We start from the raw sequence: 72,089 nt of genomic DNA on the forward strand, positions 1-72,089 counted from the left end.
AAGCAAGGATTTATGGGAGCAAAAATGGGAAAAGGGGAGGGGTTGCTGACCCTAGTAGAGCTAATGATAAGACAGCAGAAGAAGAAGAAGAAGAAGAAAAAAAAACAAAAACGCATAAACGAACATCAGGCAGACTGCAGTGGCCAAAGGAGGGAACCTTTGAAGCAGCCTGCTGCAGTGAAGTGGAGGCTAACATTAAACATTACAAAGCAAAAGACACAAGTGACCAGAGAGAGGGAAATCGAGCAAGAGAGAGGGAGGTGCTCAGATGGTGCAGAGAAACGGCATGAAAACACATACTGGAAATGAAACAAATTCACGACCCGACGGAAGAAAAGCATCAGAAAGTGGTGAAACAGAGAGGATATGTTCAAGTAAAGAATCCCATGAAGCAGAGAGTGATGAGAAAGTGTATAACAGGGTTTTGCTGGAGGAAAATCCATCAGAAGATGGCAGGAGACAATGAAACCAAACACTCAAAGGGAAAGAGAAAGGGGAGTCATATTGGTTAGTGCTCAATTAGACTAACTTAGAATGAAAATTTGATCGAACCAAGATTCAGGAAATGGAGGAAGACCAAGAGTATGCTAAGCACCTTGTGAACAGGGAGGAAGATGAGGAGAAGGCAGAGGATAGTAGAGAGCAGGGGCATGCACAGGGCACAAAGGACAAGGTAAGTACTGAAGAACAGGAAGCATGTGAGGAAGAGCAACAAGAAGTGTGTGTGTTAGGAGGAAAATCTCACATTTGTAGCAAGCAGAAGGAAAGAAGGGAAGGGAAAAATTATGACCTTAGATACAGACCTGCAATTAAACCCCCACATTGATACACTGATCCTGGACGCTTAATAAGCTCAGAATGAACAAATGCTGTGCCCTCTGAAAAGGAGAGGAACAATTGAATCTCAGCTATACTGTCATGAAAATTTGTCAATTTCTGATGTTTATAAACATTCATTCAGTATTGTTAACCGTCTCCCTGATCAGTCACAAACTCAGTGCATTTAACAAGTCCTTACTCTAAGTAAAGGGCTGCGGGCTAGAGGGAAAGCTGCACTGTCCTTACGATGACATAAGATGGAAAAACTGTGCTCAGAGTCAGTGCTCCGAAGACTCATAATGACACATGCTGTGAAGCTGCCCTGCCTCTCCCACATGATGTCATGGCTAATAATATGGATGCCTCAGTGTCAAAGTTTCTCTGGGAAGAGAAGAGAAAGTCAAAGTCAAAGTCGAAGCAGCAGCAAACACACAGGTGAAGTAACGATTTTACAGCCAGTCTCATGTATGTTTTATCCAACCATCACCACAGCAGTTGGTGTGTTGCTACAGCCAAGAACCAAAGGAAACACCCACTTGAATAATGTGAAACTGTGAATGGCCCCACCCACACCAAACATTATTTAAAGTAGACAGCATTGTGATTAATACTGGTCATTGAAAAGCTTCCAGCAGACTGGAATGTGGCCTCAGGTTCCCAATCTTTTGTTCGTTGTGCAAATATGCAACATACCCTTCTTAGTTATTATGTCATGTAAAAACTGCCATGGGAAACACTGCAGTGAAAACACATCATGAGAAGTCACGCTGTTTAAAGAGTATCATCAGTTTACCAACATAACCCACAAACCACTAGCTCTTGTTGGAAACACAACATTTATTTATAAAATTGATATATTAAGACTTTAGATTGTCACTGTGCAAATGAGAGCAGGCACTGTTTAGAGCACTTTATAATGTATGTTAACAAATATTAATAATAAGGAGACCATTTCATCCCAGAGTAAAAAAAATTTTTAAAGAAGCAACACTGCCTGTTTAAAAAAGTGACTAAGAAAATAAACTTTATCTGCATTATGCCAACAACATTTACCACAAGTCATTTCAATCTTCAAAAACAGAAGACAGATGATGAAATATCATATGATAGCTCTTTTACCTCAGCACTTACTGTTAAAGAGCAGGATGAAATGCGAACCTAAAGATAAGACTTAAATGAAGAGCCTAACCTTACACAAGTTTAATTATTAGATTAACTACACAGATGTATATCCCTCACTAACATGCAACTGTCACAGCTGTAAATGCTGATCAAAGGTTATTTCTTATCCCTACACTGCAGATCTGCAGATCATAGACTGTACACTGCACATACTTTAAAACGTCTTTATGCTGATTCTATCATGCTTGCTCATTTAATGTGACAGCAACCACCACTTTTGAAAAGCAAATTATGCAGGCAACCAGCTGTCCCCATTCACCTCAGGTCTCCTTTGTGACAACAGAAGCAGAGGAGGTCACTGTACATGACAGAATACAGTTCATCTTTCCTTTTTCTACATCACTAAGTCCAGGATCACACAGATGGTTGGTAAGGATTTACAGTTCTGTCTCTTTCTGTTCACCCTCACCTGTTTCTAAGTAATATTCATCATCTGTTGTCGTGTCTGAGCTGCTGTCAGAAGACTCCTCAAAGGTGCTCAGGCTGGAGATGTAACCTCTGGAGGGCAAATGCCCTCTGGAGGACTGGCTGTCTACTGACTGTGGTGCTCCTGGAGAGCTGGGAAAGGTAGGGGAGGAAAGGCTGGGGGGTTTGGACATGCGTCTGGACACTGGTGACAGGGGAGGTGTTGGAGGAGGTGTTGGGGGACCGTCTGCATTCCATACAAAGTGACAAGTGTTCGTGTTAGGGCTCCAGAGGTGGGCTGGCTTTGAGGCAGGTTGAGAATCAGAGACTCCTGAGCTCCAGTTTCCCAAACACCTGGTCAGAGATCGAGGAAGAGATCTGGATCTCATTTTACCAGGGTCACTGGTGAAATTCAACCCACTGCAGTCACTGGGGGGCTGGCCATCATATTCTGTGGTCCAAACAGGTGGGAAAAACCCCTGATCCATGCCCATACCTTCACAATTCAAGGAAGATTCAGAGAGGTCACCCACACTCATGAATCTAGACCCAGTGGATATACGTCCAGGCCCCGAGGGTCGACTGGAGAGGACAGAGCTCACAGAAAATGACCTCCCAGGCTCAATGCCATACTTTAAGTCTGCATAAGAGGATGCCAAGCGCTGTTTGTCTGGTCCTGGACCTGCACTTGGAGGACCTGTGGATGCCCGGCTTCTTCTTGAAGCCCCTAGACTCATTTGCTCTCCTGGCTCACATGGTGAGGATTCCCTGCGACGCTGCAGCTTTGGGCTGTAGAAGACGCTGTCTTCTGTTACATCAGGTGAGGGAAATGGGGAGAGAGGGGAAAGAGAGGAGAAGGGGGAGAAGGGACTCCTGGGACTGGATGCAGACTTCCTGAATTGAGTAGGATAACCACCAGAGGGGTTAGGGTTCCTGGAAGGACTGGGATCTCTACATGAAGAGAACTGGTTTGTGGGTTTATAGTCTGTCCTGTCTCTGTAAAAGTCAAAGTGGTGCGTTGTTGGGTTGTGGGCCATAAGATGAACTTGGGTTTTACTTTCAGACTTGGATCTTGCACAAGCTTTTTGCTCATCCTGGTCAGTCTCTGGAGTTGATTTGTCTGACCACATGGAGAACTGATCTGCTGCCATTGTGCTACCAACAGCTGAGGGTGGAATGACTGTGTATCTGTTTTGTGTTTCGTGCCCCTCCTGCTCTTGCTCCTCTAGTGTTTTGGTACCATCAGCAATGACTTCACTGACACTGCTGATGTCACTTGATTCACTGACAGAGGGCGTCTGAGAGGCCCGTTTCCATTTCCATGGAAACAACAGATCATCATCAGACCGTCTAGTGCTGAATGTTTGTCTCAGTCTGTTGAGGACCTGGTCCATTTTGTTGTTGGTCTTGGCCCTCTCTGAGTCTGACCTTGATGAACTGGAGCTGGGCGTGCTGTCACTTTTCTTCAGTGCAAACCGGCTTCTCTTTGGGCTTTGATCATTGCTGCTCTCTACTGAAAAGAACCTGCTTTTACCCAGTACACTCTCCTTTGTTCTTCTGTTGCAACCTATGTCATCTTGGGACTGACTCTCTGCTGAGCTGCCACCACTGGAGCTCTGGTCTAAATGACTATGTGGTTCACCTGATGATTTCCTCCTCTGCATGGTGTGTGGCTGTTGACTTAACTTGGTCTCCACAGAAACGGCTGTGTTTGCGGTATGTTGCAAAAGTTTAGGTGTGGTGTTCTTTGCAGTAGCTGCAGCTGTATCTATTTTAGATTTAAGGCTGTAAACCAGTGTCTCAGTTACACATGTTGAGGAGGGGTTGTTTTCCTTATCACTCTGCAAACACTGTGAACTGATATGAACTCTGTTGTCGACAAGTAATATCTGGTGATCCTGGCTGCTGTTCTTGCTGTGATTATTGTTAACTTGATCAGTTTCTGAAACCCCACACTTTGAGCTTTCTTGTGTGGCAGTTTTGTTTTGAACAGGCTAAGATACAGTCTGTGGTGAACTTATAAGTGACAGAGGGGGTTTGGATGCACCTGGCTCATTTTTTAAGGAAAGATGTGAGCTATAAATTGATTGAGAGGCTTGTGGGAAGAGGGGTGACCTGTGTGATATAGTGTTAGTTTCTCCCTGTGACGTCCTGCTTGACATGAGAGTGGAGTAAGGTGGGGAGCTGTAACGAAGTTTATAACCACTTGAAAAGTCAGGAGGGAGAGAGAGAGGAGCAGTGGAACGGCACTGGACTGTGCCAGACTCCACTGACAGTGTCCTCTCCTGCCTGGGTGTGGTTAAGTCCCATCTTTCTTGGTGAAAGATCATAGCATCACTAGGTCTTTCCTTGGACTTCTCCTGCTCTCTGGATGTTAAATCAGCAGAGTCAGATGACAGGGATCGATACTTCCCTCCTTTTCCCACCTGTATGCTGGAGATTTTTGGGGTAGGGGAGCACAGGGGAGATGTATTTGTGGTTGAACTGCTTGATCTCAGAAAGGAGAAGATGGATGGAGCTCTAACACTTCGGGGGGACCTGGCAGGAGACAGAGGACTAACTGGGACTCCAGATGGATCTGGCCTCTTCACTGTGATGGGCTCAGAGTGCTGCAGATCCACCGAGTCCTCCCATGTTACTCTTCTCACTCTCTTTCCCTCTGCCCAGGGTTTCTTTGGGTCTCTCTCTGACCTGTTTGAGAATGTCCTTATTTCCTTAGGGCTGGAAGTTTCTTTGGGGCTGGTGATGACTGGGGTCGCAGGGGGCGTTAGGAGAGAGGAGAGGGTGAGAGTGGTGGGAGGAGATGTGCTGGCCGGAGTGGCAGGAGCAAGGAGGGATGGACTGGGGACAGTTGTGGCTGCAGGATGACTGCCAATGGTAGAAGAGGTGGTAGATGCAGTGGGTACTGGGCTGTAGTTTGATTTAGAGGGAGCACTAACTGTGGGAATCAGGCTGGACAGTGTTTTAGGGTGGAAAGGCTTGGCAAAGGAGGCATAGTTTCTTTCAAAGCCAATGGGTGTGGCTGTGTTGGTAAATCTGGCTGTTTGGGAAAAAGACTGTGATGAAGTATGGGTACTGGTCTGAGAAGAAACTGGATGGGAAAGGAAGGAGGAACTGGTTTTGGTGTTTGGGGTTAGGGGGACACCAGAAGTAATTTTAGAAGTTAGAGCTTGACTGTTGAGAGTGATGGTGGTAGCAAGAGAGGGAGACCATTTGGTAAACTTTTCAGAGTCCTTGTTGTGGGGAGATGCGGGGGTGCTGTTGGTTTTGGATGAGCAATGATTATTATTGTATGTGCTGCTGCTCTCAGTGGGCGTATTTGAGCTCTTGGGATTTAGCAAAGTAGGTGGTAATTCAGTTACATTTGTTGTAAATGAACTATTACTTACATCATGCTTACTGAGCTCTTTAGGGTGACTCAGTGCTGTTTGTGCTGTAGTTCTGCTAATTTTAGACCTCAACAAAATGTTTTGCGGTTCTCTGTTGTTTAAATTGGAACTATGGTCTTGTTTGACAAACCTGTCTGATTTGTGGTCAGGGGAATCTTCTGGGTTTCTTTGTTTGGTGAGGTTGTGAGTTCCTCCCTGTGTCTTCATAACAAGGTTCATGTTACCTTTGCAAACTAACTCTGTTGTGTTATTGTTGTTGGGGATTTGACTACTAAATCTTCTGTTGTCAGTTGGACCTGGAGAGGTCAAGTCACTATTATCATGACAGGGTGGGACTAAGGATGTGTTGGGCTGGTCTTTGATGTTGGTTCTATCATTGGTAGAACTTCCATCCAGGGGAACTTGTTTCCACCAGCAAGTGGATGTCAGAGTTGTCCCTCTAGGAAAGGACTGAGTTTTTCGAAGGATAGTGCGATCATATGGGGAATGTCTGGGTGAGGAAACTGAGCTCTCTGGGATAAGGTTTGTATTTTTGTCTGAACTACAGCAGTTCTGTTGCCTCTCTGATACCCCTCTACTCACAAGTGCCTGTTTGGAAGATGTAAAATTGGACTGGGTTCTACTTCTTGTCTGAGGTTGTTGGGTGAAAGGTGTGTCTTCTGTGTCTTCGTTTAGTGAAGTTGGAAAGAAGCGTGATTCGGATATGTTTCTTTCTCTGTGGTTGGATGGGGAAAGGACAGGCCTGGGTTCAATTGTCCTATAAGACATGGACGATGGAGAGAAGAGGGACTTAGACCTCTTTCGCTCATTATTGTTGAGAAAGGTTTGAGGGAGGTGTGTTGCGAAGAGGTTTCCTTCTTGATCACTTGCCAGTGGGTTTTCCTCAGAGAAGGTGGAAGCTGCATTAGAGCTCCTGCCACTGTTGTTTCTTCTTAAAGACAGAAGCAGACTGCTGGTAGTTGGTTTAGAGCTTAAAGCTGAGAGTGTTCCTTGATGGCCAGTTTGTGGACTCCTTTGTTCATTTGGGTCAAGGGACAGGGGAGATAGTGGAGATGCAGTTGTGCTTACAGGGCTTAAAGCACTTGCATCTAGTTTCCTGTTGTCCATACTTCCAGAGTTTACATCCAGAGAGACCGTCTGATTCATTTTCCTCTTAGATTCACAGTCCAGTCTTGCAGGTCCACTCACAGTTGACCAGCCCACTGTATTCCTCCTGGTACCCAGGAATGGGACTCTCAGTGTGGCTTGCAATCCATCAGTCAACACCCTTTCCACACCCTGTTGGTTCTGAGTCTCCTGAAAATGTGCACTGTTTGCTGCAGTGTTTGTCACATCTTGTAAATTCCCCTGGACATCTGAAGTTCCACTTCCCTCAAATCTTTTGGTTCGTCGTAGTCGGCCACTCCAGTGTGGAGCAAGAACCGTTACCACGGTGGAAGACAGCATGGTCACAGCAAGGCTGGACAGTTCTTCAAGATCCTCTTGGTTCTCAAACTTTGTATGATTTTTTATACCTTCCTCTACTGATCCAGAGCCAGTCCTTTTTGGTTGTGCCCCACACGGGAGTACTTGCAAGCCATGGTGCTCATGTGGTCCAAAGTCACCATTTGACAAACTGTGGTTTGCACCCAGGTCCCTGGAAGTCTCAGATTCATTGAAAACCACTGTGATAACCTCCTCTTCCCTGTTGACTGGAGCTGTCGTCTCTGGCTAGCAAACAAACACTGGTTGTTTCTGACAGTGGTGACGTTCGTCTGTTAACCTGTAAAAGAAGAAGAGTTACTAAAGATAGCAGATGTTGTGCTCTAAATAGCAATTTGCCAAACAACCGAACACTGCATTTGAAAACACATTACATTATTTTTTATGAAAAAATAATGTTAGATCAAGAATTTCAATCTTTCCTTTTTGCAATTTTTAAGTTAATTTAGCCTTATAATGATTTGTATGACCAAACAGAATCCCAGATAAGATATTTGTTTTGTCGCACTCAAACTCTTTTCACGTCTTCAGCAGCTCATCATATCATACCAATGCAAATTCTGTGCACAGTAAAGTTTTGCTGAAGCTTCTGTTCCCATGGTGCAGCTATTCCAGAGATTCAGGCCTTGACAAACAGGTTATTTTGAAAGACAAGAGAGAGAACACACACAAATCCACAAACTATACACACCCTGTCCCTTCAAACCCTTAAAATAATAACCAATCTCATACGTTTTCGACAGTATGCAGTGTCACTTAATATGTTGTAATTATCTTATGTGACTTCCCAAGAATTTCAGTGGTTTTGAACTTGTTCCTGAAGGTTGATTGATTCAATTCAATTCAAATTAAACATTTGTTCTATATGAGATTTTACACTGTAAACCAGTGTTCTGTTTACATTATGATAAATTATGATATAGACTGGATGATCTTTACCTGACAGCAGCCGACCTCAGTCTCAGCCCTCTGTGTTCCAGTCACACTGGGAGGGAGAGAAGACATCATTAGTCAGGATTACACCTGTCACTGAACTGCACACTGGACAGACTGCACAGTCTGCACAACTTGTTACACAACATATGAACTGTGAGCTTCAGCTTCTGAGCTTTGATTCCATATGTGTTGCACAAGTCTGCTTCATTGTTATTACTGGGTGTGTTGTGCACATTAAAATTGGAGGCAATAAGGAATAAATCTCAAAGGGCAGTTAATCATCCAGATGAATTTAATTGTAGTGATTGTGGTATTGATTTACAGTAAATAAACTCTCAGTGATATGTAATGGGAACTTTACTTGTTAAAAAAACTGGTTTTCGATATTGTGAATTGTGCAATGTATGATGCTCAGACGAGGAAACAGGGATGGAAGTGATCCTGGTTCATTGGGAAAATTTTGGAGAGCTTAAGAGCATGATAATAACAGTTTCGTGATTTTACTGCTGAGATAATACACAGCATTAATGTTAATGAACAGTCTACTATCAGCTCTCAGAGAAATATCCCACTTGACATGGAGACACCCAGTCCTCCTGTGCTCTGCTGTAATGTTTTAGTGAGGAACATTTGAGGGATTAAACGTCTCACATTTGCCACAGCAATGCTGCTCATCAGGACGGTCTGCATTCCTCTCCTCTGTTCTCTCTACTAAACTGTTTTCTCACTGTCACATGGGCACTACAGTCACACCTCTCAGCCATTTATCAAAGCACTTACAAGGCGTTTTTATTTCGGACACGGCAGCACATGGATCACTCAGAGCTGCACTATATAAGGTCATGTTGGATGGTATGATCAAGCTGCAGCTAAAGAGGCGTGTCCTCTCCTGAACTAATAAAGCCACTTTGATCAATGACCATTATTGGCATGTTAATAAGTGCTTGGGAAAATGTGCACACACACACTCACACACTGAAAAGCACATGAAGTAACTTCTGATTCTGCTGCTGCTGTGCTGTAAATAATCTGTGACACATTAACTGTGAGAGGGCAAGGTCTGGCTTCCTGAAACAGCTTCATATGTATAAGTGTGCTTCCTAGTTTATACAAGGAGCTGACCGGTCCAGACAGTGTGTCATAGGCTTAAGTACACGGACATGATTGAGTGGTTCAGTTACTGTTTGACTCCATGTTCTATGGCTCTGAACGATCGTGTTCCTGCTGCTGGGATGATGGTCCAAAGCATTCACCAATGAAATGTTAACAAGTAGCTGATAAATACGTCATGGTAATGACAAGTCAGAACAGCAGAGATGTACAGAAAACACAGCTGGTGTTGAACGGGACTGACAGTAGCAGCTTCCAGTTCCAAACACTGTCTGCCCTCATGAGTCCTACCTTCTGTCACACTGATGAAAATTCAACACAAATAATCTAACATTACACTGTCAGAGGGCCAAGACCAGATTAACCTGTTAGGGGGTCTAATGCTGGGCCTCCATTGTGGTGATTTGATTTACCATCACTTTATTTTGAAATATGTTTCATGTAAACAGAAGGCCTCTCTACAGCACAGGGCCTCTGACACTGTGAGGCCCCCAAGGAAATTTAAAGGAAATGAACAAAAGCCAGTAGAGACTAAATCTTTGTGCTTCCGCTGCCCCTGAGGGTCTGAAGCTGAATAATCCAGCCTTACATGGACCTGGTGCGTTCCCTCCTGAACACAAGCACAGAAATGCATCATCCTGATGTTTAAAGAATACTAAATGTTAAATGGGTTGCTGTCTGTCCATAAGCACCTGGGGGAGCCTTATGAACCTCCTGAGCCTGTAGTCCCCACGTCCCTGATGAGGGTTTATCTCGTGTCTGTCCTGGTTCTGGTTCTGGCTCAGCAGACCCTTGTGGAGTGGACACTGAGGGAACTCTGGTCAGTGAATTCATGTGTTTAATGTCATTTACTGGTCCAACAGATCAGAGCCTGTCTGCATGTCTATCTGCAGCTACTGTACAGACACAACACACAGCAGGACAGAACACAGAGCACTCTGTTAGTCCCTGAACTATGAACCAGGAAATCAGTGCAGAACCAGTCTGGATCTCATTCATGTGTCTTTTCCTGGCTCACCTGTGTGGACCTGAGTCCAGCTTCGGCTTGAGTTTTACTTCTGGTGTGTCAATTCTAAGACTCTTGGAAAGTATGAAAAAGAGAGACGAGGTGAATCTGAGTCCAGAAGGTTTCTGGAGCTGGACCTGTGAACAAGCACAGGGAGCAGCCTCGTCCTGTCTCACCCTGTTTGCTCCGGATCTTAGATCTGTAACAGCATCAGAGCAGATGATTAACGGCTGCACAGATTCATGACATCCACAGAAACACAGAAACCTGAGTGTTTTACTTGTGTGAGGTTCATCCTGTCTGACTCCTGATCCATGATAGTCCTGGTCCTGATCTGGTCTTTCATCACCAGAGGGGTTTTCCTGCTGGAACCTTTCACCAAAACTCTCATCCTGCTGTGATCTAAAAAAAAAAAAAAAACATTTAAAAAGTAGAAGAATCAATTCATTATTTCAATCTTTTACTCTGTAAGATTCACATCACTGCCCACAGCTGGGGTAATAAGTGGGTAAAAATGATTTACAGTCAACACATGGAGTCAAACTGTAGCTGCATGTGAGTGTCAGATTTCAAATCCTGGACACATGAATGATACAAGATCAGGTCATCAGTGACAACATTTCCCTAAGTCAGAAACCTGAAGCCTCAGGTCTTCCTGGTTCTCATCTGGTTCCTCTAGAGACGCCATGGCCCAAACATCTCTGAACAACCAGTTACACTGACACTCCTTCATGTACAAACACAAGTCAAACTTACTGATCAATAACTTGGACTGATTGATTAATTGATTAATGCTGTGATTTACAGCGAGTGTCGTCTGTCTGCTTCAGGAGGTAAACTCTTCTTATCATTTCCACTGAGCTGGACTGATAAACTGTGGTTATATAAGTCTCAACTCAGCACTAATACACCCTCTCAAACATGCATATGCACATTTACTGAACCCACACCATGAGCCAATCACAATGATGACACACAACAAAGAGGCGGTTACAGAAATATGAATGTACGTGTCACTGCAACCTTTGTTCCACAAACACAACAAATTAAACATCTGTCACATGATCACTCTTTCTTTTCATTCCTGTGCCGACTGAGGATCAGAGGCCTGATGTGACCTGCGGTTTGTCGTGTGATCACTCACTGAATCATTTTGATTTAGTTAATAATGTGGACCATCACACACAACTCTGCCTCTCCCTCTCCACCCTGCCTTCAGGGGCGACTCACCAGCCTCATTAGAGCATAATCTCAGTGAGGGTATTATAACAGCCTGACATGACGTGACATGAGAGAGAAGCAGACTGAGGTATGAGGGGGGAGGAAGGGAGGGAGGGGGAGATCTTCATGCTCTCCAGCTGCCTCTGTGCCAAGGCCAACACACCTTCCCTGAGTGTTTTAATCCTGCCTCTGCCTCAGGCAACACAACTAATCTAATAACATCTCAGCCACATAAGAGCTAATAAACCTGTAGGTGTCCACATTTGCAGCACATTGATCAGCCTGTGAGAGAGGAACATCTGCTGCACCTGCAGCTCCAGGATCACTTCATGTTTTCTCCACCTGAGCTGCAGAGACCATCAGAGACCTTATTCATCAAACTGCAGCTCAGGGTTATTTTTGTTATTGCTAAATCTATAAAAAGTCAGAAAACTGTGAAAAAAGCTTGTCACATTTTTACCAACAATAATTCAACAATAATTTAAAACCATGAAACAACAACTCCTAATAGCGAGAGAAACAATGAATGTTCAGTATTTTCCTCTTAAAACAATGTATTATCAAAACTGTGACTGATGAATTACTGGAGGAAGAGTTTCAGGCTTTGTTGTGGAAAATTACCTGTACACATTTAAAACACTGATGGGTCTGGGATTAGAAGATAAAGTAAAATAAAGGGAGATAAAAAACTGACAGAGTCAGAGGGATTTACCCCTCTGAGGAAACATTTATATTATCACAGCAAAAACCAAACTCACACATGACTGTTCCTGTGTTTCCAACATCAGACTGAGAGAGGGTTAGGGTCAGCCTTGACCTTTGACCTCCAGAGACCACAGGTAACATCAGTCCTGTGTCTCAGTGCTGAGGAGGTCTGAGCAGCAGGGGATTTAATTACAGAGTGAACCATTTACTTTACCACTCTGACAGCGACTGTCTGCAGAGAAAACACAGTCTGTTTTACAAACATCTTTTTACAAGCAGAAAGAATTCACCAACCTCTAACTCACTGATATTTACTGTGTTAATCAGATTATTGTTCCTGACTTGCAGCTGCAGCTTTGTCACTTTACATATTCTTAGAGTAGAGTCCAACTGTTCTCATCAGGGACAGATTATTTTCTACTTTCACTGATGATTTCTTTGGTCAATAAAATGCCAGAAAACAGTGAATCACATCAACATCACAGTTTATCAGAACTGGCTGAGAGAAGAGAGTTGACTTATTCATTATTTATCTTATTTATTTATTCATTATCATATTACTGATAAAAGAAATAAAGACAGATAATCACTTTATCATAGAGGACAACAAGAAACAGAAATGATCCAAATCTGAGAAACTGAACCCGTGAAAATTTGGCATTTCTGACAAAAAAGTAATTTATACTATGAATTTGATACCAAAATTATTGCAAGTAAATTTTCTGTTAATCAGGTCTGATGATTGATTAACTATTTAGGTGAAAATGCCTGACATTCTCCAGCTTCTTCCTCTGCTTCAGTGAAATTAAATCAGACTGTTTCCACTGTTTTCTGTTTTTAGACTCAACAGATGATCTTATTCAGAGATTAATCAATAATCAAAGTTATTGTAGTTTACAGGATAACTTCCTCAGATGTGTCAGTGTGTATTTTTAGTTTAAATGACTGTAGAAACACATAAAGGGGTCAGACTTCAATGACCTCAAGCTTGTTGTTTTGATGCTGTGAGAGCTGATGACTAACTGTTATCTGTGTTAACTGTGTGTGTGCGTGTGTGCGTGCATGCGTGCGTGTGGAGGTCAGCCCGGCTGCGGGGGTGTGCCCAGCTCTGCCAGCTAACACTTATATAACCAGGAGGCTGCAGCCTGAGCCACAGTGTAGGTGTGTGCTCAGTGTAATATTCCAACCATCTACACCCAGAGCCTCCTGCAGGAACCTCAGGACTGTTCAGGGGGAAACAAAAGGTTGCCAGGACCGAGTGAGACTCTGGCTCTGTTTGCTGCCACCCCTTCAGCAGCGGTTTACCTCTCAGCCTATAGACGCCCTACAGAGGAGGAATTATCTGAGAGAGGCAGCAGTGGGGACGTGCACGGGCAGAAGCGCTGTGTGTATCCACGGCAGTAACTCAGTTAAACTCCAGGCCTGATCACCTGCATGTATAAGCTCGTCTGCTGAGCCATTGAAGCTGAACTGAACCAAAATACCGTGTAACCCGCTTCTGCTGGTTTACTGTGTTAATGACAGACTGTTAGTGAAGAGTGTTCATTAAAATCAGCTCAGACTCAGTCAGACACTTCACCACAGCCCACATGCGTCACGTTTTATAAACCAGAGACACACCATCAAACCATCAAACCAAAACCTGGTTAAAAAAACACACAAGTTGAGCACAATAAACCCGTCCATAAAGAGCTGTTAGGAGTTAAATTAGATTAATATTCATCAGCACGACTCTGATATTTAACCAAAACAACACAGAAAACACACTTCTCCCTCAGCTTATTCCCGCCTCCTGCTGCTGTCAAATAAAGTCTTACGGTCAATGTCCTACGGCTGAATCGACGATAAATGTGACATGACTGAAATATCTTGACGCCGAACTGACTAAAACTGAAGCCATAAACCGAGACAGGTTTTAGTTTGTCTGTGAGACAGGTATGTGTTTCGACACAAGCACCGCAACTCTGAATATTAAGATTTTAAAGGGAGTTCGGAGAGGGTTTCTCTCCGTTCACCAGAACGCGACTACAGAGTCTCCAGTAAGAAGATCGGAGACATAAAAAGTGCGCAGCAGCATTTACCAGGTGGATAAAAGCCACAAATAGGCAGTATGTTTGTTAAAAAGAGCTTCAGAGAGGTGGATTTACCTGAGAGCAGAGGTCCGTGCAGCTCGCGGTGTCCTGCGCTGAGTAGTCGCTGTCTCTCCTTCCTCCGCTCTCTGCTCTCTATCTCCTGCGTCACTTGTTGACATCCTACTTGAACCGGTTCAGTCAGCCTTCACTTACACCACCACACATCTTCAACTGAAGCCTGGAACCCGTAGAGACCGAACCGTGAACAGACCGAGAGGCAGTGTCAGGGTGGAGATCAAAGTTCAACACCTGCACTCTGACAGGTGCGAATTCATGCAGGCCGCGTCCCCTTTCTGCAGCCACCTCTCCTTCTCAGGACACTGTCCTGCTGTAGGCCCAATGCTCACTTTATTATTGTTTTCTTTACTGGTTTTTTTTTTATTATTAGATTTTCATTTATATACAAACTAAACCTTCTGATCAGCTACTAAAAATAATAATTCCTCCACAGTTTTTAAAGATTTACCTGTTCTTCTTTATAAATCACAAGCTTCACATGATTCAGGAGACACAACAGATGAAGTGAAAACTGTCTTTAAACCTCTCCTCTCAGGTCCTCGGACTATTCCAGCAGCTCAGAGCATCAAACCTAAAAACTGCACCAGCAAAGGTTTTTGTCCTGTGTACCATGACTCCTCAGAGGACGTATTGGTTAATATATTTTAAGCATGTGAGACAAGTGAGCCAGTGCAAGACCATGAAAGTCTTTAAAAACAAGTAAAAGAATCTTAAAATCAACAAACTGACAGGTGACAGCATAATGCCTTTGAACAGGTGTGACGTGTTCTCGCCTTCTGGTCCTGGTCAGCACTCAGGCTGCAAAGTTCTTAGTTAACTAAAGCTGATTTATACAGATGTGGACAAATTTGTTGGTAACCCTCTATGAAAAAAAAGAACCCACAACTATCTCTGAAATTTGAAACGAATGGCATCAGTCATTGTTTATCTATGTTTAACACAAATCAGACATTGCTTTTGATTTTTGATTCTGAACATTTTAGATAATAAACAAAATGAAAATGACATGGACAAAAAGGTACCCTTAATTTAATATTTTATTGCAACCTTTAGCAGCAGTCACTGCCAACAAGCAAATTTGGTAGTTCACAATGAGATTTCTGCATCTGGTAACAAGTATTTTGGCCCACTTTTCTGAGCAAACTACTTTAGCTTTCTCAGGTTTGAGACTGCACTAGCTTCTAACTGCATTTTTCAGATCTTTCCACAGATGTTCAATAGGATTAAGATCAGGGCTCATAGAGGGTCATTTAAGAATAGTGCAATGTTTTTTTCCAGCCATTCTTGAATGCTTTTAGCAATGTGTTTTGGGTCATTACCCTGTTGGAGGACCCACGACCTGCAACTGAGGCTGAGCTTTCTGACACTGGGCAGTATGTTTCTTTCCAGAGTGCCTTGGTAGTCTTGAGCATTCATTGTACCCTGCACAGATTAAAGCCCCCCTGTGATACAGCAAAGCAGCCCCAAAACATGACTGAGACCCCTCCATGTTTCACATTAAGTATGGTGGTATTTTCTTTTAAAGCTTCATTTTTCTGCTGATGTGACTTGCCAAAAAGCTCCAGTTTTGTTTCATCAGTCCAAAGAAACTTTGTAGCTTGTCAACATGCATTTTTTGGGGGGCTTTTTTTTTATGTTATTCCTTCAGTAATGGAATTCTCCTGGGTCTCCTTCCATGGAGCCCATTGTTGGTGATGGATGGTGTGATCATATAGTAACTCATCTTGACCTTGGGGTTCAGCTTGAATGGCTTCAGATGTTTTCCTCCTCTCTTTGTCTACCATTATCCTTCTGATCAACCTGAGGTTGCATTTCTTCTTGCAGCCACGTCCTGGGAGGTTGAGTACAGTCCCACGGACCTTATATTTTTAAATAATATTTGCAACTGTAGTCACAGAAACAAGCTGCTTGGAGATGGTCTTATAGCCTTTACCTTGAAGATGGTATCTACAATTTTCTTTCTGAGCTCCTCAGACAGCTCACTCCTTTGCTTTCTCTCAGAGGCAGTCCTGGCTAGAATTGCGCCCCGGGCGAACCATCCCTTGCAGTTTGTGTTGTGTGGCCTGGCATCAGTCTGTCCTCAGCCTCCCTCCCCCTTGTCTCTTCGGACACACACAACCTGTATGACTCTCAGCAGCAAGTTGACGTGACAATGAGGGCCGCAGCGCCCACTACAATAACTTGACGTGGAAATGAGCGGTAGTCTAGAAAACTGGCGAGTTTTGTTTTGAGTTTAGTTTTTTGTTTGTTTTGTTTTTTTGAGGGCGCAAGATTGTGCCCTGGGCGGTCGCCCACATTGCCCATAGCAAAAACCGGCCCTGCTTTCTCTGGTCCATGGTCAGTGTGGTGCACACAATGATACCAAGATACCAAGATACACAGTGGCATGTTTTCTCTCTTTGAATAGGCTGATTGGCTGATAAAAAGTTTGAAGACACCTGTCACACTAATTAAGGTTAAACAATTAGTTTGAGACAAGATTAGAATGCAATGATTTATAATGTTTTTAGGGGTACCAACAAATCTGTCCAAACTAGTTTTAGCATTTCTTGATAAAATAAACAATAAAAAAAAATATTAAAAAAAATATTTTCACAATTCTATTAGTCTCTATTACATACTATCATGCAGTAATATATGAGCCCATTTGCTTTTAATTTGGTTGCACCTCAGTGATGTTTTTAAGGTGATAGAAAGCTGATTTAGAGAAAGAGTTAATGCAAGCCTTAAAGTTCTGAGTCAAAGATGAATATTGAGGGCCCAAAGTGAGTCTAATAAACATTTCCCATGCCATCACACCACCACCAGCCTGGACTGTTGACACAAGGCAGGTTGGGTCCATGGATTCAGATCCTGACCATCTGCTGCCTCTGCAGAAATCATCGCCCTGAATGATCACCTCCTTCAGTTTGAAACTCTCCCCTCAGGACAAAGATGCAGACCCCAGTTCAATGCAACAGGAGTAAAAACTCCTTTGTTCCTTGGGCAGTAAATTTGCACATGTAATAATATATTAATTTGAATTTTTAACACTTTTTTATTGGAGATATTTTAGGTAATATTGTGTACTTACTTTTGTATTTTGTTGCTCTTTCTGAACTGTGTTGTTTTTTAATGTTGTCACCTGACTGAATTGAAGTGAAATCCAGATCCATCAGACCAGGCTACGTTTTTCCAGTCTTCATCAGTCCAGTTTTGGTGAGTCTGAGTCCACTGCAGGAGTGCAATATGAGAGTAAACCAGAGGAGGTCAGTGTTGTCTCACTGAAAAAACAACAACAACAACCTGTGAGTCTGAGCAGCTCACTGATACACTCTGGCACTTTAATATAGCTTTACATTAGAAATATGATTATTTCTTTTTCTTCACAGAGGATATAATTAACAACTAAATTGTTTATAGTAAAACAATGATCTGACACTTTACTCGTTTTAGTTTTAGTTTAGCTGTGTGAGTTTGTGCCCTGCGATGGACTGGTGATCTCTCCAGGGTGAACCCTGCCTCTCACTCAGTGTCAGCTGGGATAGGCTCCCGGGACCCTTAAGGGATAAGCGGTATACATAACGGATGAATGAATGAGACTGTAAAAGAAAGAGAGAGGGAAAGACAATGAAAGAGCAAGCAAGAAAGGAAGAAATAGAGAAACGGAGTTAACATTTTAAAATGTCTGTTGATTCTTTTTCTTCCTCCTGCATCTGTTTTATGTGTAACTGTCTCTGTGCTCAGTCTTTTATTCAGTACATCTAATCCAATGTTCGCTGCCTCTCCTCCTCCCCCAGCAGAGGGTGTGGGACAGGCAGCCTGGTCCTGAGCTCTGACTCCTCTCTGCTCACAGAAGTGATCGCGCTCATTCCGAGGACGGACCGGATTCTCGCTCTGGGATCAGATTCATTTTGGTTTTTTGGTCTTTCCGTGCAGATCATATCCTTCAGCCTCTGGACTCTGGACTCAGGACGTGTGACTGAACCGAGATTTTCACATCGGCGATTATTTTAATGATGGTTCGCCTCAAATGTAGATTTTCCCGGAGCCGCAGCTGATTCGTACTCAGTCCGCCTGGATCCTCTCAGCGTGATGGAGACACACGAAAGCGCACTTATTAAAGTTTTTCTGGTCGGGATTTTGGGTGAGTCTGATTATTTTTTTTAAAATAAGACCGGAGTCTGTTGATCCTGTAGGATCAGTTCAGGCCCAGTTTCCCGCCTCAGTCAGAAATAAATCCTCTCTGTTAGTCATGTGTACAAAGGGTTTGAGTCTGAGTGTGTCAGGTGTGCACAGGATAAGTCTGAGGATCCATCTCAGCATACACACGGTGAGTGGAGGATATAATGTACCGTGTACCGTGGCATCAAGCCCCAGTGCTCAGACCTGACCTATATCAGGACCAATGGGATCCTGTGGATCTGGCTCATTAACTGCTGGTACAGAGATGAACTCATGTATGAAATGATGGTTCATGTGGTGCAGGACAGTGACTCAGGACCCCCTTCTCAAGCATACTGACTGTTGTTTAGATGCTCTGTAGGACAGTTCTGGTTCACACACTGAGCTGGTCTTTACAGGATGTGGTTTAGAGGAGTGGGGGCTCTCACAGTGCTGCTATTGAGTTGATAGTTGGACCCGGTGCCATCTGGTCCGACACTGATTGAAAATCCCAGGTGGACACATGAACCAGGTGATACAGGATTTCAGTTTCATGGTTCATGGTTCACAAGGACCTCACAGACCAGATTCTGTTCTATTTACCCACAGAGTCTCTGGGGAGGGAGGGAAGTGATCCTGAGGCGGGATACACGAGGAAAACATGGCTCTAGTCCTTTTACCTTTTAAAGAGTTAAGTAGACAGGAGGATGTGGTCCATGTCTGGCCAAGACCTTGAGCCTGGACTCTCCTGGATCTGCAGCTCTGTCCGGCCAAGCAGAAAACCAGCTAACATGCTCCTTATTTAATGTTCAGTGTGTGTAAATGAGGCATCGTGTGGACTGAGGGTGTAACAGGGATCAGATGTGGGATGGAGGAAGGTGGAGACCAGATGTTTAAAGAAAACTGACAGTCCCTCTGATGTGTTCCTCTCAGTCTGAGAGCAGGATGGTTGGTCCCCATCTGCAACACATTCCCACTGACTGAGGAGCATCTGCTCTCCTCAATAAACACATATTCATCCTCTCACAGAAGGGAAATGGCCTCGGGGTTCTTCTGTTCCTCTGACATCTGAAAAAAAAACACTGATGGGAAAAAAGAAAACTTTTTTCAATAGAAAGCTATTCTTAGAGCTGTGGTGATCTGATCAGATCTGCTCAATGCACGTGGCTGACGTCCATTTGCATTCACGTTACATTACATTAGATTACAGTTTACATTATGTTTAGTTTGTTTGTCTTAAAGAATATTTGTTGTATTGTCACCAAATCCAACATTCTGTATGTAATTTGTTATTGTTGGCTCACATACCACCCTGCTGCAGGAAACACTCATTATTGTTGCAAATCCTCCTCTGAAAATAGTCCCAGACGACACAGCACCTTTTACTTTGAGTTATGTCTCATCACTATCCAGAAGTTCTCTTTGTGAGATGAGAGACTTCTGCTTTTTCAGATAAATCATGTTTTTTTTTTTTGTTTTTTTTTTTTACCAGTTGGATGATGTGAAGAATGTGTTGTGGTGAAGCTGAAACTGAGCTGTTAGAGTGACAATGTGCTAACACCACTGTGTCCAGTTTTGGAAAATGACTGAGCCTCTTTGAAAAGACAATGTAGACTGATGAGACATAGAGTGGCTTCAGCAGGACTGAATGGGTCTGAGTGGTTGGTTGGATTTGTTTGGACCTGTGAGAATGTGCAGTCAGAGCATAGAGAACCATTGTCTGTTCAGTACACAAACACATGAAGAGAAGGAATCTCACTTGGTCCAGACTGCAACACCTTCCTCATCACACACAGGTCTGCAGGTTAAACCCATCCACAGACACAGATCAGCTGCAAGATTCATTCAGTAGGAGCAGTTGAACTTTGTCTCCTGTTCATGTTTCAGTCTGATGCTGCAGCTCCGAGAGTTTCTGATGAAGAACCGTGTGGTCAACACCCTGCAGAGCTAGTTCTGATCTGACTGTCTGCTGAGTCCTGAGATCTGAGTCCTGGTCTCAGCTTCAGACAGAAGCTAATTTAAGTAATCTAAACTGAGGACTAAACTGAGTTGCAGTGTACTTGTGAGAAAGTGTAAAACAATCAACAGGAGAAGCAATATATATATATAATATGAAATTCTGTCTTTATAACAGAGTAAAGTAGATCTGACCAGAGGGAGATGAGAACAGAATTGAATGTGTATGTCAGTGTGTTGATGATGAGAGGAGACGACCACACTGTGATGACGAGGAGTTATTTTGTTAACACTGAGGACTAAAAGTAATTTCCCACTGAAACAAGTTAAAATAGTTCAATAATGAGTTGGAGCTGTTGGCTGTTGGCCAAAACTTTAAATCACGCTGAGAACATTTAATTAACTCTCACACAGCCTCCTCAGATCCAAATCCTGGATCATGTTGAGGTGGTTTTGGTTGATGAGTTACACCCTATGTCTCCACCACAGAAACAGCAGCAGCAGCTTCAGGAGGTTTTTCATGGAGCTCACTGTTCTGTGTTCATGATGGAATAGGCAGTTCTTCCTAAACAAGATTGACGAGGGACTGTACACTGCACTAAGCTGGGGAGGAGGGGAGTTAGTTTTTATATATCATACAGCTCAGAGCACAGAGAGCAGAGAGGGTCTGAGACCAGGGCTCTCCTGGTGCTGCTGTAGTTCTGGACTCTGACAAGGACTCAGGTCAGATTCATCGGTGATAACTCTCCTGTCTGTTCTCTCTAATTCTGACTTACTGCTGCAGCTTCAGTCTCTCTGTCTACCAAACTTTTTTTCTTCCCAACATCCATCTCTTCCTCCTCCCCCCTCCTGTCTTGTTGGAACTGTCCTGAGGTCTTTGGCATCGTTGCTCCAACTGATGCAATCGTTTTTTCAGGGAAACGTCTGCATTTACTGCTGCAAACTTGCCAGGCCTGCTGAACCCCCCCCCCCCCCCCCCCGAGCATTGGGGATTTTACTTTTAATGTATTTCAAAGATATGTTTTAAGAAGCAGTCTTAGGGTGAGTTGCACTCCCAGACCTATACTCCGTATATGCTGACCACCTGCAGCAAAACGCAAGATCCATCAGCACCAGCAAAACCCACCTGGGACATCCTCTGTTTGTCCCCCCATAGCACTCTAAAAACCCTGACTACCAGGCTGACACACACACACAAATAACTGATACCAATTCGAAGGACTCTCTGTTCTGGTTTGTGACAATATCTGTCACTATTCTACCTCCTTGTATCTATTAGCATCCTTATTATGTATTGTTTGTCCTTGTTATTTATTGTTTCATATACTGTATAATACTTTGTTTACACACTGTTGTTATCTTGTGTTGGTTTGTATGTTTTTTATAATTTTGTTGCCACAGGAGAGTGTCAAACCAAATTTCATTGTAGGTAAAACATTGACAACAAATCTTCCTTATGTGACAACCACAGATATAACTGCTGGAGGTCGTGTGTGATTAGACGCTGGTCAGACCAACTCTGATAGAAAGTGGGCCGGTCTCATTGCTGATAACACAGGTGATGACCTGTGTTATCTCCCTCCTCTGTGTCCAGCCCTGATGAGAACAGAGTCACAGTGATAAAAAACATTCAGTGATTAATGACAATGATCATTCAGAGGGTGAAGTCTTGACATTGAAGGGGGCAGAGGACGGAGGTGAATTGATCAGACTGCAGATCTGAACTGTCACTGAGCTCAGTCTACCTCCTCGTATGTAGCCATGAAACCGTTTCTCCTGTCAGAAACATTCTGCGTTTTTCTGCACAAAGAGGATAATTAATGGCTGCCACAGTGTTCTTCCAAACAGTAAATGTTTGCTTTGTGTTGGATGGTGCTGCAGTGGAGCTGGTTTTTGTGTTTTGAAATAAAGTGGCTTAGGCTGTTTTTGGCTTTTATGTGTTAGAATTAAACTCTTGTCTGGTGTTTAAGAGAAGTGCATGAGGGAATACTGATGAAAGCCTGAATTGCGTTGCCTCTCTAATGCTGTTATTCCGGTTGATTATCTTTGCTAACGAAGAGTGATTAGGAATTTATAAAGTATTCTGGTTCTGCCAGTTCACTGTTGTAATCACATGCATGTAGCTTATCTGTCACCAGCAGCATGCACTGTGAGAGCACCCCATTGTTTTTGCTTGTATGAATGCTATAAGCTAAAAACAGTTTGAATTTGACACTGTTTTGTTTGGATGTTCATGTTATGCTCAGAGCAGCAGTTCCACAAATGAGCCCTGATAGCTGAAGACAGATGGATTCACTGCACAGGGGCCTATTCCACTGAAGCTGGGCTGTAATTTTCCTCTTCACATGGTAAATGGACTGCATTTAGATAGAGCTGTTATCCCCTCACGGTGCCTCACAATCACCCACAATGAGCTGTCAAACTACTAGCTCTGCTCCATCACTGACCTGCTCCACCACCCTGCATACATGCACACAGGACCGTCCACCACCATGGATCCTCCACCTCTTTTATTTTGGTCCATCTACATCATGGTCATCCACCACTCCCCCTCCCCTTTTTCTCCCCCCTCTTCCTGTATTTGTTTGCCAAGTACCCAGAGTTCCCCTCTGTCTCGTCTTCCTCTTCCTCCCTTTTGACCCTCCCCCCATGGAAGACTCTACTTTGATAGAAACAGCCTGGATTCTTCAGAGAAGGGAAAGGTCCCCCTGGGCTCTGTTTGTTCTTCAGGTAAAGTGATTCTCATTCCATTTCATTCTTGAGAGCAGGTTTGAATTGAATCAGAATCAGTGCCAACTCACTCTAAACCACCAGGATGAAATATTTGGCTTTGGTGCAATATTCACCCTCCTGATTTACTTCTCTTGTACTTTTTAAAATGTCTGAAAGGATTTTTCTTGTTCAGTCTTCTTCACAGAGTCACTGTTCGCCTCACCTGGCTCATCAGCTAGAAGGTGAATAATAATCAGCCAGCAGTCAATCACTGTGCCTTTCCTCACTGTGACTCCCACAGGCTTGATTCTATGAGGACAGAGCTTTCAGCTGCAGGCTGCACACAGCTTCAGACAACAAGGCTGGCTCACAAACCTCAGTAGAGAAGGTTAGAGACCATATTACAGCTGTGTCATCACACTCATTACTGGACTCAGGGGTTGTCACCCAGCAACCAGCTTCTTACTGTGAGCAATGGGGTCCAAACAGTTTTTGGTTATTTTAGGTCTCACTGAATTGAGGCGGGGTGGGCATTAGCTGGATGGTTTAGTAACATTTAGATCAAAGGACATCTGTGGGTTTTTGATGTCCATCAAATCTGATCAGTCTATACCAGCACAGAGCTGGTGAAGACTGATGTAAACCTGGTCTCTGGATGTGAATCTGGTCTGACAGTCCTCTGTCCAGCCCAACCACCTCTGCTGTTTTAACTGTAGCCTTATTCATTCATTATGAACCAGTCAGAGATGGTGATTGTCATCACAATGTGATTGTGAAAGCAGTTCAGTTGTAGGACACAGAGTTGTTACCCACAATGCCTCTGAGGCTCCTGAGTAGAAAATACATTTTAGAGGATGACAGTGGAACACTGTAAGAAAATAGAAATTATTGAACAGTGACACAGAATGTAATCATCAGTTTCATACAAAAAGACTTAAGTTATTGCAGGGACCATAAACACAATATGTCAAGTGTAATAGTTTATAATTGTATTTAACACTGACTGAGCAGGTTCTGTTCTCCAGTCAATACAGGATTGAGTTTTATTTTAAGTTGTGGTTATCACAACATGAGCAGAGAACAGTGTGTATTCTCCTCTGACCTGGGACTAGCAGACCTGCTCTCATCAACTGACAAACTGACACTGACCCTGAGAGGTCAGAGTTTCTATCACAACTACATTCTCTGACTGATGAGGACGCAGCGGTGGTCATTGCTATCTGCAGCTTCTTTCACAAGGTTGTCTTTGCTGAGAAGGAACTGGGGCTGGAACAGAATGTGATTGAACCTCATTTGTGTTCAGGTGTTCATGCCTCATATTCATTTTAACTTTGCTGCTGCTTGTGGCAGTGAAAATGTTTTCAGTTTTCAGTCAGAAAATATCCTTTAAAGGCCCCCCCTAGCTCTCTGCCTCAATGACCTCAGCCTGATAACCTTAGTCTGTTTTGGAAGAGCTGTGAATTCCCCCAGGGAGAATAAAGCTTATTTCAATTTTTCATCGTCTCACTACAAAGTGTTCAGGTTGGTTTGTTATTTCTGTGTGATATAACATTTAATTATCACAGCTCCCTTCAGCTTCTCTTTGTTGTTTGATCATTGTCTGATTTAAATCTGTATTGATCTGAAATCAGCTGCTTGCTGCCTCACAAACATCTGACCTCTGTTCTAAAAAAACACTTCTCTGCTTCCTCCTGGCCGCCTTCAGTGTCAACTGTGTTTCTGCAGTGCAAACAAGCCAACTCTTCCCTCTCATTGATCCAGCCTGCTTCAGTTGTTTTTCTGTAGATGGTGAACAGGGGGGTGAGGGTGGGAGAACACAGTGATCTTGAAGTGGCTCGAAGGAGCAGAGAGGGGGGTCGGGGTTTTATTCATGAGAGCTGAATTGTGTTTGCAGATGAGAATGTATTCAGACATGTGAGTTTTTGCTTGATTCACCTCACACGTCCTCTCAGAGACACTGCAGTGCTCTTCATTGATGTCAAATATTAGACATTATTATTGTCTTTATTATTATTATTGCCTTAACTGAACTGTTAATAACGTGTTGCTGATTTTGCAATTTCTCTGATTTCTTTGGTGATCACAGTGACCTGCTTGTGTTTATGGATCCACCTGTCCAGGTTTACCTGTTACTGCCAGATAGATAGTACACACCTTTCCTGTAGGTGACAATTGTTGTTTTGTCTCAGTCTGCAGCCATGTTCACAACTCTCTTAGGCTGGACTTGGTGCGTTCCAGTTGTACTCAGAAGTCAGAATTTCTGAGTTCCTAGTCAGAAGTTTCAACTGGCCTGCCCCCCTGATTTCCAACTCAGAAAATCAGCGAAACCCCACCAACCCTGACATAAGAATTCAAGATGGTTGTTACTCACATCATAGTTGTGAAAACTCAGCTAATTTTACTGTTTATAGTAAACAATTTTTTACATAATGAAATACACCGAAAAACAAAGATATCCTCTGCTCCTTTTCTCCTCCTCTGAGGTGTTCGTCAGGTAGAGAACAGATTTGTTTAGAATCTCTGAAAGAGCAACAACAACAAAGACTTTACTGTGAGTGTCCATGTTTTTCTGACTTCTCAACTGGAGCATGGTCAACTCTTTCAGCTAAGTGCTAATGTGCACACATTGACAGTGCTAGCATTCTGATGTTTAGCAGGTATAATGTTGACCATGATCACCATCTTAGTTTAATGTTTTAGCATGCAAACACAGAGTGCAGTTGAGGCTGATGGGAGTCATTAGCTCTGCAGGACACAACTTTGACCTGATGATGGCGCTGGAGGAAAAGTCAGAGGATCATCAGATTCAGACAGATTCGACCTCTGGGGATCAGGAATTTCTATAAAGTTTCATGGTGATCCATCCAATAGTTTGGTGGCGGCAGGGGGTTTAGCTTGCAATAAAGGTGTGTTGTTGTTTATTGTTGCTCCTCAGACTCTCTGTGTTTTCTGAGGAGGCTAGTGTACATTTCTCTCCTCTTCACTCTTCCTCACCCTCTGTTGTCTCCTCCTCACTCTCTCTCTTTTTCTCTGTTTTCTCCATCTGCCTGTAGAAACCTCAGCTGCTTCAATCTGTTTATCTGTGCAGAGACAGACAGTGTGACAGGAAGAGCAGAGGACAAGATTTATTTCCTTTTTTAATTTCTCAGATTAGATGTGAAGGACAAGACACATCACTGCTGCAGGCAGATACAGACCTCCCTCATATCCTGTGTGGATAAATTATTCCATCTCTTCATGAATTTAAAGTAACAACACAATTGAATCCCAAACCTTTACTTCTCTAATTAAATCTCACTGTTATTATGCCCTCACATCCCCCACCCTCCTCACCCCATTGTTACCCCTCTGTCCTCATGAGGAGGATGACCTAGAATAAGGTAGAAGTAGTTACACAAGCTGTGTCACTTCTGCTTGGGCTTTAAATCTGTTTGGACAGTGCTGCCAATTCATCTACTTTCCTTCATCTTCAGCTTCCTCTCATCTATATTTATCTCTGCAGGCTAACAGGCAGTGGATGACAGCGTGGCAGCGTGCAAGCCAATTCTCAACTGGCACGCTGTCAGCCAGTGTGTAACACCTACAGACACCTCGCTTTAACTCTCCTGGTTTAAAATAGCAAAGCTCAGCCTGTATAATTCACAGGTTTAACACTGTTTTAATGTGGAGACGAGGTCCTGTTTAATTTGACTCCACAGCTTCTAGTTAAAGGAAGAAAGTTGTCGGTTTAAAACCCACCTTTACTAACATGTATTACTGATTATAGGTCGTGGATTTCATGAAGAAGCTAATAACTGCAGCCTGTTAGCATCTTTCTAATTTTAAACCTCCACATGAAGAGTCTCCTGCAGTATGGATAGTTCCTTCCTTTATACATTAAGGAACAGAATAAGACTCAATTACTCCAGTTTTATTACATCTGTGCTTTTAGTCTCAGTCTGTTATTGCTCTATAAATAGAGGTTTCAGTGTATTTTCAAATTAAAGCGTTTGTTTGAGAAGTCAGAGGAGCTCAGTGAAGGAGCTCTTAAAATGTTAATTTGTCAGCATGATCCGCTCCCACTGTGATGTTTAAAATGACATGCAGTGAGTTTCTTTTTAAAATCATAATTGATCTGGTCGTATCATAAAGAGCAGGACTTGAACCATGATCGGCTGCCTTCATTAGCAGAATGTCTCTGCTGAGTGGCCAGTTGTTCCAGTCTCAGCCCTGTGAGCCTCAGTGAAGCCTAAGATGACAACAGGTGAGAGTCTCAAACATGTGACTGATGAGAGGTTCAATGACAATGTAGCACTCAGAGATTAAACTGATGCTTTTAATGAATGAGAATCTGTGAATACATTTAAATTAAGTTAGTCTTTAAGAAGTGCCACATGAAGAACAGCTTTGGTTTTGTAAATGATTATTTCCTCCGGTGTTTTTAGGTTCCTGTTTTTGGAAATGATCATTTCCCTTGTGTTCTGGTTTCTTGGTTTTATTTTGGTATTCCTTCTCCTTTGTGTCGCTGTTGTTCTTGTAATTCCTGTTTTATTTTGAAGTTACTTTCCTTGGTTTATCTCTCATGATTTTACTTCCTATCTTTATTCAGCCCTTGTCTGTGTCCTATTCGTTATCATCCCCAGTGTGTATATAGTCCTGTGTGTGCCATGGTCTCTGGTCTCATGGTCTCTCAGAGTATTTAGTTGTGTTCATGTGCTGTGTGTAACCTGAGGATCTGTGATATCCCCAGCGATTTTCTTTTGTTAGTTGACTTTATGGACATTGTGTATGTTTTTGGACTTTTCCACGTGCCTGAACTTCCACTACAGCCTTTGTTTTTGGTTTATATTAAATCACTGAACAGTTTGAGACGTGTCTTCGTTGCCCTTGTCTTATACACAACAGCTCTCACACAGGGTTACAGGGACACTCATGGTTTCATAAAAATGAAAAGATATTGGTACAACCTACAGCTCATAGCTTCAGGTACATAAAGTATTTGTGATCATAGCTGCAGGTATTCATCCTCTGCAGAGTGAGGAGTTCTTATAAACAGACAGATATCACAGGCTGTGTGCAAACTTAAGCTGCACTAACCAGTGCTTTTATATCAACAGTCAGTTAAATGTTAAAGGAGTTGCTCACTGTGATGAATTCAGAGAATTATCACCTGACTTTGCAGCTCCTCTCACAGTGTTATAAGGGCTGTGTCCGAAAACACTCACTCATCCACTCCCTACTCACTATCTAGGGAATTCAGCATAGAGGACTACACAATGAGCTCATTGTTAAAATGTTTAGACACATTTAGACTCTACTCGGGTTTTCTCTATGCCGTTAATTACATCTTTGCCATCACACAATTAAAACCTGTCAGATCAACATCAGCTGGTGGACAGTCCATACCTTCTATTAAATCAAATTTGAGGCTCATGATAAATGTATTGCTTTGTAACTTTTATTCTTATATTTTATTTGTCTTACTGTATTTTAGTTTATTTTTATTTTCTAATCTCTTAACTCCTTGGTGACTAGATTTAATTGTCTTGAATGTGCTTTTATGTGTTTCTGTTACACTTTGTCTTCATGCTTTTCAGGTTTTATGTAAAAAGCTCTTTGAATTGTCTTGTTGTTTAAATGTGCTGTACAGATAAACTTGCCTTGCAACCATTTGATTCTTTCTCCTCCCATTTGGCAGCCATTTTTTCTCTCTCTCACAGCGCAAACGCAGTGAATGATGGGATATATTGCTTGGTTAGTGACCATCGGTTGTTCATTCTGATGGCACTACAAAATGGTGAACTCACTATATAGTGAGTATTGAGTGATTTCGGACACAGCCAACATCTCTCAGTTCATTGTTTTTTATTGAAGACCTGCAGCTTTACTGTTCTGCTTCACTCTCACTGCTCTCATAGAAACAGCTGTAAAAATTGTCTGTCCACAAACCTGCTCAGCAGCAAACAGCTGACATAGTTAGAGACCAGGTGGTGAACATGGTGGAGCATTTGGGGGAGGTGGAGACCAAACACAGAGCTAAAAATCATTTAATACTGCTTTAAAAGTTTGTCAAAGTAAAATCACTGTATAAGTCAAACATCTCTGTCTCTGCTGATAGAGTAGATTCAGTTTCAGACTTCCCCCTGCAGTTATAGAGCTCATACTGAACAGACTCCTGCTGCTACACTGTTATTCTAGGTTATTTTCATCACATCCTCCATCCTGCTTCTGTTTATTAATAACATAGGAGAGGAGCAGTGGGTACCAGGTCTATAGAGAGTCATCATCTAACAATAAGAACAACAAGCTTGTTAAAGCAGTGTCAGATGAAACAGAATCCAGACACACACACAAATGAACTTGTCAGAGTCTGTGTGGTTGAAAGCCTTGTCTTACACAGACTGCTAATGTGTTTCATCTCAGCACTGGATTAATTTAATTACATTACCAGGATTTTCATCTGCATTCACACAGCAATCTGCCTATAATATGAAGAAGAAAGAAGATAATATTAAGCCATGCTCCATGGTTTGTTGATATGTTGCAGATCAGTCATGTCAGTCTGGCAGTTTGATGAACCTGCAGCATTTAATCATATTTATCATCACAGTGAGGACTGTTGGTGTCAGCAGACTCATTCTGCAGCTTTCATCCTGTCATTGAGCGTACTTAAAGCAACACTTTGTAACTTCACTGAGCAACAGCGCCCTCTGCTGTTCTGAGTCTGAGCCGTTGTCATGTGTGTTGACCAGAGCTTGGACTGCATGGTCCTGCTGACTGAACTGATAAGGACTCAGGAAAAGAGAACTGCGGTATCTAGAGAACACGACTGCAGTTATATTTTAACCAACTTTATTTATAACACATGGAAGATCAGTACTGTGATAGACTTGGTGCTGCAGGCCACAGTTCAACAAAGTTTCCTGTCTAACACAGAATTACAGCCCCTACAATTGCAGGAACATTTAACCATTAGTTACCGACAGGAAACAACAACATAAAAACAGTGTTGAAATAATATAATAACATGAATGGGATATAACATGGGATTTAATGAAACCACATTTCTATGTATATGAATTAGTTGTGATGATAATACTAACTATAATTTAAATCAGTCTGTTCGTCCTGATGACTCCTGACTGGATCTGAAATCTGTGTGGGAACCAGATGGCTGAAAGACAAGTTTTAAAGTCAGAGATGGAGGATGTTATTCTGAGAGTGCTGTGCTGTTCTGTAGAAATGTGCTGTAATATCTGATTTGATGTATTGATCAGCAGACGCAGAGGACATATTTTCTTTGTGCTCTTACTGCTCAGAGCATCTAACTAATCCTGAGAAATGATTTTCCGTCTGTGTGAGTGAAGAGAGGGTTGTCAGTGGATTTAATGTGCTGAGGTAAAATATAGAAAAAAACAAGCGTATGGACTTGACTCTGTGACCTCTGTGAGCTCGGGGATTCTCCTGATCCGGTCTAATAACACTGACAGTGACTCAGCTGTCACCTTCAGAACCCCTTTTGTTCTGAGATGGTTTGTCAGAGGAGTCCTTGTCATCTTTTAAAGTCTCTGAGAGAAAAGTCTTTACTAGCTTTTTCCTCTTTAGCTGAAACTCAGCGCTGACAGGAACTGCTTGAGTCTCGTGTTATTATAGTTTGAATGAGTCTAGTTAACTTCAGTTTTCTGAGGGTTTTTGGGGAATCAGTGGGACAGATGAGGCAGTAAAATACAGCCTGAGTACTAATTTAATCCAACCATATTTATATATTATATTTATCTGCCGTGTTTTCTGCTCCTAACACTTTTCCCTAATTAGGCAGATTTTCCTGGGCCTTTTGAAACAGTTTTGACCTGAACTTAAATGACAGAGTTTATTATGGTTCCTGACAGGAAGCCATAATCATTTTCATTGAGGTCGTCACCCTGCAGTTCGACTTTGACCTCTGAACAATAAAACACCTCATTTGTTCTCTGCTCTGAAAATATCTTTATGAAAAACAGGTTGATGCTGTTACAGGGTCCAGATAAAAGAAACATGTAATTATGATTTTACCTCTCGACATTTGATTTGTAAAAAATCTGGATTGATGACAGCGTTTGGTAGATGTGAAGTTTCAGTATTGGTCAGACAGTTGTCTCCTGTCACTGTGAGTGTCTGACTCTCAGCAAAAAAGTGGATAAACACATCTCAGAAAATATACAGGGCTCTTCCTCTGAACACCAGGGACAGCTCTAACTTTATCAGACAAACTGCTCCACCTCAAAACATCCTTGCATGCTAAAACAGGAAGGGCTCTATATTTAGCACGCTGACACGTTAACAGTCTTTGTCTTGCAGGGTGTCTTTCAAACTGAGCATGGCACTTCAAAGAGAGATGCACCCTCCTGTTTCTGCTTCAGTCACACTGCTTCAGTAATAATCAGTGAGGGGGGAGCAGGGGATTAAACTTTGTGTGATGGATGCACTTTAGTATTACAAAGTATCTCTGGGATTATTCTCCTCAGGTGAAAAATTCTCTCTCCTATAGCTCTGTAGCTCTGAATATAAAATAATGGAAATTAACTGAAAACACAGTTCATGTCACAAATAATGGATTTCATTGGTCTTTCATTAAAGGCAATGCTCACACAAATGGATTATACAGATGTAGCTGGAATTGTCTTTGATGTTTCACTAATAAATAGAAAAAGGGTGAACAAGTATGGCTTGTTTGGAAGGGTTGCCAGGAGAAAGCCTCTTCTCTCTAAAAATAACATGAACACAAGACTTCTGAAACAGTGTCCTCTGGACAGAGGAGACCAAAGTGGACATGTTTGGCCATAATGCACAGCGCCATGTTTGATGGTAACCAAACACCTCCTACCAACTGTTGAGCATGGTGGTGGAGGGCTGATGATTTGGGTTTGTTTTGTAGACACAGGACCTAGGCACTTTGCAGTCACTGAGTTGACCATGAACTCCTCTGTATACCATTACCAAAATATTCTAGAGTCAAATGTGAGGCCACCTGTCTGACGGCTAAAGCTTGGCTGAAAAAGAAAAGCATCAATGTGTTGCAATGCCCAAGACCTCAACCCGATTGAAATGCTGTGGTGTGGTGAGCCTTACACAAACCACTGACTGCAAACCTCAATGAAGTTGTAAAGAAGAGTAGGCCAAAATTCCACAACAATGTGAGAGACTGATAAAGGCAAACAGAAAACCATTATTAGTTAATAGTTATTGCTGCTAATGGTGGTTCTACAAGCTATTGAATCATGGGGTGTACTTTACATTTTTTACACATGGCTTCTCCATTTTGGCTTCATTTTTGTTAAATAAATAATGACACAGTGGAATCTGTTGTGTGTTGTTTTACACCTGAGATTAGTTTTAAATAATTTTAGATCCTGGGGTGTACTTGAGGTGAACCAAAGAGGGTGTACTTTCTTTTTCACATGACTATATTCAACATGTTGGAACCTGGAACCAGTCTAACCTCATCCTCTGTTGTTTCTTCACAGTCAACATTTGGATGATGAGAGGGCTGTCAGGTAAGATTAATTAATTCATTCATTCATTCATTCACAGTATGACAAACAGAGGTCACATCTTTATGACAGAGCATCCACGTGTGACTTCAGCCACTGTCTTGTTTATCAGAGCACGATACACGCTCATCCTCCCTTTGTCCTCCCTTTGTCCTCTCTGTGTACTCTCTCTGTTCTCCCTCTGTCCTCCCTCTGTCTTCTCTTTGTGCTCCCTCTGTCCCTCTATCCTCTGTTCATCCTCTCAGCCACCGACACTCTCAGCACAGAGTCCATGCCCCCCCAGCCAAGGAAAGCCTGCAATGAGTCCCGTCTTCAGTGGGAAGTGGAGGTCTGTGGAGACGCCTTCAAACGGGACATGGCTCACCTAGACCCACAGTACTGGTGTAACCTCACACACTTCATCAGGTACGAGGAGGCATGGATCACTAATATTCAGCACACAGAGGAGTAAAGTGTCTGTGGAGCAGGACAGAGGCCTGGAGGCAGTTTATAGGCCAAGATCATCCTCAGCACCTCTTCTGTCAGGCTGCACAGTTATTTAATAAGGTAACAGTAACACCTGTCAGGCTAGAGAATAGTGACAGAAGAACATAGCATAACACGGATTCCATGTAAAAAATGTAAAGTGATACCAATAATACATTAGTAGTAATGATAGTAGTGATAATTAAAGTGGTAATTGCAAAAGTAGCAGTAATACAAGAAGCAGTACTAGTAATTTCAACAGGTGTTGAGTGGGGTTGTATGAGCGGCAGGAGGCTTGTCATCACAGATCAGATTCTACAGCTCCAGAGGCAGAAATACCTGCAGAAAGAGACAGAAGAGGAGAGAGAGATGGAAGAGCTAGTAACATGTATTTATGGGATATGAATCCATACTGATGGAGAGAGAGAGAGAAGCTCAGTGTGCCATGGCCTATGGCAGCATAACTAAGGGATGGTTCAAACCTGAGCCAACCCTAACTATAAGCTTTATCAAAGAGGAAAGTTTTAAGCCTACTCTTAAAAGTGCAGAGGGTGTCTGCCTCCTGGACCCAAACTGGGAGAAGGTTCCACAATAGAGGAGCCTGATAGCTGAAAGCTCTGCCTCCCATTCTACTCTTGGAAACTCTAGGAACCACCAGTAAAACAGCATTCTGGGAACAAAGTGTCCTAGTGGGATTGTAGGGAACTATAAGATCTTTATTGTAGGGAACTATGATGTTGCATGACCATTAAGGGCTTTGTAGGTGAGGAGGAGGATTTAAAATTCTATTCTGGCTTTGACCAGAATAGAATGCAGAGAAGCTAACACGAGAGAAATATTGTCTCTTTTCCTAGTTCCTGTCAGTAATCGTGCTGCAGTATTTTGGATCAACTGCAGAGTCTTTAGAGAGTTGTTGGGGCAGCCTGATAATAATGAATTACAGTAGTCCAGCCTGGAAGTAACAAATGCATGGACTAGTTTTTCTGCATCCTTTTGAGACAGAAAATGTCTAATTTTGGCAATATTATGCAGTGAAAGAAGGCAGTCCTAGAAGTTTGTTTTATGTATGAGCTAAAGAACACATCCTGATCAAAGATAACTCCAAGATTCTTTACAGTGGAGCTGGAGGCCAGGGCAATGCCATCTAATATAATTATGTCATTAGAAAATTTATTTCTGAGGTGTTCGGGACCAAGTGCAATAACTTCGGTTTTGTCTGAGTTCAATAGTAAAAAGGTTGCTTGTCATCCAAGTCTTAAGGTCCCTAAGGCATGCCTGAAGTTTAGCTAACTGATTGGTTTCATTAGGCTTCACTGAGAGATATAGCTGTGTATCATCTGCATAGAAGATGGAACAATGGAAGTTTATAGGGTGATTCCTGATAATGTTGCCCAAGGGAAGCATATACAGAAATAGAATTGGTCTGTGATCTGCTGGTTCTGTGTACATGGAGGAATTGTGGTTAACGTGTACAAACTGAAGCCTATCAGATAGATATGACTTAAACCAGTTTAGTGCAGTGTCTTTAATGCCAATAAAATGCTCCAGTCTCTGTAAAGATCTAACAAGACAAGTACAGAAACAAGTCCATTGTCTGATGCAGTTAGGAGCTCATTTATAACTTTTACAAGTGCTGTCTCTGTGCTATGATGCATTCTAAATCCTGACAGAAAATCCTCAAACTATTATCCTGTAGAAAGTCAAATAACTATTTTGCAACTGCTTTCTCCAGGATCTTAGAAAGAAAGGGGAGGTTATATATAGGTCTATAGTTGGCTAATATGTCTGGATCAAGAGTGGACTTTTTCAGAGGAGGTTTGATTACAGCTACTTTATATGACTGCGGCACATAACCTGTTAATAAGGACAGATTTATCCAATACAGAATTGCAAATTAAGGGCAGACCTTCCTTAAGCAGCCTAGTTGGGATGGGGTCTAAGAGACAGGTTGAAGGTTTTGAAGAAGAAAGGTCAGGTTTTGCAGCTGTTACTAGGGATCCTGTGTTTTGAAATAAATCAGTGCTGGTTGAAGGCAGGATGTGATGAATTTTGTCTCTAGTAGTAAAAATGTTATCATTAAAAAAGTTCATAAAAGCATCACTGCTGCGGGTTATAGGAATACATGGATCAGCCTGCCTACAGCGCTGAAAAGAAACCTCGAAACCTGTATTTATTTTCTGTCACAGGGTTCTTTCTTAAACCTCCCAAAAATCCAAAAATGGTGGAGGTAAGAGGAAAAATCCCAGAAAAAACTCAGAGTCATAGTCAGAAGATAATGTGGTGCTCTGATTTCTTTATTTGCCGGCCTCCCAAAGTGCAAACAGTGATGACTTTTTACAGTGCGAAAAAATTGGTGGAAACCAAACAACCAAACAATGCAAAAAAAAACCCCAAAAAACATCAAGGAAAAATTCAAGCTTAATAGAGTTCTTCAGTAACTCAGTAAACATGTGCCAGTAGTCGTTACCTCCTCTGCAACCAAACCAGGACTGCCTTCCCTGGGCCACAGCAGCCCCTTATAAACCCAAAGCTCCTCCCTCCAGGCTCAAGAATTAATAGGAAAACACATTTTCTCTCTAACAACGCCTCTAAAGGCTCCACAACACAAATATAAATTAAACAAAAATTAACTGTATTTTTATAAGCACAGTTATTTACATCCACCATGTATTGACTGGAGAATTACAGCTCCACTCCGTCACATTTTCCTTTATTAATGACAAGCAATAGGCAGCTCGTGGGATTCCTCCAGTTTGGTGGTATGTCATATTCTTTCAAGCCTACTGATATTTGTTTTAGTTGTTCGGGTTCGAGAGTTAAACCATGGAGCTAGCCTTTTTTGCTTTCTTTCTTTCTTTTTTAGGGGGAAATAGAGTCTAAAGCTGTATGCAGTGAGCCTGCAACGCAGTATACAAGATGATCAAGTTGGGAGGAAGTAGCTTCTGTTAAATTGAGATATGGCATTGGATTTAGCTACAGCACAGCAGCAGAAAGATTTCTAGTTAGGACATTTTTGCCTGTTGATACGTAGTCCAGCAATATGAATTCAAAAGTGAAGGGAAGACTGTTACATGTTCAATACCAATACCATAGGCCAGTGTTTCCCAACCAGTGTACTGCGGCACATAAGTGTGCCGTGAGAAATCATTAGGTGTGCCGTGGAAGATTATCCAATTTAACCTGACTTGTACTCTAAGCGAGTGGCGTGTAGTAACAGGCAGAACAATTACATGCTCTTCCACTAGAAGCAGTATCACGCTAAATATGAAAGTACATAGTCATGCTGCGAGTGAGACAATGCCGCGGCTGTGCCGTGGCTCAAAAAGGTTGGGAAACACTGCCATAGGCCAAAACAAGGTCAAGGGTGTGATTAAAACAGTGAGTGGGTTTATTTACACACTGAGAGAAGGCCAATACAGTCCAATAATACAAAAATGCAAAGCTAAGACTGTCATTGTTGTCACCCACATGAATATTAAAATCCCCTACTATGATAACTTTATCTGTTCTAAGCACTAAACTCGACAGGAATCTCAGAAAATTCGGATAAGAAATCAGAGTATGGGCCAGGAGGGCGGTACCCTACAACAAATAAAATTGGCTTTAGTGTTTTTCCACCTTGTGTGTGACAGACTAAGAACAAGGCTTTCAAATGAATTATAATTGAGTTTAGGTTTAGGATTAATTAGTATTGTGTATTAATTAGAATCGAAAATGGCTGCAGCTCCACTTCTACGGCCGGTGTCTCTGGGGATGTGAGTATTAATAGGACTGGGGGGGTGGATTAATCCACACTAAAATACTTATCCTGACATAGCCAGGTTTCAGTCAGGTAGAATAGATCAAGATGATCATCTGAAATCAAATCATTAACTAGTACAGCTTTTGATGAGAGAGACCTGATATTAGCAATCCACATTTAACTTTTTATTTTGCCGTAAATATGAATTGGCTGTGTTGATTTTTATTTGATTATTGTGGCTAACTCCTCTTCTACTAGCTTTTTATTTACTTAATTTAAGTGGTCGGGGGGCAGACACAGTCTCTATGGGGTATGTGTGTGTGTGTGTGTGTGAGTGTGTGTGGGACTGTTCTAAAGGAGGGTTAGGGTTAGGGTTAGTCACAGAGAAGCGTGTAGGATTACAACTCTGTCTCCTGACCTGAACTCTGGATTGTTAGGGCTTTGGTGTCCTAATAAAATCTGTCAGATTTCTATGAGAGATGCTCCATCGAAAGTGGGATGAATGCCCTCTCTCCTAATCAAACCAGGTCTCCCACAGAAGCTCTTCCAATGTTCTACAAAGCCCACATCGTTTTCCGGACACCATCTCGACAGCCAGTGGTTGAGTGAAGACATGCAGCTATTCATGTCATCACTGGTCAGATTGGGCAGGGGACCAGAGAAAACTACGGTGTCCGACACCGACTTTGCAAAGTTACACATGACTCCACACAAACTTTTGTGACCTCCAACTGGCGTAGTTTCATTAGTGCTGATGTGAATACCGATTTTACTGTATTTATGCTTATCTTTAGTCAGCAGCTTTAAGTATGATTCTATGTTGCCTGCTCTGGCCCCAGGAATACAGGAGTCATTATCTCCACATTCCGCAGAATGGAGTCGCCAATCACCAGAGCTGGCCTTAGCCTTAGCAAGTTTGTCTCTAAGTGGGAAGTATCTGTTTGAAACATGAACTGGGTGGTGGTTGGCAGTGGGCTTTTGCTTACGACTATGCCTGTTCTAACGAACAGACACCCAGACAGCCTGCTTTCCTGGATGCTTGGGAACTGCCGAGGGAAGGCTAACAGGAGCTACGCTAGGTTGGTCCGCACCAACTAGTGGGGGCAGTTTAGCATTAACTACGGAATTTGCTTCAGTGGTGCAGAGCGGGGTATCTAAATTTGTTAAACCTCACCTCGAGTGCAGCAAACAAACTACATTTATTACACATGCCATTATCAATAACGAGGCAGAGGTGTAACTAAACATCTGACACGCAGAGCAAGAGGTAGAAGGAGAACAGGAGGCCATGGCTAGCAGTTCAGCTAAAGTCACTAGCAGAGGATAGAGTGAATTGGTGTAGAAGTGGCAAAAGAGTTGCACAGAATAAGAGAGTCGTGGGTGAATTAGCAACTACTGTTACTGTAAATGTGCAGATGAAATTGGTGATGAAGACGTAGATGTAGTGAGAGAAAAACAACAAGAAACAGTAATCTGAAGACACCGGCAACTGGAAGTGACAAAACACAAAACACGCTTACGGCAGCACGTTTACTGCACCTAATTTGTGAATATCCAACTTTAAAGCCAGGTTTTTTTAGCCTCTAGCCTTTGTCTCCATGTGTTTAAAGAGTCCTGCAGAGATTTAACTACCACACACTGGACACCGAGGCAGTCTCTATTATCATCTAACCATTTTCACACTCCTGCTTCTTTATGTTCTGAAGCAGATTTCAGTGTAAATCTGCTTTGACCAGGTTCTGGTGTTCTCTGCTATGAAAGGGTTTCCTAATAGTTCTGCAGTGAAATTAAACTGTCTCTTTAGGTTAGAGTTCATGCAGCTTTAATTTGACAGAGATAAAAGTGAAATGTGTGTAATGTGTGGAAGCAGATTTGACTACAGAGTAAATCTGTCACTGTCAGTGCAGACCTGTGAAAGACATATGAGAGACATATGAACACTGAGAAACTGTCTTCGTTTTAAACTCTTATCTCTTACCTCAGGCGCTGTGGTCCTCCTGTGGGCTCTGTATATATTTGTAGTTTTAGTGAAGGAGGCTGTCAGCCAGTCCTGCATGGTGGCACCTTTAAAAACAGCCTCCTGCAGCTGGGTGGGCAGCTGTTTTTAATCTGTGTCTATCCTGATTCCTCCTCTCACCTTTGGCCTCTCACACTCGTCTTTTTTTTCCTCTGACCACCACAGAGAGAGCCAATAATATTCACACAGCTCATTAAAATCAACATCAAAATAACCATCTGACTCACAGTTTTACTGGAAAAAATCGGAAGATTCTGGGAAAAAGAGCCACCTGCTCTGTCCATCGGCCGTGCACTTGCTCTGTTTTGCTCTTCCCATTGTTTTTTCCAGGAAAACATGTTGAAGCTTCAGGTTGCTTCATACCAGCACATACACACTGTTTTATCACTGATTAGAAACTGAGGGAAAGACAGATTTAACCCCATCAGCATCTCAGGGGTGATGGTATAAACATCTGGTAGAACAATTAGAAACTGGCACCTGCATCAGGAATGTCACTTCAAACTAAATGTAAAGAAAAATATATAAATATATATGATGAATGCTTTGTCAAATCTGATGTATCAACAGAAACTGGGACAGCAATAACCCTGCAGTGTTACTGTAGCTGTAATTAGATTCAGGCAGTTATCATAAAGGGGGAGGGGGGCCTCATGTTTACTCCAGCAGTGACCCCTTGCAGAGCCGGTACCAGCTGGTACCAGAGGAGGAGGAGGGTCATTACCTCTAATCACACATTGATTTTCTGCCGTGCTGTGGTGCACTCAGGAGGTCAGTGGTGGTTCTGGTCTGTGAGGACCTGTTAGGACTCAGGGTCAGGGTCTATGTGGAACCAGATGCTACTCTGAGGTCATTAGACCATTTCCTGCTACAGCTAATGAAGACTAATTGACCATTTAGATGAGTGAGCTTCAGTGTAAATGGATTAGAGCTTCATAGGACTGGAGGGAGACTGTTTCTATCAGATAGAAACAGCTGACACAGCTCAATTGTGGTTTACAACTAAATCCACACCAGGTTTAGTGATTTTCAGTTCTGATGTAAGTGAGTTTTATCACTACTGATCAGATTTCAGGGTTTTCTTATTTTAGATTTAAAGGAACAGTCAGACATGTGTTTTCCTGCTCAGAGTGAAATGAGGAGACTGACAAAATGTGACGCTACAGCCAGCAGACAGTTAGCTTAGCTTAGAATAAAGACTGGGAACAGAGGGAAACAGCTAGCTCTGTCCCCTCAGTCTTGGCTTCACAGGAAGCTTTAATGTTTCAGGGATGTTATGAAATAAAATGCAGATGATGAACTTGGTGAGCTTGTGAGGTGGGGTGGGAGTGTCGTGTGTGTTCATGTTTGTTTGTGGTCATGTTCACACATCCACGGGTTAATTAGGGTCCGAGCAACGAAGTTGCTTTTGTAACTTTGTTATTGTTTTTGTAGAGATTATTATTATTATTAGGGCCCGAGCAATGAAGTTGCCACTTTGATTTTGTTGATTTCACTCGTTACTCTCCAAGTGCATTGAAAAATAAAAGCTGGTGGCCTTTACCTTTTCTTTGTCAAACGGGGGGTGTGAGGGCCTGTTCAACGCAGCTGTAATTCTGATTGACTGTTGTGTGGATGACAGAGTGAAAACAGGTGGATAACATCTGGGAGACCTGCACTTTTTGGGTAAAAGTCCCTGGGAATTTATCAAGTGTGGTACAAGGGCAGGGGTCTGTTTCTGACAATTTGAGATCTTATTGACTCTGTTAACAGGTCTAGTAATGTTTTAACTTTTTATTGTATTTTATTTTATTTTTTTTTTACTTTTAACCGTTTTTTCTAGACTGATGGATAAGGTCACTATTATAAGTTGATAAATGGTCTAATGGGTATTTCCTGCAATAGGAAGAGCTGTGGATAATATAAATGGTAGCTGGAGCTTGAGGCTGCAGGCATAGCCTGGTGCAGAGTGGATTTCCCAGTCTCTTCAGTTTAGTTTTTCTTCAGTTTGGCCTTGGCTCTGTAAACACGCTGCACTAATTCACTGCTGTAAAAAATAAATCTCCCATATCAACTAAACTGAAGACCTCTTCCTTTTACCTTCACCACTCCAGCAGCCTTTTACAGCCTCTATTCATTTAACTGTGTCCTTCTCACTCCATTCCACTACATTCTTGTCAACAATTGTAGTGTTTACTTCTGAGCTCCAGCTGGTTTAATAATATGATGTTGCTGACTTCACATCAAACAGGAAACACTTTTCTTATAATCTCATATACATCTGCACTATATTCATTTATATATAATCCCTCTGAGACAGCAGGGGTTATTTAGTTTACAGCACTTCAGCAGTGTGTGTGTGTGTGTGTCTGTGTGTATGATATATGAGTCATAATGACCTCTTGTTTTCTCTCAGTAGTTAAAACAGTGATTTCACATCATGGTGGTGTTCCTCTAGATGTACTCCTCAGTCAGTGACTGACAACAGTTCCTCGATGTCATGGGAAAAGAAGCTGCGAAGACTGAGGGACTGAGGGTTCAGAATGTAGAGAGAGGGATTAGAGCTGGCTGAATGGATTTGTCATAGCTGAACTCTAAATCTGAAAAGTTACATGAAGGCTCTGAGTGACCCTCACTACTGAGACAGAATGGGTGGAAAGAGGAGTAAAAGGCGGTGTATCCCCAGCTGCAGTGATGGATTACATACTGAAGTCTGAATAATATGAGCTTAACCGCAGCAGGTTTCTTTATAGGTGGTGTGTTCAGAGAACCAGGTGTAGAATAAATGAGGTAGGAAACTGTGATAGACCTTTTAGTCTCACAGATGATCTGATCTGTGTATTTTAAACAGCTCAGATCTTCCTCTAACCCTGTGCAATATCTGTATTCATTTTCTGTCTATGTATAAAGTCCTGTGTATATTTCTCTTCTGTTAATATTTTTTATTACATTGTCATGTTTGTACTGTTGTGTATATTTTTTATAGCCTTATCTTGCTTTTATCTTGCCCTTACTTGTATTTATGTCTTTCTATCTTTTTCAATCACTTGCTGCTGCTGCAACGATGGTAAATTTCCCCATTGTGGGACTAATAAAGGATTATCTTATCTTATCTTATCCTTCTCCTCTTCCTCCTCAGTGAGTACCACCTCTTCACCCTCTGCACAGAGACCAAGTCCCACATTGTTCACTGCTACTGGCCCAACCCGCTGGTGGAGAGCTACATCATCCGCATACACAAGCACTTTTTCTCCAATTGCACCATGGAGCAGGTGGTGTGGGTGGACCCACCGGACGACACTCTCACCATCCTCATCCTCATCCCAGTTTTCCTCACCATGGCCATGATTGCCCTCGTGGTCTGGTGCAGCAAGAGGAGCGATATCCTGGCCTAGAAGGGGGGGAGGGCAGAGGAGGGCGGAGGAGGACTGAGTCCACAGTCCCAGACTCTTTACTGTGACTCAGCAGAAGAGAGGTTGTTTCAGTTGGTCAGAGAGAAGGAGAGCAGCTCCTTGTAGTTTAAGAAAAGTCTTCATGCTGAGTGTGTGTTTTTAAAACCTCTAACATTGGTCTGCAAACACTCAACATGGTCTCAACTCAGGGGGAAACAGCTAGCCTGCCTCAGCCTCTAAAGCTCATAGATGAACACATCATGTTTCTTTCATCTGTTTCATGGTGAGATATCTGCCAGGTGACTTTGAGCTAGGCTAGTTGTTTGCCACTGTTTCCAGTCTTTATGCTAAGCAAAACTATCTGGCCATTAGCCTCAGTTACATATTTAAATAGATATCCATCTTCTTCTGTCGAAAAATATCAAAATACAGTATGTCTTTAATTCTGACGTTGGTTCATGAGATTTCTCTCTGATAAAGCTGTGAACCCTCCTGTAAATCTGGTGATCTGTTTGCCACAGATAGAGGGAGGTCTGATCTAACTGAGACACAGAGGATATTGGGGGTTTGCTGTTAAGCAGATCTTGGGACACTGGGTCTTTGAGCTTGTGGATCTGGACTGTGGATCTCAGAGGTTCACGTAAGAGCACTGTATCATTGCTGAAGAGGCAGCAACTGAACTCTTCAGTGGTGGAAAACAGACTCCCAGGGGACGATGGGTTAGTAGCCAAATGTGGACGTATTGGTTCTCCCACTGAGCAGACTGTAGCCCCTGGAAACAAAAGACACTGGTGTGGAACCCAAAGACATTTCAATGCTCTGATCAATTTATTCTGGGACTTGAATTTCTCTACCTGAGCCCCGATGGACTGTTGTATAACTTATAACTCTGGAATAAATTACTGTTAATACTCAGAGAGGGGCTCTCAGTGGAAACCCCTCATACTGTACAGTCATATTGTGTCCGTGCTGTCTACTGTACCTGCCCCAGTGTTTGTCTTGATCAGGTCTGTGACTGCTGTCCTCACCAGCCACCAAACTGAACCAAGCACAGGTTTCTTCTGTTCTTCCAAAGCATCTGTTTGTCAGCTCTGCTCAGAGCTGTGTGAGAAAACTGAACCTATTCAGATAAAATACCTTCATTAAATCTCATGTCTGTAGGCAGCTGGTCCCTCTCCTTCATTACATGAACCTTTATTGCTATGTTGAATCACTGCTTGATTCATATCATATTTTTTTTTTTATAAAACTGTAATACATTCCTCTGATATAAGTGAAGAGGCTCTTTACTTCACAGCAGGAACCTCTGTTTACTGACTTAATAAGTTACTTTTACACATTTTGCAGAAGGTTTTATCCAAAATAAGAGAATGTGTAAAACAAATGAAGCTGCAGCTTTTAAACTCACACAGTCTTTAATATTAAATCATTATCATTACATCATCTTTGATCAGTGACGTGTAGAGACCCGGGCCAAGCACTGACTCTGACCCAGACTGATGAGTACTCAGATATAAAAAGAATCATGGCTAAAACCTTCCCTTACTGTTGCTCTGCAGACTGGACTCTCTGTGGAGTCTTCGGCAGATCTGTCTGATTTTAATGAACTCCGAGACTCAGTCAAGCTCTGGGGTCACAGGGTGCCTCGGGAATCATTCAGACCTTCTCACAGGCATTAAAAACAAACCCTCATGTTCTCCACATTCGCTCAGAGTCCTGATGCATCACAAGGTCGACAGGTGTTTCCTCCCATGAAACAAACACCTGCAGTCAGGGGTGCTCCACCCACCTGAGCTGTCCCTGCTCGCAAACAGAGCCTTCCTGATTATCAGTGTTAATCTGTCGTCTGAGAAGTGTGTCAATGTGAGTGTGTGTGAACATCCATCACTGTCAGATGGGAATGCAACCATTACCGGCTCACATGGTCACATCCTGAGGTGATGACTCCATCACTTTATTATCTGCTGCCTGAATTATTGACTGTAGATCCTATTTAAGGTCACAATTAATGTCAAGTCAAAACCAGAACTGTTCCATTTTGCTTTTTCTCTTCAGATCTGTACAGCAGGAACCTGGAGCTGCTGACACTTCCTGTGTCTCATCTGTCTGATCTGCAGTTGGCCACAGGAGCGTGAAATTAACTTTTTATTAAGCTGTATATACCTCCACAGGTTTACAGCCTCTCAGTTTCTGTGACATATACATGTTTACAGAGACAGGAAGCAGCAGTCTGATCAGTCTGGTCAGGTGTGCTCTCATCATCTGATGACTAAAGCCTGGTCCTTAAACACCAAACTCACAATAGACTTCTAATGTCATCAGTTAATGTATTTAGTGTTTCTATCTCACAAATCTGTAATTATACTGTGTGATGTCTGGAGCCTTTACAGTGCTGCATCAAATAAGTTTGAGAAGTGAATCTATTTTGCTGTTTGGCTTCTCGGTGTGAACTTGAATCACATTGGGGCTGAATGATCCAATTTTAACTGAAATTGTCATTTGAACACAGGCTGTGATTATTTTTCCAGCTCCTGACTCTGACCCAGTGGTTAATCAGGTCTCATTGTTGTCCGAGTGTGACAGACAGTCATGCTCACCAATCAGAAGTGGCCCAAGTCAAACCAACTGTGTAAATGCCCACTAACAAAAAAAAAAAACACATTGAGGGAAGGTCGTGGTGAGGAAAACGACCACTGCCTCAGGGAGACAGGTCAACAACTTGCTACATTAAAAGCAAAAAAGCTCCAGGAGTCTCCGATAATTTGTTCAGACTTTCAGAGTCGTTGTTCGTGGTTGATGTCTGGCCATCCCGAGTTTTTTGTCAACAGTGGCTCTGCTGGCATGGAGGCTAGCCCTAGTCCTGTCCTTCGTATATAGATAAATATAAAATCGCACTTAGATATTTTCCCCAAATTGTTCAGCCCTATATCACACTCGTGTTTCATCCTTGGCTGAGAGTGTGAACACACTGACTTTGACCTCAGAGCTCTGAAACCTGGGGAGGGTTTACTGAGGCCGTGTGCAATCAGACTCACACATTATTCTTTCATTGCAACAAACAGTATTATATGGACCTACACAAACAGCCATGAAAGGTTTGCTTTGTGTCTGTGTAAACCTTCAGAAAAATACAAAGAAAAGCAGTTTCACATCTTATCACTGCATTATGTAAATAAACTGAGAGTCAAACAATGCAGTCGTCACTGTCAGAGTGTCACCAAACAATCCTAGCATTATGACTGACTTCATCTAAACAAAAAACTGAGTGATATCAGAGTTTTATTCATTCTATCTGAAAGAGTTTTTCTTTCTTCTCAGAGACACAAACACACAGACAGAGGACACAATGGTTCGCTGAGAGGTGACAGGGCACTTCTCCAAGATGACTTCTCTGTCCGCCTGCATGGCCAGCATCTTGGGGGCAGGAAGGATATTGAAGCTTTTTCCCAGAGTTGACAGAAGAATACAGGGAAGTGGGCTGACCCGCTGGTTTTGACCAAAAGTGGTGCAGGAAATGTGAGAGTGCCATGCAGAGCTGAGCTGTTGTGATGGGTGAACTGGCAGAACATGAAGGTCTCAGGCTTTTCAAGGCTGGAGTCCAGTCCCAGTGCTGGGTCTTTGTTATTCTGTCATCACCACATTACAGCTCAGTATTTGACCAAACTGTGTTTACATGGCCAAGATGTTGAACTATGTGTCATCAACAGTCACCTCAGCAGGTGATTTCACTGGTGACCCACCCACCCCCAACCTGATCAATCAGTGAAGCAGTCAGTGCAATCAGCTGGCAGAGTAGAAACCTGATGGTACTTTGTGTCCCTGCTCTATAAAAATCAGTCAATCCAAACTGACTCTGGTCTCAATGACACATTTCATAATGATTGAACAGAAAACAGATCAGATCAATATATCTGCTAGCAATACACTGCTAAACTACTGGTGTAGTGGTGCAGTGTATTTTAGAGTCCAGTGTTGGTGAGGGAGCTCCACCACCTGTGAATACTAACACCTTCACTGACGACGTTATGACACATGACAGCAGGTAAATCACAGGTGTAGATAATTAGATGAACGATCGCTGAGTTCCATTTAACTGTTTCAGTTTCTGTAGATGCTGGTGGAACAGAAACACAGAGTTTCCATCCACCTGTTTTTATGCACATTCTCAGTTTGTGGCTGAAACAGAGTCAAAGGTTTTTAAGCTGAGGTGTTACAATGACAGAGAGGATGCCACCTTGTTTCCACACATCTTTGAGAATCAACAGAAAATCTCTGATGTGTTAAGACTCCTTCTTCTGTGTTTATCTTCTCTCAGTCCAGAGTTTGACTCTAGCTCATTGAAATATCTGAACTATTGCAGTGGATTAAACATTAGCTTAAAATGTATAAAAATGTTAGCTAACTTTTCAACAGCAAACATCGGTAGCATGCTAGCTGTGTGGTTCATATGGCCTTACAATCCCACCAGGACTCTGCGCTCCCAAAATGGTGGTTTACTGGTGGTTCCCAGAGTTTCCAAGAGTAGAATGGGAGGCAGAGCCCTCAGTTATCAGGCTCCTCTACTGTGGAACCTTCTCCCAGTTTCGGTCCGGGAGGCAGACACCCTCTGTACCTTTAAGAGTAGGCTTAAAACCTTCCTCTTTGATAAAGCTTATAGTTAGGGTTGGCTCAGGCTTGAACCATCCCTTAGTTATGCTGCTATAGGCCTAGACTGCCGGGAGATCTCCCATGATGCAATGAGCTCCTTTCTCTCTCTCTCTCTCTCTCTCTCTCTCTCTCTCTCCACTCAATATGGATTCATATCCCATGTTACATGTTACTAACTCAATATGTCCCCTTTCCTGTAGTATTGTGCTCTCCCGTCTCTCTCTCCTCTTCTGTCTCTTTCTGCAGGTATTTCTGCCTCTGGAGCTGTAGAGTCTGATCTGTGATGACAAGTCTCCTGCTGCTCCTACAACTCCACTCAACACCTGCTGCTAGAATTAGAAATTACTTACACTGCTATTAGTTGTATTGCTATGTTAGCAGTTAATACTTTAATTATCATTACTATCATTACTACTGCTGTATTACTGGCCTCATCTTACATCTGATATGGAACCCGTGTTATGCTATGTTCTTCTTTCGCTATTCTCTACCCCCCCTCCTTCTTAACCCAACCAGTCGAGGCAGATGGCCGCCCACCCTGAGTCCGGTTCTGCTCGAGGTTTCTGCCTCTTAAAAAGAAGTTTTTTCTTGCCACTGTCGCCTAGTGCTTGCTCATGGTGGGATTTGTTGGGTCTCTCTCTGTAAATACCTATTTTAAAGAGTATGGTCTAGACCTGCTCTATATGAAAAGTGCCTTGAGATGACTGTTGTTGTGATATGGCGCTATATAAATAAAATTGAAAAAAATTGAATTTAAGATAATATTTCACAAACCTGGCTCAATGAAAAAACTCTGGCATCCATGAAACACAAGGAGAATCGTTGGGGAGGCTGAACCTTTCTCACAGTAACAGACACATGGTTTTCAGCAAACATGGTTTTCAGCTCTGACTGCAGCTCTATTTAGCTGTTTACAGTTAAGTTCAGTTTAAGTTTATTGGCATTCAGCCATGTAAAAAACAAGAAGGAATCAAATTTATTACCCAGGTCCAGCAGTGTACAGAATGAATAACATTAAGATAAAAACTAAATACATAAAATAAAAATAGACCCTATAATAATTAACTAAAAGAACACAGTATAAACAGAGAGCACATTGTACAAAAAGTTTTTCCTTCGTGTTTTAAAAAAGTTCTGCGTTCACACCACAATGTTGTGAAACCAATCTTCGTGCACACTGATCTGCAGAAACTATTGTAAACAGAGTAGTATTCCAGGCCAGTAGCGATGTAGTTTGACGAGTCTGCAGCACAAACACAGCTCGGCAGCCTGCCATTGTTGTTGTTTTGTTTGTGCGTGGTTATTAGGCTGAAAATGTAATAGCCGTGAGTGAAGTGGGGCAGTGTTGTCACAGTTTTCACAAGAACTGCCCATCACCAGTTTCCATTGTGACAGTGAAGGTGGCGTTTTCAAAAGATCATGCTCTGGAACCTGGTTTCAAAAGTTTGCATTTTCAGGCCCCAAAACAAAGGTTTACTGCTAGCCATGGCCTCTTGTTCTCGTTCCCCCTCTCCTGCTTTCTCTTGCTCTGCGTGTCAGATGTTTAGTTACACCTCTGCCTTGTTTAGTGACAATAGTATGTGTAACAAATGTAGTCTGTTTGCTGTACTTAAGGTGGGGCTTAGCGAATTAGAGTCCCGGCTCCACACCATGGAATCTAATTCAGCAGCTAATGCTAAACAGCTCCCAGTAACCGGTGTGGACCAGCCTAGGGTACCTCCTATTAGCCTTCCCCCGGCAGTTCCCGAGCAGCCGGCAAAGCAGGCTGGAAAACACTGAAGCCAATTTTATTTGTTGTCGTGTACTTCCCTCCTGGCCCATACTCTGCCTTCTTATCTGAATTTTCAGTGTCTGTCGAGTTTAGTGCTTAGAACAGATGAAGTCATTATAGAAGGTGACTTCAATATTCATGTGGATGTCAACAATGACAGCCTTAGCTCTGACTTTTCCTCATTTTTAGACTGTATTGGCTTCTCTCAGTGTGTTAATAAACCCACTCACTGTTTTAGCCACACCCTTGACCTTGTTTTGGCCTATGGTATCAATATTGAACATGTAACAGTCTTCCCACAGAATCCCGTTCTATCAGACCACTTCTTAATCACTTTCGACTTCATATTGCTGGATTATGTATTATCAGCAAAAAGCATCCTGACTAGAAATATTTCCAATAATGCAGTAGTTAAATTCAAGGAAATGATTCCCACTAACTTAGGTCCAATGCCTCATCTTAATTTTGCAGGAGCTAATCCCTCCCAGCTTGATCATCTTGTAGACAGTGTTGCAGGCTCACTACGTACAACTTTAGACTCCAATTCCCACCTAAAAATGCAAACATTAAAGCGAAAGAGGCAAGCTCCATGGTACAACTCTCAAACCCGTACACTAAAACAAATATATTTGGTGGCGTTCCACCAAATTGGAGTAATCCTACTTGGCCTGGCAAAATAGTCTTAAAAGATATAAGAAGGCCCTCTGTAGTGCTAGAGGCGCCTATTACTTGTCATTAATAGAAGATAATAAGAACAACCCTAGGTCTCTTTTCAGCACTGTAGCCAGGCTGACAGAGAGTCACAGCTCAATTGATACATGTATTCCTATAACCCTCAGCAGTGATGATTTTATGAACTTTTTTAATGATAACATTTTTACTATTGAGACAAAATTCACCATATTCTGCCTTCAACCAGCACTGATTTATGTCAAAACACAGGATCCATAGAATCAGCTGCGAAACCTAACTTAGACAGTTTTTCTCCTATCGACCTCCACCAGCTCACTACAACTATTTCAGCATCTAAACCTTCAACCTGTCTCTTAGACCCCATCCCAACTAGGCTTAAGGAAGCTCTGCTCTTAATTTGCAGTTCTGTGTTAGATATATTAAATCTGTCCTTGTTAGGGCAGGCTATGTGCCGCAGTCGTATAAAGTAGCTGTAATCAAACCTCTTCTAAAAAAGCCCACTCTTTATCCAGACATATTAGCCAACTATAGACCTGTATATATAACCCCCCCTTTCTTTCTAAGATCCTGGAGAAAGCAGTTGCAAAACAGTTATTTGACTTTCTGCAGGATAATAGTTTGAGGATTTTCAGTCAGGATTCAGATTGTATCATAGCACAGAGAAGGCACTTGTAAAAGTTACAAACAACCTCCTAATTGCATCAGACAATGGACTTGTTTCTGTACTGGTCTTGTTAGATCTCAGTGCTGCTTTTGACATGACTTACCATCACATCCTTTTACAGAGACTGGAGCATTTTATTGGCATTAAAGGTACTGCACTAAACTGGTTTAAGTCCTATCTTTCTGCTAGGCTTCAGTTCATGCATGTTAACGACATGTACATTAAAGTTAGACATGGAGTTCCACAAGGGTCAGTGCTTGGACCAGTTCTCTTCACTTTGTATATGCTTCCCTTGGCCAATATTATCAGGAATCACTCCATAAATTTCCATTGTTATGCAGACAATACACAGCTTTATCTGTCAACAAAGCCTAATGAAACCAGTCAGTTAGTTAAACTTCAGGCATGCCTTAGGGACATTAAAACTTGGGTGACAAGCAACTTTTTACTATTGAACTCAGACAAAACCAGAGTTATTGTACTTGGTCCCAAACACCTCAGAAATACATCTTCTAATGACGTAGTTACATTAGATGGCATTGCCCTGGCCTCCAGCTCCACTGTCCTTTATGTCCTTTAGCTCACACATAAAACAAACTTCTAGGACTGCCTTCTTTCACCTGTGTAATATCACCAAAATTATTTATATAATTTCCTGTCTCAAAAGGATGCAGAAAAACTAGTCTCTGCATTTGTTACTTCCAGGCTGGACTACTGTAATTCATTATTATCAGGCTGCCACAACAAGTCTCTAAAGACTCTGCAGTTGATCCAAAATACTGCAGCACGATTACTGACAGGAACTAGAAAAAGAGACCATATTTCTCCTGTGTTAGCTTCTCTACATTGGCTCCCAGTCAAATCCAAAATAGAATTTTAAATCCTCCTCCTCACCTGCAAAGCCCTTAATGGTCATGCAACATCATACCTCAAAGATCTCATAGTTCCCTACAATCCCACTGGTTGCTGGTTTACTGGTGGTTCCCAGAGTTTTCAAGAGTAGAATGGGAGGCAGAGCCTTCAGCTATCAGGCTCCTCTACTGTGGAACCTTCTCCCAGTTTCGGTCTGGGAGGCAGACACCCTCTGTACCTTTAAGAGTAGGCTTAAAACTTTCCTCTTTGATAAAGCTTATAGTTAGGGTTGGCTCAAGCTTGAACCATCCCTTAGTTATGCTGCAATAGGCCTAGACTGCTGGGAGATTTCCCAGTGACACACTGAGCTTCTTTCTCTCTCTCTCTCTATCTCTCTCTTTCCCTCTCTCTCTCCATCAGTATGGATTCATATCCCATATTACATGTTACTAACTCAATATGTCCCCTTTCTCATAGTTTTCTGCTCTTCCGTCTCTCTCTCCTGTCACTTTCTGCAGGTATTTCTGCCTCTGGAGCTGTAGAGTCTGATCTGTGATGACAAGCCTCCTGCTGCTCCTACAACCTTGCACAACACCTGCTGTTATAATTAGAATCTGCTAGTACTGCTTCTAGTCATATTGCTACTTTTGCAGTTAATATTTTAATTAACACTAGTATCATTATTACTACTGTGTTATTGGTATCACTTTACTTTTTTTCCCCCCATACAATCCATGTTATGCTATGTTCTTCTGTCACTATTCTATTCTAGACCTCACTCATGTTTTACTCTGGACCAGTTTCAGTTAAAATCTGAGCTAAAACTGGATGGAAACCTGGTTATTGTTAATGAGGGAAAAAAGCTGATGTGATGAATGTATGAATTCAAACTGAGAAATCTTGTCTATGTGGATAAAACAAGCAAACCTCTGAGGATGGTGGAATCCTTAAAACAACTGCTGCTCTGAGAAAGCCTGCGTGTTTAGTTGCTGCTACTGTTTTCCTGATTCTCTCCAAGTATTTCCTGCTTTGTGGATCTCAACACACACACACACACACACACACACACAGTTGTGGATGATGACTGATTACTACATGGGTCAAGTGTTTTGTTTAGTTCAGAATTAATGGTAAAATCCTTTAGTGTAGAGGCCCAACAGTGGGAGGAGGACTTTCTTTCTCTCTCTCTCACACACAAACATGGTGGTCTTCTCAATATTTACGGGAACATTGTATTGACTTACATTAACGTAACACACAGCTTCAATAAATTACAAAACTGTCCTCACTAGAACAATAGGTCCTCATAAGTCAGTTCTCACAAGTAACTAAAACACACACACACTTTCCCACAGTAAGAAGCACATGACCCAAACAGGACATCCTCCCAGTCTTCAGTTCCCACTCTGCCCCCATAAACCACTCTGTCTCTCCCTCTTTAACTTTTTGTTTCTCTGAATCTGTAAGTCTTTATTGACACCACCTACTGCACCAATGAACCAACACAGACAGATGTCCTTCTGTCTGTCTGAGCTATAGTAGCTTGTGAGGTGAAGAAATAAAGTTGGACTGTAAACAGAGGAGGTGACTTCCACACAAAATTCACAACAGTTTTATTTTCACAGAGTTTTAGTCTGGTAACGAGTGAGTAATTTCTCCTGAACGAACCTGTGCACCATGTCTTTTACACTGTTCCAGGCTCAAGTTGTAAGCTTAGTGGTGGAGATGTTGACGCTGTGACCGTGGTGTAGTTGGTTTATAGCCTAATATTAGCTTTTTTACTTCTGGACATTGTATTTAGGCTTCAAACTTCAGACCAGTTGTGTTCATCTGTAAAGATTATCTGATGAACCTGTAAGGATCAGAAACTTTAGTTGGTCACAGTTTATTTTCTGCAATAATCCAAAACCAATGAAAAAATCCCACTGACTTTTTGTGGAGGAAACCAGGGTGATGCTAACTTCAGGGTCAACCTACAGAAATACATCATATCTGCAACTCTTTATTTACATCCAGCTTGATACAGACCATTTGAATTAGAAACTAAGGGTCTTTACACACCTGGGGGTGTGATGAATGAATAACATGAAAATATAAAATACTCTCCTGTGAAATCTACAGGAGCTGTAGCTCCATCATGGCTGGTTCAGGACACCTTTAGTAGCAGGCTGAGCAGGGTTTCCCAGTCCCTCTTCAAAGCAACGCTTCCTAGTTTCTCCTGGGGGATCCCGAGGTGTTCCCAGGCTAGATGGGATATGTAATCCCTCCACTGTGTTCTAGGTCTACAAACCACCAAACCAATTCAACTAGCTCCTTTTGATGTGAATGATCTTATTCTTTTGGTCCCACTACCCAAAGCTCAAAGCTTGACACAGCAAGATGGTGCCGGTCACGCCGGCTGCTAGTTACAGTAGCTCTGAGTGTTTCTTGTTGATCTTATGTGTTTTTGTACTTTGTTGTGTCTTTTCTGTCACCAACCTCGGTCGGAAGTTTACTCCTATGGATGTACAACTGAGGTTAGGAATATGTGTGTTTTTACTGCTTGGACTCTTTGAAACTGCATCCAGACCCTTTCAGCCATGGCTCCATTGTTTACACCCAGGATCAGCTGGTAGCACTGAGCAACACAAAAGTACGAGGCCCAGAATGTGGCAACAGAGAATGGGCAAACGAACTGAACCTGTTTTTTTAACAGATTTGACTGTGTCCCTGTTGCTGTCCCCTCCCCCACCCACACGATCCCAGACCTTATGGCACCTCTAATTCATACCCCCCTCCTTTGTCATCTTCAACACCCTACTCCACCCCCCCTTCACACTCCACCAGGATGATCCTTTCACCACTCTCAGCAGGGGTCACTCCCCCTCCCTGCCTCTCCATCACATCTGACCAAGTGAGGAGGGAGTTGAGGATGATCAAGGTGAGATGGCATCAGTGCCAGACTGCTCAAGGACTGTTCAGATCAGCTCTGTGAGATTTTTCTGCACATTTTTAACTAACCTCCTTCTGGAGAGAGTTCCGCTTCTGTGGAAAACATCCTGCGTGGTCCCAGTTCCAAAGACTGCGCATCCCAGTGAGCTCAAACACTTCAGGTCAGTGGTCCTATCCTCTCACCTGATGAAGACAATGGAGAGGATCATTCTGAGCCACCTTCGACACCTAGTGAGTGATGCGATGGATCCCCTACAGTTTGCCTACAGACCTGGCATTGGTGTGGAAGACGCTGTCATCTACCTGCTGCACAGATGCCTTTCACACCTGGAGAACACTGTGAGCACTGTGAGGGTCACCTTCTTTGACTTCTCCAGTGCTTTTAACACCTTCCAACCATCTCTGCTCAGGGGGAAAGCTGGAAAGAGCTGGAGTGGACTGTAACCTGGCTGCTTGGACCACCAACTACCTCACCAACAGACCGCAGTATGTGAGGCTTCGTGACTGTGTGTCTGATGTGGTGGTCTGCAGCACGGGGGCCCCACAGGGTACAGTACATTCCCCCTTTCTCTTCACCCTGTACACATCAGACACAACACTGACAGTTGCCAACTCCAGAAGTTCTCCGATGACACAGCCATTGTTGGGTGTGTCTCTCAGGGGAATGATCTGGAGTACAGGGAGGTCATCACCAACTTTGTCGACTGGTGTGGTAAGAACAATCTGCACATAAACCCCAGCAAGATGAAGGAGGTGGTGATCGACTTCGGCAGGAAATCATTTCTCACCTCACCGATGAACATCCAGGGTTTGGACATTGAGATCGTGGAGGAGTACAAATACCTGGGTGTTTACATTAACGTAACACACAATAAACTGGACTGGTCTCACAACACCAACGCCCTGTACAAGAAGGGCCAGAGTCGTCTCCATCTGCTGAGAAGACTGAGATCATTTGGAGTGTGCAGGTCACTGCTAAAGACCTTTTATGACTCTGTGGTGGCCTCTGCCATCCTTTATGCAGTGGTCTGCTGGAGCAGTGGATGCTTAGAGAGAGACAGGAAGAGACTGAATAAGCTGGTCAGATGTGCCAGTTCTGTCCTGGACTGCTCTGTGGACTTCATTAAGGAGGTGGGTGAGAGGAGGATGTTGACCAAGCTGACATCCATCATGAACAACCCCTCCCACCCCCTGCATGAGACTTTGGGAGACCTGAGTAGCTCGTTCAGTAATGGAATACTGCTTCCGCGGTGCAAGAAGGAGCGCTTCCGCAGGTCATTCATTCCAACAGCCATCAGACTGTACAACACCAGACTGACCCAACAATAACCTGAAACTCTGGACTCCACTTTCTGGTCACTTATATGCACATAATTTCATCTACCTCAATGATTATCACCAATGATCACTATTTTTCCTATATTACGACTGCACATTTCACAACTGCACATTTTCTGTTTATTACAGAGACTTTTTAAATGCTGATTGCTGCACTTTAACTTTTTTACCCTTTTCTACCCTTCTGTGCCTTTCCTATAATTTTTATTTTTTCTATATTATATCTTTATTTTTCTATTTTTGTCACTCTTGTTTCTTGCTGCTGTAACATGTAAATTTTCCACGTGGGATGAATAGTCTATCTTATGACCATAGGTGAGGGTTAGAATGTAGATCAACTAGTAAATCGAGAGCTTTGCTTTCCAGCTCAACTCTCTCTTCACCACAATGGTCCAGTACAACATCGGAACTACTGTTGACGCCGCATCAATCCACTTGTTGATCTCCCACTCCATCATATCCTCGAGACCTAATCAACGAAACTTGCCAATGGACCATAGACACCCTGAAGATATCTATATATCTGTGCCTATCGGGGAGTTTTTGGTGATGACCTACAGCTGATGAGAACACAGGATAAGAGGTGAGGGGAAACTTCTCTCACGTGTTTGCATATTTGTTGATTCCTCCTGACAAAAGATGATGTAATTTGTGACCTTGTGTGCAAACCACAATGATCTCAAGTTGTGTAAATCATTAGTAAGCTGATGATTTTTAAAGAGTGACCCTGTTGTAGTTCACAGACAGGAAAGGAGCCAAAATGCAGAACTCGAAATGACAAAGAAGGGTTCATTTAGGACAAAACAGAACTCAGGACAAAAGAGCAGGCAGGCAGGCTACAAACAAAAGGTGGACTCTACTGAGAGTCAAAGAACTAAGGATTCAGCCGAAGGAGCAGGCAGGCAGGTTTCCAACAAAAGGTGGACTCAACTGAGAGTCAAAAACTAAGGGTTCAGCCGAAGGAGCGGGCAGGCAGGCTTCCAACAAAAGGTGGACTCAGTCGTGAGTCAAAACTTCAGGAACAGACCTCCAGGGCGTGGCAGGTGAGTGAAGGTGAGGCACTGGAATCTAGCCAGCTACTGGAGCGAGTTTCAAAGACTACAGTCAAGCGCTTGAATACCATGCAGGCAAACGGACGATCTGACGAAGACTGGAGTGAAGGACCCGGGTATAAATACAGCAGCAGGCAGGTGAGGTAATTAGCCAGATTGAAGACAGGAGTGCTTGATTGAGTGGAGGGAACCTGGGTAGGAGGGGTTAACCGGAAGACCACGCCCTGGAAAACAAACACAGACAGGGGAAGACAAACAGGAGACACAAGGAAGGGAAACACACTGACACAAGAGGGGAGAGAGGCATACTGTTGAATCCTAACACACCCCCTCTTTGCCAGGCATTGATACTGTGATAAAACAAATAAAATAATCTGATGCAGATATTTTCAATATAAAAGTCTTTTTACATGTTGATGTAAAATCTAAAATCCAGGTGGCATTACGTTTTTGAACCAAACAGCTGCAGCCTCCTCTCTTCTTTATTTCACCTCTTTCTCTACTTCCTCCTCATCACCCAATATTTACATTTTTCTCTCGCCAATCCTCACTGCCTTCACCTTTATTATATTTTTCTTACCCTACTCCTCCTCCTCCTCTCTCCTTTTCCCCAGTGATCTCTCTGCCCTCCTCCCCACAGCTGGACTCTGTCACAGACACTCAGTCCTACAGGTCATTACTAAATGAGTTGGTGTCGTGTGATAAACTCAGACATTTCTGTAACACTGTGTGTTTGTGTCAGGGGCCACTCGTCAACTCTGCTCCAGCTGTTGCAACATCTTGCATCATTTTTCCAACAGCAGCATCAGCATGGTCCCTTCAGTCTGTTTTCTGCTCTGCAACAACTCTCTGTGTTACTGTGTGTGTTACTGTTGAAGAAGCTGAATGTCCATTATCTCCTGTTTTTTCATTTGAGAACAGAGGAGGTCATAACTCTGATGATTGATGTACTGATGATTGTGATTAGTGATTTAGGGTCATAAATAAAAAATAAAATTCAGTCTGATTCTGTAACTCACTCTGATGAGTTGTGTCTGATCTTGTTTTATGATACAGTCTGGAATCAGAACCTCCACACATGTTGAAACTTAATGCCTGAATCTAAATCTGTAAAAACTCAGAGATGAAGATGAGATTAAATTTTAATGACTCTCATTTGAAAACTGGGTCATTACTGTTGCGGATACAGTAAGAAAACATAAGAGAGAGGACGCTGGAGATAAAGACAGAGACTCTGAAGTTTTCTCCTGACTTACGTTTGCTTGTTACACCAGCATCTCCATATGTGGATGTGACAGGATTCACTTAGCTGACAGCTCCTGGCAGTGAGAGATTTTACACTTGCTTTTGGCTCTGTAGCTAAAGAATCCTCATCAGTGACTTGTCACATGACTCAGTGAATTTCCACAGCAGAGACATCAGGAGCTTCCAAACCACTTGCTGTTAAATTTACTGCCAGATGTGAATCTGTCCATCAAATCATTCTGCTGCAGGTGTAATAGCTGACTGGAATGTGAGATAAAGATTTGACTTTTACTTTTTATCAGTATATTCTGCCAAGTTACCATGAACATGGAGCAAACAGATCCACCAACAGCAGAATGTTTCACTGCTAAAGTTTGTTTTCATATTACCCATGATTAGAGCTGGTCCAGTTCTGTAAATGTTAAGGAGAGGAGATTCAGTGCTTCTTATCTTATCTTCTTTAGCAGAGGAGACACTCTGTGACCCAAAGGAAAAGAGAGAAGGATGTCCCATGATTCCTTGCAGCAGCAGCGTTTTAAGCGACTCACCGTTGTAGTTTCACTGCAGCAGACCCACGTACATGTAGACACAACAGAGCTCCTATTGTATGTTTCCAAAACGCATATTATTGGCTCTGGACCTGTTAGTCCGTGGTGGTGGTTTAATGGTTCAGCTTTCTCTGCTAGTATTTTCCTCTGATGTTATTTTATTTCAACATTTCAGTCCTGTTTGTTTTGATGTTGTTGTTGTTGTATCCTGTCAGCAGTTTGTCTCTGTACAGAGGCAGGTTACTGGCTTATCAGGGTAACTTCAGGAGTAACTTGGTGACATCAGGTGTAACTTCCCGGTTAACCTGTACTACAAAAGGTGGATAGGTTTTACCTGGGGTCTGCTGCCATGGTAATTTTATGCACGAGCACTAACTCAACTTACCGATATCTTAACCACAGTAGTAGTACCATTTAACAAAGATCGAGGCAGTCTGGGTTTGTCAAACCCGACTTTCCTTGACAACCCCAAGTTAAATCAAGGTAAGTTAAACTCCCTTCATAGTATAGGCCTCAGGTCTTCATCTGTTAGAAATAAAGCTGGTTAGTCTAGGCAGCCTAGTGTAAGTGCAGTTGAATTCTTTAAATACAGCGGTTCTCTTTCTTTCAGCTCATGATGTTTTCTACCAAGGTTGAGGAGAAGTGGTTAGGAAAGGAGATTTTTTTGACTATTTGACACAGCCTTTATTTCTACATCTCTACTCCTTCTCTGATCAGTCATGTGAGCAATCATGTGATCAGCTGAGAGTCAGCTGTTAGAAGGAGGAGTTCACTCATAAACTCAGACAAGAAAGAAAAGATGTGGAGGAGAATTAAGGACAGAGGAGCAGACAACCACACAGACTGAACTTACACTTTAGACTCTTAATTCTTTGTTTTGAAGGATCATTCCAGGACATTTCAACCCAGTGTATTTCCCAAGTGTGTCTTAGTGTCCCTGTGAGTCATGGTAACTTTGTATCCACTTCTTCTCTGTTGTAGAGACACCGAAAGACAAGGCATCAGATAAAACTCAGGTATATCGGGGCTATCAGTGTGAGCCTCCTACAGCACATCACATTTAAAACACTTGTTTCTGAGTCTGACAGACAGTAAACACAGACTGTAGAACAGTAGATTATGAAAATACAACAGGCTGACCCTTTAATGTTAGACACTGTAAAGTGACTCCATGAACTTGAGCAGGAAGTGTTTAATGTTTTTAATGGAGAAGAGAAGGAGCATCTCGGAGCATCTGTAATCTCAAGAGTCAGTTTCACTCTTCCGGTGACGTCTTTGTGCCCTGTTGGATTCTGGGTGTTGCATCCTGCTGCTGCAAGTACAAACGTGGATTCAAAGGAGCCTTTTTCTAAAAACAGAGTTTCCTTCAGCTCCCACTTCCTGTTTACACCCGCATACACACACACACACACACACACACACACACACACACTCACACATACATTAATCATCAGCGTGAAACTTGCACTTGCTGACATGAATTCCATTTGTGGCGATACCAAGGGACAATGTGGGTATGAGGGAGCCAGACAACGCCACCCTGTGAATTTCACCCACAGAAATATTTAATAGTAGCTGTACAGACCACAGGGCACTCAGGTCTGTTCTACAGATGGACAGGAGACATGGCAACTGAAAAGGTTAAGGAGAAGGATAAATGGAGTTGCACTCAAAAGAAATCAAATGATGTACAAATTACCAAAAGAAAATAAGCCTAAGTTTTAAGGTTGGCAACAAGTTACAGACTCAATAAACCAACAAAATAAGTTGCCAAAAATAATCTAAATTCAGAGTTACTATAAAAATACAAATGATCTAATCAATTTACCCAAATCAGCAGAATGGACATCAAAAATTTGAAAAAAGTACTACTAAAACAATACACAATTAATACAAATTCAGAAAATAAACCCAATGACACTTAATCAAAAAATAATAATACCAAATACCCTATGTGCCACCTACTGCATGCACTCAAATGTGATGAGCATCAGACCTACCACACACCCCCAGCAAGGCAGCCAGGCATTAGCGGGGCAACCAAAGCGGTCAGGCAAAGCAGCTAGACAAAGCACTGAGCAGCTCTCCTGTTAAAAGTCTGTCAAAAACAAGTTAAGTTAATACAAGTAATGCAGGAATGGACCAAAGAGCAAGAAGGAGGGTCAAAATGGACACCGCACCCCTTTGTAATGTACCCCCAACTGCTGATTGGCTGATGAGCTCAAGTGAATAAGGCAGTGAGTTCACCTACATTAGGGGATACGGGCAATATGGCAGACTGAGTGGTCGTGTTGGCGTGCCTCTACTACTTAAATAATAAGTCAAAGTTAAATAAGTGAATTAACTTCTTATCCCCACCTCAAATTTATCTCTGAAGTTTTGTTTAAGAATTCACGATAAAATGAACCAGTCTGACCCGAAACACCATCTAAAAGTGCTCACCACCGAAAGGACAGAGAACAGAGCTACATCATTATCCAATTCACAAGAAGACAACATTGAGATGCGGAAGTTAACGAATGACTCGAGAGTTTGTAAAGAAGCTGGAGTGAAGTTTGTGAAAGATCTCACCACAGAGAACAAACTAGCAAGAGCAGTGCTGTGGCCACAGATTAGCCAAGCTAAGAAGGCCGGGGAGAAGACTTACTTTCGAGGTCCATTTGGCTTCATAAATGGACATTGCATCCAGGTTAAAGTCTTGAGTGATGGGTCATACATAAATTACTGAGGAGGTATGTCGGAGAATGTTTACAGAGGAAATCCCTACCTGTTTTCAGCTTAAGAAGACTTTTTTCTTCTTCTTTCCTTTTGTATAGAACTGTTTTAATTGTTGTTTGCTGCAAGGCTAAGCAGCAAACGAACATTTTGAAAGCCAAATTATCTTTTATTTCTTTGAATACAAGGGGTCTCAAGGACAGCATTAAAAGATATGCATTCATATGCCTCGGACGTCACCTTCTGGTCAAGTCAGTGGGGAGACAGATACTGTGATACTGTAGGTGTTGCCATTTGTTTTAATAGATGTCCTGGAAATGTGATTACACATAAAGCAGATGAAAATAGACATTGGTTGGCAATTGTTTTAAACATTAAGGGTTCATTTGTTATTCTAATTAACATATATGGTTAAAATAACATCAACCAAAATAAGCGTATGTTATCAGAAAGCTCTGATTTTGTCACTGAATACAGAAATGTGTACAACGCAAACCTGATCTTGTTAGAAGGAAATTTTAAAATGGCACCTGATGATTGGCTTGATAGATGCCTATCTAAATTCAGTAATAACCATTATAATACAACTTTCTGTAATACCCTGTTACTTATTGACCTCTGGAGGAGTAGGAATATGAATGTTGCTGAAAGTTGTCATGGATAAAACCCAATGGAAATGCCAAGTCTTGAATTGATTTATGAATGTTAACATCGGAATCGGCAGGTTTTGTATCAAAGGTATCAATGTCGAGTGCACCCTTAACTGATAATTAGTTATTATCTCTTACCAAATAATATTTTAACATGATATCTTTACTTTTACTTAAGTACTTTTAAAGTGACTTTTGGGTCAGTTACCTTAAGTTAGCTAACAAATCATGTAGAACACAAGTTTCATAATCATGGATGCTATTTAACAAATGAAGACAAAAACATGTCAACATGTTATTATGAATATAGCTAAATGAAAGATGCTAACGTTAAGAGCTTTACTGATAAGTAATGTTAGCCAATTCAGTATGTAACTTAAGGTATGATTTTGACCAAAAATACAGCATAACCACATAATGAGAGCCGCAAATCCAGGTTTTGGTGCCTGGATTCCAGTTGTGTCTGTGAATCACAGTGATCCATCTCATTCTCTTTTTTGTGGCTTTTGGTATCCTGTAGAAAGATAGCTCTGACTCCTTCGCAAGTCTGTTTGTACAATCAATTGCACAGTAGCTCTTCGCCATTTTGGATATCGTTGTTAAACTTTGCTGGCTGATGCTGCCATTCTGTCTTTCTGCCACTCAGTGGGTGTAACCGCAGTGACTTCTGTGTGCTGTGATGTCACGTGCATACCCTCTATAGTCACAAAAAGTATACGCACTGGAAATTCAATGCTGACCTACTAAAGTGTTGTGAGCGCTGCAATTTAATTAAAGATTTGATCTTCAACCTCTTCCATGTAGAGGTTGGCCATGATAGGTGACACTGGGGAACCCATGGCACATCCATGCTTCTGTCTGAAAAAACTTTTGTTGTATTTAAAATAGGTGGTGGTGATGCAAAGGTCAAGTAGGGTGCAGATCTGGTCTGGTGTGAAGTTGGTCCTGCTGTGGAGGGAGTTATCTCCACTGCCTTGGTTGTTGGTATGCAGGTAAACAGAGAAGGTAACATCAAAGGACTCCATGGTTTTGTCTGGAGCCATTTTGAGCCTCCAGATCTTGTCAGTGAAATCCATGGAGTTCTTAATGTGATGCGGGGTGTTCCCCACCAGCGGAGCTAAAATGGGTGCAAGGTGTTTAGCAATGTTGTAGGTGGCCAAGTTGATGCTGCTTACAATGGGTCTGAGTGGGGCTAAATACAGGGAGTATTATCACCAGGATAGAGGTGATAGTATGCTCTGTGGTCAATGGTTTTATCCTTTTCCAGTTTCTGAAAACAGTCTATGACTTTCTTCTTGTAGCCAGCTGCAGGATCTTGTTTAAGGATCTCATAAGTGTTGTTGTCGCTGAGTAGTTTAGAAACTTTGGTTTGGCAGTCCGCTGTGTTCAGAACAACAGTGCATCCCCTTGTCCGCTGGTAAAATGGTGATGGTTTTGACCTTACTCAAGGAAGTGATGGCCTTCCTTTCCTGGGTGGTGAGTTGGAAGAAAGTATCATGGCACTGGAAAGGGCTGCAGATGCCTTTACCCTAATTTGTTCCACCTGTGTCAGATTGTTGGTTTTTATAGCTGATTCCTTAAGGAGATCCACTATAGGCAGGTTTTGTGAAGACCTTTTTTGGACTGTGCAGTGCTCAACATTGAAGTCTACCTGAAACCCACACGCACAGACCAATACCTACTCTTTGACTCCCACCAGCCCCTGGAACACAAACTTGGTGTGATAAGGACTCTACACCATCGGGCACAGAACATTCCCTCCAAAACAGTTGGAAAGGAAAAACAACACAGACACCTCAAGAGCACTTAAGACTTGTGGTTACCCTAACTGGGCCTTCATCAAGTCCACGAAAAGACATTGAGAAAAGCCACAGCCAGCAACTGGTGAACAGGAGAAAAAACAGAACAACATTGTCCTACCATATGTGGCAGGAAATTCATTCAAAATAATTTTCTCCAAACATAACATCCTGGTGCATTTCAGACCTGGCAACACCCTTGGCCTCTTTATGGCTTCATAAAAGAGGCCATCTATGTCCACCTGGAACATCCATCTCTAAACAGAGGTGGCTTAGGACACCATCTTTCAGCCACTTACAGTGCAGTCCTGAGATCCTTGCCCAGGAGGTTCAACCTCCATTCACACCTTGAGGCATGTGACCCTAACGTCTCACATGATGTCAGGGTGGGGCAATGACCCACCAATGAGTCACACCTGGGCCCATGTGACCCTAATGACTTGCATAATGACTGGGTGGGTCAATGACTCTCATTACCTCCCCTGGAGGTTAAATACCTGGGATTCACACCTGTTTACGACAGCTCTCCTCTTAAAGATCTTTGCACTTGGTATGGTGCTAGGGAATTGTTTAGTGGCTCTGTAAGCCCCAAGGGTCTGTTAATTTAAGAGGCTGAAATAACCTTTAAGAACCTTATGATGCATTACACACTCTGACCTAGTATTTTACCTTTCTGAGAAGAACAGAACAACTGTCCATGACTTATCCTTAGATACAGTTTATGAATTTTATTGAATATAGTTCTGGCAAGGGCAAAGCATATGGCATAATCATATAAAAAGTAAAAATAATATAATTAATCTCCCAATTAGTATAGTTCTGGAATGAGTAACGCACTGATTCCTGTAATGAATGCTGAAGCTGGTCACTAAGATGGGTGCATATTTTGGTGAGAGAGCTGGAGGGGTTGGCAGCTTGGCCTTAGCTGACCTTTCCTCTTTTCAGGCCGGTCCTGAGAAGGGTGAGTCTCCTGACTCCATACAAAGTCCCGGAGGACCTCGCCCGATTCACAGTTTCTTTTTCTGGGCCTGGCGAATTTGTTAAATCTTCAGAGAACAATTCCTTCACTGCAGTGGGGAAATTAATAATTCTTTGTGAAACTCTTCTTGCCTTGTCTTCTTGGCAGCGAATAATCTCCCAGATTCCTTCGTTCTAATTGAAGAAAAGTTCGCTGATTCCAGCCCTCTTGATAATGGCCAAGGAGGGGTCTTCCCTAGGTGATGATCCACCGATGGTCTACGAAGAGTCCAAATAAGTTGTCTGGCACCTCACCTTTTATTTGGTCCTGGCCAGCTCTCCAACCCTCCCCCTCTGACTTCCTTTACCAAACCATTTTTGACAATGCCAGCTCCGGCAACCCTGTCGCAATCTCTCAGGTCCGGTGCTGTCCGTTATGTTGCAATCCTTTCTGGCGTCAAATCTTTACCAATAGTGACCGCATCCATTCTATATACCACTTCTTTCAATCATTCTTATTCTTAGCTACCATTAACACAATTAATCATTACATTCAATAATACCATTAGTACAATCATTCTTTGTCTTTTACTCTTTAAATTATAATGCTTCACATTATATTCATTAATGTTTTTAAAAGATTAATCAAAAAACTGCTCATCTTACTACCATGGGGAGAATCTAGCATTAGATCCATTCTTTTGGCGTCGGGAGTCGGTAGATCTCAACCTTTATTGACAGAGATTATTAGTATGTTTTATAATGACATAAATAGCTCAGTGTAGTTACCATTTGGCACTTGTAGTAGATTTGAAGTGAGGAGGGGTATCCGTCAAGGATGCCCAGCCTCTCCCCTTCTCTTTATCATGGCAGCTGAAATTTTAGCTATTATATTAAAAATCTGTGAGGATCTCAAGCAGCTAAACGCTATGGTTTGTTCATTAGTTGTAAGACTTTATTCCTATAAAATGAGGTTCAAATACCAGAAGCTCTAAAAGTTGTCTCTCTATTCTCAGAGGATTCAGGTCTTTAATTGAATTTAAATAAATGAATTGATAGCAATCCATGACCACCCTTCAACTAACATTGAAGGCATACCGATTAAAAATTAAATGAAATACTTAAGACTTACTGTTTCCAAGGATTTTGAGATTCGAGAGAGCGCTAACATAGGAGGATATAATTAAAAAAGAGTAAAACTATTCTGAATATGTGGTTATAGAGGGACTCATCTATATTTGGAAGGATTTTGCTCTCAAAAATGGAAGGTCTATCCCTGATAACATAATTAAAGTTACTAATTAAAACAACTTTCTGGAAGGAGGGTTGAATGCAATCAATGTTGATTCCATGAATGGTTCCCTAAAGCTGAAATGGTTGCAGAGCTTTATCAAACAGTATGATAATATTTGGTTTAATCTTTCTACAAAAATCTTTTTGAATTTTGGGATGTGGAATTTTTACTAAAATGTGACTTTGAAATTGCCAATCAAACTATATAGATTTCACCAACAGGTCCTCAATTACTGGAAATGAATCTTAAAACATAATTTCTCTGCCCACAACTCACCAATTTGGAATAATAGATGTATATTAATAAAAAAGAAGTCATTTTATTTAAAAGACTAGTCAGACCAGGGAATTTGGTCTGTTCAACATTTAATGGATGACAGAGGCAATATATTAGATTTTTCTGAATTTAGAAATAAGTATAACTTAAACTGCACCCGAAAAGAATATAATGGTGTAATTAATGCTATACCACAAGCTCTCATAGCTACTATTAAAGGATACTTATCTTATGAACCGACAGTACCTCGACTTTACCCTTTATTTATTCAAGAAGATTTATGTCAGAAAGGTATTTTACTGTTTCTTTCTATCTCCAATAGAATTAGATATAACTACTTGAAATTTGCTATTTCACCCAAAGCTAAAAAAGTGCACTTCAAAACAATGAATGAGATCTACCCATGCAGAGAATTAATGCACCTTAAGTTTAATATTGATCTAAATGAATGCACATTTTGTAAAAATGATATTGAAACTCAGGAACACCTTTTCTTTTCTTGTAATGTTTCTGATTTATTTTTTTTGAAATCTACGGTTCATGGAACATATTTTTTCTTTGTCAGCCTTAACCTATAATAATGAAGGACTCAAAACTGGAATTTCTGTTAAACAATCTTATAACAAAATATTTTATACACAAGTGTAAATTCCCGAATGTTACTCCACATTTCACAATCTTTTTGAAAGAGCTTTCTACATTTTGTGACTCCTTAAAAGGTATCTAATCAAAAAATGCATGAAAATTTATTAGATCTTTTTCTTAATCAGACCCCAGAAAACTGTAACTGACTTTGTATTATTTGATTTTATTTATTTCATTAGGGCCTGAGCACTAGCGTAATTCCTAATCGATTCAATTCAATTTTATTTATATAGCGTCACATCACAACAAAAGTAATCTCAAGGCACTTTTCATATAGAGCAGGTCTAGACCAGGCCTATACATCAAGCCTGAGCCAACCCTAACTAGGGTTTATCAAAAAGGAAAGGTACAGAACTGAACCGAAACTGGGAGAATGTTCCACAGTAGAAGAGTCTGATAACTGAAGGCTCTGCTTCCCATTTGACTCTTGGAAACTCTGGGAACCACCAGTATACCGGCATTCTGGGAGCGCAGAGTCCTAGTGGGATTGTAGGGGACTATGAGATCTTTAAGGTAAGATGGAGCCTGACCATTAAGGGTTTTGTAAGTGAGGAGGAGGATTTTGAATTCTATCCTGGATTTGACTGGGAGCCAATGTAGAGACGAGCACAGGAGAAATATGATCTCTTTTCCTAGTTCCTGTCAGTAATTGTGCTGCAGCATTTTAGATCAGCTGCAGAGTCTTTAGAGACTTCTTGTGGCAGCCTGATAATAATGAATTACAGTAGTCCAGCCTGGATGTAACAAATGCATGGACTAGTTTTTCTGCATCCTTTTGAGACAGAAAATGTCTAATGATGGTGATATTACGCAGGTGAAAGAAGGCAGTCCTAGAAGTTTGTTTTATGTTAAAATTTATTTATTAATATTACAATGACTTCAGTTTTATCTGAGTTCAGTGGTAAAAAATTGCTTGTCATCCAAGTTTTAATGTCCCTAAGACAAGCCTGGAGTTTGGCTAGCTGATTGGTTTCGTTAGGCTTCATCGACAGCTGTGTATCATCTGCATAACGAGTGAGTGAGAGTGTTTCCTGATAATATTGCCCAAGGGAAGCATATACAAAGTGAAGAGGATTGGTCCAAGCACTGACCCTTGTGGAACTCCATGTCTAACTTTTGTGTGCATGGAGGAGTAGTTGTTAACATCTACAAATTGTAGAAATTATTATTATTCCTGTGACACTAAAATTGCATTTTTGAGCACCTAAACATGCTCAAAAACTCATGAAACTTTGCACACACATCAGACCTGGCGAAAATTGACATCTGATAGGGGTCTCATTAATTGGCACTATAAAATGGCTCCATAGCCCCCCCAGACATACTCAAAACACCCTTGCCATTGGGCTTAGTTTGTCTAAGGTGAACAAAATTCGGAGGTATGATGTAACATGCCAAGATGCACCAAAAAGTCTCTGACATCGTGATCTCAACCCTACAGGAAGTCACCCATTTTAATTTTAATTTGAAAATTTTAATCATTTTTGCCCTCAAACCTGGTCAGGATACTCTTAAGGCCTTTGTGATTAAAAGTTATTAAAGGAGTTTGTTTACGTTGAAGGGTGTGGCCGTGGCAGCACCTTACATTTCAATGTCTCGCCATGAAACAGGAAGTTGCATTTGAGTTGCTGTAACTCAGCCATACTTTGTTAAATCAGGTGTAGTCATAGCACCACCTATTGACAGGTAACAGGAAATGATGTGTTTCATTTAAGTAGGATGATCTGAATCACCTCAAATGTGGTCAGACAGGCATTAAGATCATAATGGTGACTGTGGGTCTTCATGAGACGTCTTTGCAGTGTCGCCATGGCGATTTTTGATGCTTCGCCATTAAACAGGAAGTTGTTAATCCCATTCCACTGCTCGAGGCTGCAGCTTCAAGCTGTAAGAGCCCAATTTTAAGTCTAACCATTGGGCTGAACAGGGGAAACAGGATGAAAACACTTCTGAACATTTCTGCTGCTGCTCTCTTTCTCCTTGCAGCACTGAGGTGTTTCTTCAGATTGTTCTGTTAGGGGAGGAACCACAGACATATATAGAAAGAAATAAATCCTCTCTCTTTCAGGGAAATCTGCTCCACCACAACTTGTTCCTGTTTTAGTCTTAATTTCACCTTTCACCTACAGTGACTTTTCTTTCTGAGAGTGGTTCGTGTGACGTAAATTTCGTTAGGATTGCGTTTATGTCTGTGTACCCATACATTGTGGGTCTGCACACCACCTGTGCATGACCTCTCTAGTTATAATTAAGTGGCTGCATACACCTTTTTCTTGCTCTCCGTGCTTTCTTTCTTTGAGGTTTTGAGTCATACTGATCAAAAATTCATCTGCTGCAGTGAGAAACAGAGAAAATGTCTTTATTCTGTGAAGTTTGAAGTTCAATTTGTGTTCAGTGATGATGATGCTGTTCCTGTTGTATTTAGGCCATCAAACCAACATATACTCCCAGTTAAACAATATAATGGTTGCAAATAATCAAAACCTCCTTTCCTAACCACTTCTCCTCTATGGAAAACATCATGAGGGGAAGAAAAGATGTGACAGAGGATTCACAAGAACTACATTACACTGGTCTATGTAATTATGTTACAGTGGATGTTCCTGATGTAGGCTGCTTGGTCAATGTTCCAAAGACGGACTGTAAAAAACTTGGGGCGGCTGTGAGATACTGAACCCCAAGTTGCCTCCGATGTTTGTCATCGGTGTGTGAATGTGTGTGTCTGTGCTAGAATGAACTATTGTATAGAAGTGCTGTATGAATGTGTGTGTGAATGGGGTGAATGTGATCTGTAGTGTGAAGCGCTTTGAGTGGTCGAAAAGACTAGAAAAGTGCTATTTAAGTACAGTCCATTTACCATTTACCATTCATTTTAGATACTTTGTCCCCATTCATTTGTACAGTGTTGTTTGATTCAGGCTGTATAAACGTGGAGCAGTGACAAATATTACTTCACTTCCAAGGTTGGAATTGATAAGTATGATTTTCCATGCAGGGCTTTTATTAATAATTGAGTATTTTTACATTACTGGTACTTTTATGTAACTAAAGGATTTTAAATACCTCCTCTCCTGATTTTAAGCCTAAGCATATGTCATCTTAAGAACCATCATAGAACTCAGTAAAAACCTTGAAATTTTGATAGTTCTGAAGTTGTTCTGGCTGATACAGGCTGTTGATGTGTAATGTGACTAAACAGTTGATTCTTTAAAGATATGAGGTAAATATCAAGATAATCAAGAGCCCAACATTTCTGCACTCAATGGCCGATAACCCATCCACCCAGCCTAGTAGTACATATATCCCGATGAGCCTATCTTCAGTTAGTGGCCTATCAAAGTTTACTTGAGGAGAATCAGAGGGGATCTAAGGGGAGACACGGAGCTGCCGCTACTGTGGGTATTGGGTATCGTGTTCACTAATGATAAAAAGATTCTGATGTGGGTTTTAACATAGATCACAGACCATGTATAAAGTGAACATACCATTAAAGCCTGACTGAAATAATCTCTACATATCTATTGTTTTCCTGTGTAGAAGGTAACTGCTATTATTTTAAAACTCTGTAGTCTGGGATCAAAAGGAGAGATCTCTCTTTTTGTTCATACAGAGCAGCTCTCTCCTTTTCAGCCTGCTCTGTGAGGAAGGTCAACATGCCCCCACCCATCCTTATTCTAGTAGTGGGTGGCTGGGAGGAGGTGGAGGGCGTTGACAACTCCTCACATCTCTCAGCTGGGGCTTCAGCAGCAGTCTGATGGTTTGCCACTGAGCATGAGGCAACGAGGATGGGAGGCTGAACAGACCTTTAATCCAAGTGGGATCAAGCCACAGCCTAGTAGCTGCTGGTGCCTCACTTGCATCTGTACCTGTGCTAGTGGGGTGATTCTCCACTTCCTATTAACACCATGATGATGAAATGTACTGTAAAGCAGCTGAGCAGAATCCACAGTGTCAATAACATAGTCTGATATATATATATATATATATATATATATATATATATATGTATATGTAGTCTAAACACATACTTTCTTTCAAATTATTCAATTGTGCAGATAATTAATCAATACAACACAACGTAGATACAACATAGAATCCACAAACATTAACCCTCCACAGTGCCCAGTCTTACCTTATATTAGGTTGTAAGGTTGTCCCTCTTTTTGGATGCATGCAAGCTGTCACCTGCTCCTCCAGCCCCATTTCCTTCACCACCTGCCTGTATGTTTGAATTAGCTTTGTTAGCTAACAACATCAACAACATGTCAACCCACAGACATACTTATTCATACTTACCACCGTTTATTAAGACTTTCAGCATCTGTGACTAAAATAAAGTTAATGATATTTGTACAACAAAGACATGGTTTATTTAAACTGAACAGTGGTTATCCTACAACATTAACCTTATTTACATGATTTTACAACAGCAGTGTAACATTCATTGTTTACCTGTGGGTTTATACAGTTTAAAGTTAAGAAACAGTTACTTGCATGATTATTATTATTAATAATAACATCTGTCTATGCTGTAGAAATCACTGTCAGAGAAATCCATCATGTGATGCTGCTGTGGTCAAGGTTTGGTTCAGAGAAAGATGATGATTTGGGTTAAATGACGACATGGCGATGGTCAGAGGACTCCTGTGGTCCTGGTTTAAATAAGTCTACAGCTCCATGGTTAAAGATGTTTTCCCTCGCTCTGTGATGGTAATTGTTTCTGCTGTTAGGAAATGTAAAAGCATCACTTTCTTTAAAAGCTCTTATGAAGTTGCTGCAAACTGATTGCTTCTTTTATGAATTCATTTCTCTAACAGCTGGGTTCTGACTCTGACTGTGTAAGATGTTTAAGTGTTTGTGCTGCATTCAAACACTCTTTACATGACCCACAGAGTGAATCAATCAGTTGACACATCATCATAAGATAAGATAATCCTTAATTAGTCCCAGAATGGGGAAATTTACCTCATCTCTCTGGAGCTCAGGTGACGAGTCTGAGAAACTACATAGCTGTCACTTCAGGTGCCGCCTGTCATTTGCCTCCAATAAAAGCCTCATTAAACGCCTGTTACCAGGCAACTAGAGCTCGATGATGTTTCAGACCACTCTGAGTGTGTGAGTGTGCTCTTGAAGCTCCTCAAACAAACTAGCTGGGTTTGTTTAGGGAGCATTTATACAGTAGAAGAGTCTGTAAGAGTATTCAGTACTCAGTACTATTCAGTACTAAACAGGAATCACACAGTTCATCTACAGGACGTGTTTGTTTTCATATAAAATGAGAAACTGTTTTTAAGTCTGTAAATTAATAGAAAATAGTTGAAGCTGAATAAAACAGACCGTCAGTGATGTAAAGCTGCAGGAGTGGTAGCAGCTTTTACATTGATCTGTACTGTTTGATGTTGTTGCTCTGGGCAGCACAACAGCTACACCAATCTTTCATGCAAGTGGGTGGGTGTCATCATGAGTTAGAATCAACATGTCTGTGTGTTTTTATTTAGTGTCCTTATAAAAGCTGCACATAGGCTGTCTGCTCTTATACAACCTGTTAAACACATAGTAAAGGTTTTGTCTCCAAGAGTAAAGTGGACAGTACACTGACTTACATTAATTTTCTAGAGTCTGAGTCTAACTTTAAAGGTTCTGCATGGAAGAATTTGAAGTAGTTTACATGTAATAATTGCTTTTTATCACC

General features: G+C 41.9%; 2 protein-coding genes across 7 annotated transcripts; one reads left to right on the forward strand and one right to left on the reverse strand.

Moving 5' to 3' along the window:
- Positions 1–1,636: 1,636 nt before the first annotated feature.
- LOC108898237 (uncharacterized) lies at positions 1,637–14,628 on the reverse strand. 6 transcript variants are annotated; one of them, XM_018698155.2, is made up of 6 exons: positions 14,403–14,627; positions 10,610–10,731; positions 10,342–10,528; positions 10,016–10,219; positions 8,217–8,262; positions 1,637–7,557 (listed from the first exon to the last, which is right to left on the reverse strand). In XM_018698155.2, the coding sequence occupies exon 6, from the start codon at positions 7,239–7,241 to the stop codon at positions 4,401–4,403; it is 2,841 nt and encodes a 946-aa protein (XP_018553671.1). In that variant the 5' UTR covers positions 7,242–7,557; positions 8,217–8,262; positions 10,016–10,219; positions 10,342–10,528; positions 10,610–10,731; positions 14,403–14,627; the 3' UTR covers positions 1,637–4,400. The 6 variants fall into 6 exon arrangements, with proteins under 6 accessions (XP_018553671.1, XP_050922701.1, XP_018553668.1 ...); XM_051066744.1 differs by lacking the exon at positions 10,016–10,219 and having other exon boundaries at positions 14,403–14,628; XM_018698152.2 differs by lacking the exon at positions 10,016–10,219.
- Positions 14,629–17,988: 3,360 nt separating this feature from the next.
- On the forward strand, positions 17,989–43,480 carry LOC108898246 (receptor activity-modifying protein 3). Its single transcript, XM_018698174.2, has 4 exons — positions 17,989–18,531; positions 32,699–32,728; positions 32,971–33,130; positions 42,068–43,480. The coding sequence occupies exons 1-4, from the start codon at positions 18,480–18,482 to the stop codon at positions 42,321–42,323; spliced, it is 498 nt and encodes a 165-aa protein (XP_018553690.1). The 5' UTR covers positions 17,989–18,479; the 3' UTR covers positions 42,324–43,480.
- Positions 43,481–72,089: the final 28,609 nt, after the last annotated feature.

This window comes from Lates calcarifer, linkage group LG24, assembly GCF_001640805.2.
Source record: "Lates calcarifer isolate ASB-BC8 linkage group LG24, TLL_Latcal_v3, whole genome shotgun sequence".
Taxonomy (NCBI): domain Eukaryota; kingdom Metazoa; phylum Chordata; class Actinopteri; family Centropomidae; genus Lates; species Lates calcarifer.

Coding starts and splice junctions, on each gene's coding strand:
- LOC108898237 (XM_018698152.2), bottom strand. CDS start 7,241: ATGCTGTCTTCCACCGTGGTAACGGTTCTTGCTCCACACTGGAGTGGC.
- LOC108898246 (XM_018698174.2), top strand. CDS start 18,480: ATGGAGACACACGAAAGCGCACTTATTAAAGTTTTTCTGGTCGGGATT. Junction 18,532..32,698: donor TTTTCTGGTCGGGATTTTGG/GTGAGTCTGATT, acceptor GTTTCTTCACAG/TCAACATTTGGATGATGAGA. Junction 32,729..32,970: donor GATGATGAGAGGGCTGTCAG/GTAAGATTAATT, acceptor TCATCCTCTCAG/CCACCGACACTCTCAGCACA.